This window comes from Microtus pennsylvanicus, chromosome 10, assembly GCF_037038515.1.
Source record: "Microtus pennsylvanicus isolate mMicPen1 chromosome 10, mMicPen1.hap1, whole genome shotgun sequence".
NCBI lineage: Eukaryota > Metazoa > Chordata > Mammalia > Rodentia > Cricetidae > Microtus > Microtus pennsylvanicus.
Genome location: NC_134588.1, coordinates 56282705 through 56354793, shown reverse-complemented (window position 1 = coordinate 56354793; position 72089 = coordinate 56282705). Strand labels below are relative to the sequence as shown.

Genomic DNA, 72089 nt, shown 5'->3' with positions numbered 1-72089 from the left:
TATATGAAAGAGGGGATGGATCTTGGAGTGTCTGCGAGTCTTTTTGTACTTGTCAAAAGATCTTATGGAATCAGGGAGTTTTATTTCCACTTTACATGCAAGGTAATGGACCAAGTATTTTGCTCAAGACAGCAGAGCTTGCCTCACTGAACATGATTTGAAACCATGTCTGTCTGTGAAACTCAGGTTCTTGCCTAGTTGCTACCTGGTCTTTTTAAAAAGCACTTGAGAATCTATCAAAACACAATCTTTATAAATGCTATAATGGTTGGTAGTGGTGGCCTATACCTTTAATACCAGCATTTGAGAAGCAGAAGCAGGCAGATCTGTGAGTTCCAAGACCCCCAGGGCTACAGAGAGAATCCATGTCTTGAAATCAATAAGCAAAATTTCTATGATGATAGCTAATATTTTGTATACTAAACAAAAAATATTAAAAACATGAGTGTCCATCAACCTCAAAATATTTCTGAGACAGAAAAGGAGTAGATGTGGGGAGTGGGGGGTTCAAGGGGAGGTGGAGGAGGGAAAACAGCTGTCTGAATGTAAAATAAATTTAGTTTAAAAATATTTCTGAGCAGAATTGCTGCTCTCAAATTCTTAGCTCTCTCGACAGAAAACTTGAGCCACATCTACTGTAAGGCTTGCCTTAGTGAGTGGATTCCAGTATCCACAGAGAAGGAAGTTGTTAGTTATGTCTAGCCTCTGGATATGCCGGAAAAGGTTTCACCAAAGAAATGTCTTCTGACCTCAATCTGAAAGTCAAAGGTCAGATCGAAATTAAACAGAGCCATCAGGAAATCTCTCAGAAGTCAAGGACTCTGGGGAGATACAATGTTTTCTTGTTGGGGCATAAGGGGTCCTGCCAGACTTGGGAGACACTGTACAATGTGTAATATTTTCAATAGTTTCAAGAGGTTCCTCTCCAGACCCAGAAGTTCCCATCCAGATGCATCTGCATATGGGCACACACACGCACACACTCGAATGTCCCATTACTATGTGTGAACAGATGGCCTCAGTGCCTTGTCTACTGCACTCCGTGGTTTTGAGTATTACTAAATAAGCCCTTGGTTTATGTAACCATAAGAGTACAACGGAAGGCATTTTAAGTGCTAGACATGGCTAATTTAACTGACTCAAATTGCCGCAGACGCTCGTCTAACATCAAAATTTTAGGATAGGGTGTAAATACGGAGTGAGCGACAGTAGAACATGTTCCTGGCCTTCTCGAGTTTGTAATAGAAATTGGCTGATAGCCTTTGCAATTTTGCCTTTAATGTGAATGGAAACACATACCTTCCTGTACATTTATTGCATGGGAGGAAAAAAAGAAAAGACTGTCTGGCTTTACGGCAGCCACAGACCACCCCACTTGTTACCAAAAGGAAATTCAAAAGAGAATGTAAATGAAAACGCTGGCTTGTTCATCGCACAGGAAACCATCCAGTACTACCAGGGTAGCTGCCGAACAGGAGTTATTGGAGGTATTCAGTAAGTGGCTGGTTTTTGATGATTGCTCAGCTCTTAGCATTGTGAGAGTAATGACCTTTCAATGAAAACATTGTTAGTTCTGAATAATGTTTCTGGTCACTCAATAAACTTGGGAGTCTTTGGAAGAAAATATTAAAGTTTAAGGTTCTTTTACCCAGCACACACATACACACAGCAGCCAGAGAGAAGTGACTGTGTGTCCACAATGGAATGGACACGAAGCAACACATACAATGATACTGAAGATGAGAGGTGCGATGTGTCAGGGACTTGGGCACAGTTCCACTTCCAGGATAGGAAAAGTGGTGAAAAATGATGGTGAAGAGTGATATGAACGATGTGTGGAAAGATACTTAATTTGAGAGTGGACTATATTTTCTTGGACTTAATACGCCTGTAATTTCCAATACTCCGTGGGCTACACAACTGGTTGGCCTTAATGAGATCATGGAAGATGCAGTGGAAGAGGCTTTAAGTTCTTCCAATGGGTCTTGAGAGGGCAATTTCTGTTAGAGCTGAAGAGACTCCAGAGAGTTTGCCAATGCCAAGAGCTTCGTATGATCAAAGGAGCTGACTTTATATTTGAAAAGGCGATCTAGCAACTGGGAACCACAGAACTGAGGTGCTAAGGACTATAGCGAAAGCACTGATCTGTAAGAAAGCAAAATGGATAGACAGACTTCCAGTGGGATTTATAGAAAAAGCAGGGGTGTGGGGTACAAACACAGTAAGACAAAGAAGACAATGCCTGGGACCCCCACTGAATGATCGTGCTTCTGATTTGGCACACTGCCTCTCAGGAGAATACTGAAACCTTAGAATTAGGGAGGCTATTAGAGATCATTTATTTCAACCCCATCATTGTAGGTTTGGGGAAACTGCGGCACCAAAAGTAGTGATTGATTCAAGGCTACGTGAGTAATTTGTCAATCCGAGTTAGAGACTACCCCCTTAGAGTGCCAGTGTTCTCTGGCTTATATTAGAAGGCTGAATTTCATCCTGGCCCCTGCAGTAAATAGCTGTTGTGTACTAGAGTCTATAAACTCTCCAAGGCCACCAGTTTTTCTCATCTGGTCTACGTCAGAGTTATTCCAATAAAATGAAGGTTTGGTGTGTGTGTTCTTGGGAAAAGGCAAACAGCACGAGCCATAAATAAAGCGTCCCTACCAGATGTTGTCTCTTTGGAGTTTGGAGAGGGGTATGGACTTTGTGTCTTTCTCAGGTTCTAGCATAGACAAGACATAAATACCAGTAAAATAGAATGAAATATCTATTGTGTTTATAAACTCAGCATAACCCAATTGTGTACAGCAGAGAAACCACCCAGCGCAGCTCCTTCCAAGAAGTTTGTGTTATGTTCTCAAAACAATAAATGTATTCTTTAGGGAAAGCAATGCCCATCTGCATTGCAATCTGAAGACTGCATCTAGTAAGAATTTAGCAGTCCAAGACTTATGAGAATAAATATTCTCTCTATTTTGGAAACCAATAAACAATTTCCAAACATTATATAACTCTCCTCCTTATCCCCCTATTTCTGTAAGTCAAATCTACTGAAGCTGTTCTTTTCTCTTTCAGCAAAGCAAGTTTTGAAAATGTATAGGACCACCCAGTCAGTCTAGTTAACTATTCAATGAAATGTCCACTTCTTTTACAAAGCACTCTCCAGCACTCAGGAGGCAGAGGCAGGCAGATCTCTGTGAGTTCGAGGTCAGCCTGGTCTACAAAAGCTAGTTCCATCCAGGACAGACTCCAAAACTATAGAGAAGTCCTGTCTCAAAAAAAAAGCACTCTCAGCAATTATGAGCTAACTCCTTAATTAACTTCCTCAGGGAAACTATGATTCTGTTTAAGCTAAGAAGATTGATGTTCTAAAAATAGAAAATCTACTGTCTTTATAACCTAGCATTGTGCCAATTGCTATCTATCTTTAAGTAGAAGAACATATCTGAGATACCTAATTTCATTAAGTGTTGGTTTTAACATGTATTGTTTTGACTCCTTTAATATCCTTGCTGCTAGCCAGTATACCAAATGCAAGGGATGTTTATTCTTTTTCTTATTTTTTGTGGGCATTTGTCATTCCACTCATAAAAATGACACATTCTCTCAGTTCAGAGATGACAAAGATCAAATTACTGGGTTTTGTGAAGTGGAATTCAGCAATCTTTTCATGAATATTCTGAAGAAGTTGGCAACCTGTCTCTAGTTCTGAGCTCTATATCACTGTGATATTAATTTTTAACATTCCAAGACCAAATTCTTCCAGGTAAGATGGCACCATCGTTAAGAAAATCTGATAGTTACGGGAAATTAGGTTGCTTTTCAGTTTGTTTCTCCTTAGCTTCCCAGCTGGTGTGTTTTAAATTACCGATCCCTTATTTTTGTCATCAGGATAATTTGATGGGCTTAAATTGCGAACAATGAACACCTTTCTATTGCAAAAACAGAAAAATGTTCTCAGAGACATGGGCGCTTGTGAGAGCAAGGCTTTGAATTATTCTCACTTTTTTTCCCTTTTCTAGAGTGTCTGGGGTAGAACTCAGGGTCTCACACATCCGAGACAAGTATTCTCCCACTGAGGTAGACCCTTGATTCCCCACCCCCAAACATACAAAGACTTTGACGTGTTAAATTGTAGTTATGGATGGACTTTCCTGACTCAAACCACGAATAGTATTTTAATTTCTACTTGGGAAATTTTACTCTTTTAAATGCTCACGAGGGAAATTTCTTCGGAGTGAAAAAAAAAAAGCTTCTACAGGAAAACTCATGTCGACACAGTGTGGTTCAGACAAACTGTAAGGGAGAACTTAGCAGTCAGCTCTATATCAGTGGCACAAGAGGAGAGGGAGAGGATGGGAACATAGACATGTGACACACATGACCTCATACCTCCAAGGTGGTGCAAGATTTTCCTTTCCAAGTGTAGAGGCACAGGGCTGGAAATGATGCTCAGTTTGCAGAGTCCTTACTGAGCAAAGCTCTGGATTCTATTCCCAGCACCACTCAAAACCAAGAATTGATGTATGCCTTCAGTATCAGCAGTCAGGAGGTAGAGTGGGGATGATTAGAAGTTCAAGGTTATCCTCATTAACATAAGGATTTTGAGGCTAGTCTGGCGTAGTTAAGACCCTGACTCAAAGAAACAAATCTAGACAAAGCAGATCAAGAGAATCAAATGGCCCCAGAGGTAGCATTTCAGTGTGAAACCCTTGGAAATTTGTAAGATAAAAGGTCTGTTACTACTTCTAAAGGCAATATGGACTCACACAGTAACTGTGGATTCGGGAGTCTGATACATCAGGGTTTGAATATTGATTGATTCTACTACTAACTTGCGAGATGACTCAGAACTCTCTTTCTTCATATGTGACCCATGGCTAACATTGACTCTCTCAGAGAGACACTTGAGGATTAGGGAACACATGACTGGGAATGCTTAGCCCGGTGCATGCCATGTAGCAAGGGCTGCACTGAAGGCTGGACCAGGGGTCAGAGACGTGACTGGGAGCTTTTTAAAGGTTCATAGAACTAAACAAGGTACTCTATCGGTACAAACTCACCACACAGTCCAAGACAGCACCACACCAGATGTCAGAAACCCACCCAAAACATCTGTTTCTCTTTGTCTTTTCTAATTATAAACAATTAAAGAGTGGAATAAACCATTTAGTAACAATGGGGAGTGACTTTTTTTCAAGTCTGAAATTCTGATGTGAAATACTCTGAGTTTGTTTCCCAGCACAGAAAATAGCAATAATAATAATAATAATATCAGATAATGAAGATACTTTTTGACTCAAAAGAATTGAGGTACAGCATACTCAGAATAACGGTAGATAATGAGACGATGACCCCTAATTGCTTCAAGCTACCTCCCACAGAGACACACTGATGGAGTACACCTGTGATAGCCACACCTTGAGGATGGTGCAAGGGGATCCTGGTTCTCAGTCACCCAACCCTGTATAGTAAGATCCTGTCTCGAAAGACAAGGAGACAAGAAGACACCTCCTAGGGAGCCCTTCATGTGTACTTGGCTGGACAAATCAAGAGAGACAGAAAGGTTTCTCAAATCCTCATTTCGTTGCTGCCCCTTATTCCTTCAAAACTAGCTGCTCAATGGTTTAGAAACTAGATTAAAAATTTGAAGTTTTCATGAAGTTAATTCATAGTTTTATCCCCAAAGAAACTAAAAAAAATTCTTGTATTCTAACATTTTTGCTTATGTTAAATTTCTGAGACACTATCCTATTTCTACTTTTCAGGATATAGGGCAATAGAACCTCAGAAAAGAATGTACATTGTTTAAATAAAACGTGTCCAATATTATAGCCTTATATTTAGAAAAAGTAAGCAAGAAAATATTTCCCAAATGCAATGGAAAAGATTATGTTTGTATAATCTTCGTGACTGGTAAGGGAATCCAGAAAAAAAAGGGGGAGGGTCAGGAAAAAAATAGAGTGATGATTTCTCTCCTTGCCTCATTCATCTTGGGCCTTCTCTTTCTCCAGGAATAGTGTACAATATTTTCCAAAGAAATATGGGGTTTTTCTTTGTCAATAAAGGGCAGAGGTTACAAAAGGTCGAGAAATACCTGTGGAAACTCATCAGCCTGGGAATCAGTTAAACAGCACCAGGGACAACACATTCTCTCAGCGAGTCAGGTTCATGAAGATGAATTGAAACCTTTAATCTCTCTCTGATAAGTAGACCCCCCCCCAGGTTTGGTTATGAACACTGGGGTGCTACCTGAGCGGCTGCTCAGAGTTTTCACTGGAGTGACTGCTTGAGACCTTTCTGTTATCGGTTCTCTTAGACAAAATTACCTTATGTGATTGAACAAGATCCCTGATTGAAGGTTTACTTTTCTGCCAAATGTCAGTCCTATGTTCATTTCAAAAGGAAAAACGAAGACCGGGTGTAGTGTCTTCTATAATTCCATCAGTCCAGAGACTGAGAAGCAGGAGAATCACAAGTGTGGGGTTAGCCTGGGCTATGTAGTCATGCCCTGCCTCTAAAAAGCCAAACCAACAAACACAAAACCAGACAAAATATAACAAGAATAAAAGTTAACACTTTTTTTCTGTTTTTATTTTATTTCGAGACAGGGTTGTAGCACGAGTTCTAATTGGTCTTAATAATAAATACCCAGAGTCAGACAATAGGGGGTGAAAGCTGAGAGATCAGAGAAGCAGAGCAGCCAGCCACTAGTTCTTACCTCTATAAAATCCTCAGACCAAAAGGGTATCTATCCTGTCTCTCCAAGTCCTCAGAGTGAAAGCCCTGAGCTCATGTCCCCTCCCACTTCATATTCCTCTCTCCACCCAGCCATATCCCTTCCTGTCTTCACCTCTTTAGTATTGGGATTAAAGGCCTGTGAGTTCCATTGCCACCATAACCATCTCCTCGATTGACCTGTTAATGTCTGCTAACGCTCATGGTTCAATTCCCAGAGCAGATAAGCATTACACATGGGAGAGTGGCTTTTCTGGAGCTGGGTCAGAAAGGGTCCTAGCTTCCTCTTCTCTTGCTCTGATAAAACTGACCCAAAGCAACCAGGAAGAGGTTTTATTTGACTTCTGTGTCCCAATCACATTCTATCGCTGAGGGAGATCAGGGCAAGAACTCAAGCAAGAGCAGCGTCAGGATCCATGGAGGAAAGTTGCATACTGGCTTGCAGCTCTGACTTGCTCAGGCCCAAATGTCCAAGGTTGGGACTGTCCACAATGTGCTGGGCCTTCCCATATTAGTCAACAATCAAAACAATGCCCACAGATATGCTCCATGGTCTACCTGATGGAGGCAGTTCCTCAGTAGAAACCACTTCTTCCCAGGTAGGCAAGGTTGGTGTCAAGTTGTCAAAAACTAAAAGCTAATTATGACAGAAGATGAGCAACAAGAAAGACACCAAAGGGAAAAGAAGAGGAAAAGCATTGTAAATGAAGTCTGTATGGGAATGCACAGACTTGTTCGTATCCCCTATTGTTATAGGTGCAAATGAGCATAATAGTTCCTTCACACCTATTCTCTCCTCTATGTCTGAACACAAATTTCTCATATATGCGTGCAAGCTGTGGGGTGTACATAAGGTAGAATCCAACACACTGTCTATTCATGAATGATAGATTTTCAACACCTGACCCTAAGCTTCAGTTAATAAAAACACTTAGGTGTTTGAAATGTAACTCATTTTGTCTCGTTGTGTGGGTGGACTCATCAGTGGAGGTAGCCCTGACAGATCTGTCTCCACTAAAGTAGAACCCCTCTTTATGCAGATGAACTTCCTTGCCCCTTAAAAAGAAGTTCCAAGAGAAGGAACCACACATGATGCTCCTGCATCATTCTTCTCTGTTTAGCAGGGGAAGCCACTGTCTGGTCCTCTGTCATCACGCAGTCTCTAGCATGCAGGACCAAGGCAACATGAGTCCAAAACCTCCCATGTCTCTCCCTCCCCTCTCCTACTAAGCGTAGGATAGGTACTGAGTAAGGCCTCCCCCCTTACGGAGAGCATTCCCTCACAAGCCCCCTTTGTTTCCTGCCCTCTGCCCCATCTATATGCAACAGCAGCCGTCACCCAGATGTTCTCTATCAAAGCCTGAGCCATGCCAGCAAACTTTGGCAAGCGCAAGAGCTCTCTGCGTACTGGCCCTCCAGAAATACCTTTCCCCCCTTCTGATTTCTGCAAATATTTTTAAATGTTAATGGGTTCCACTCACCCACAACCTAGGGGGAGGTTACAGAATAGGGCTCTGTGTGTCCAGCAAATTAGCAGCCAGGGATACTGCTTGGCGCCTGGGTTCTGTCCCACCCTGAGGCATTGGCTGGGGTTCGCCAACCTCCACCAGTTAAGGTCAGTTTGCCAGCACAGAGCCTTCTGGTGACAGAGGGTAGGTGGGTGGGTGACAGGAAAGTTGTTTTGTGACACAAGAAAGTGTGTGGCCCTATCTTTCTCCAAAATTGCCAGAGAGAGCGTAGAGCATCCCTGAAAACCCTTTGGGATCTTTCTCTCCCTATACGCATCCTTTTCCTTCTGTTTCTCTTTTCATACTTCTTTTCTGGCTCAGTAAATAGACACAGAATAGTTTGATCCTTGTCCTGGTACTTGAGTCCCTTTAAAGTCTTGATAGAAATTTTGATAAAACAGAAGCTTGGGTCTTACTTGTTGAGGCTGGGAAAGTGATATGTATTTGAAGGGAAAGGGGAAGGATTGGTCCATGTTTCCCAAAGAGAAATGTAGTCATCATCTTACTTGCATAGTGTTGCCTGTTTTCAAGTCTGGTTAGGGACCAGATGAAAAGTAATTTAAAGCTACTTGCTATGGGTCAAAATACTTATGCCCTCTAGAATTCATGTGGTAAAACCCAAATCCTCGATGTGACGTGTTTGGAAAGGGTGCTTTGGGAAGTGATAGTTTCTGAGTTCTGAGCTAGTAGAGAACCTCTCCTCTCCTCTCTTCCCCTCCCCTCCCCTCCCCTCTCTTCCCCTCCCCTCTCTTCCCCTCCCCTCTCCTCTCTTCTCCCCCATCCCCTCTCCTCCTCCCCTTCCCTTTCCTCCCCTTCCTTCTCCCCTCCCCTCCGCTCCCCTGACAGCTATGCATAAACCAGAAAGAGGACCTTCACCAAAAAATCCAAACTGGCCTTGAGCTTCCATCACCCAGAGTGGTGAGAAACAAATGCTTGTTTCTTAAGTCACCTCTTGTATGCTGTTTTGTGACAGCAGCTGAAACAGACTAAAAAGCAACCTTGAAAAAATCCTTGTTCCTAAGCCTATTCTAAGAGTCTCACAGCAACTCTGGGGGAAAAAAATGCTCAGACATTGTCACTTCTCAGCCCTGGCGACAGTTTCTCTTTAACAGAACTCCCCCTTTCCACTTAATAAAACCCCGATGCTTGAGGTCTGTCACCCGTGTGTACCGTCCATTCGGAGGAATGAAGGAGACAAGAGCTGCAAATGACCACTGTCTGAGCCGCCAATGTGCTACCACTTCAGGCACCATTTTCTTACTGACAGTTCTGGTGAGGGATAAGAGACAGGAAAATCTGAGGGGAATGTGACTATAGAGCCAATGCAAAGCTCCACAACCCAGATAACCTGAGAATCAAGACCATCCATGTGTACTCCAGGTTTCTGGAAGGGAAAACTGCATCTTACCATCCACGGTCATGTGATTTTACTATTCCCCAGCTTTTCATCTCAGGATTTCCCAGGTAATCAAGTGATTTGATTTTCCATTTCAGGAATTCCCCCCAAAGGCCCACCTTCAATGGAAGGTACGAACAACTATTCCTGAGATCCTTTCTCCTCTTTGTCTCAAAAATGATCCCCTTGCATTAAAACAAAGAACAACCCAAAGAACCAACCCTCACCTGCTGGATGACTCTTGCACACTCTTCATCCACTCCCATAATGAAGGAGCAGGGTTAAACCACAAGTCCAATCTTCCTTTCTCCACTCCCAAACGTATCGAACCTTTGTAGTGCTGCACTGTTTACTGACAGTAGTAAGCATAAACTCAGCTCTAAGTTACCAACAAGCTGGGAGGAAATCCACAGAGCCGGGCTCTTGACACGTTAGCTGAAAGATGCCCTGAGATGGCACTTGGATTTTTAAGTTTACGCTTAGGAGTGGGGGAGGAGTTTCTCGATTCTTTTCTTTCCCAAACAAAATTATTCTTATCTAGCACTGCTATAATTATAAAATTAAAATTAAGAAAGATTTCTACCATGAGTTAATTCTAAAATAATATAAATAAACTTAAGAAGAAAATTAACGAATTAAAATACAATCAAGGTCCATGGCAGAAACCTCTTAAACAGATGACAAATCAAATTAATTTTGCAAAAAAAAATACTTTCAAATCTTTATGTCACTGTGAAATCATTTGGACTTTTTGAATGTTGGAAAGCCTAACCCAGAGGATTCTACTTCTGGAGTCTCTGCAACTTGATTCAGTCTGGGTATAAACTAAAAAAGCTCCAATACAGGAATTTTCTGGATATTGAGTGAGTATAACTAACCAGATAATACATACATGTGGCCTTACTAAATACGTTGTACAAAAAGTTTCTCCCAAAACTAAAAATAAAACTACCCATGACACAGCTATAACACTCCGGGGAAGCTACTTGAAGCCAGTATTCCGCAAAGATACTTGAATATTCACGTTTATTGCAAAACTACTCACAATTATCTGGGTGTCTATCAGTAGAACAATAAAGAAAATGTGGTATGTAGCCACAGTGACATTTATGCAGACATAAAGAAAAATAAACTTATGATATTTGCTGGATGTAAATGGAAGTCATGGTGATGGTGAAATAAGCTAAAGGCTAATGGGCGAAGAGCACAGATTTTATCTCATTTGTGGGGCCTAGATTTCACTTTTTCTCATTTTATTAATTGGTTGAGGATTTTCTTACAATGTATCTTATCATATTTGCCCCTCATTTACTCAACCCAGAACAAACACCATGGAGTACAGTTGGTGTTGATATATGTACACACACACACACACACACACACACACACACACACACACACGCACCCTTGGATGTATATGGTCTTTAACGCCCTATAGGTACAGGTAATTAACGCCCTATAAGTATTGGTAATCAACACCCTAGGGACCACACCCTTAGAGAGAGCTAGCTCATTCTCTCTCAGCAGTTACCAATTCCCAACAGCTTTTAGTTTGGGATGGAACTTGGTGGCCACCACCCCTCTTCATGGTGGGATTTTATCTGGCTTGTGTTTACACCAGCCCTGAGCTATCTCAACGACTGTGAAGTTGTACGAGCAACTCCCCTGCTGTTCTTGCAAACACCATTTTCTTGTAGCTCTCTACCACCCCTGATCTTACAATGCCTCTGCTCCTCCTTCAACGATCCCTAAGGAGCGAATGCGATGTAGACTCCACACTTAGGGATTAGAATTCTAGCCTCTTACGCCCCACACCTTGGTCACTGGTGGGTCTCTGTGTTTGTTGCCATCTACTGCCAAAGAGACACTTTTGGGTATAATGGAAGGTTATAAGGAGTCGATGTAATGCTATGGCCATTGAAAGAAGTAATAGCGATAGATTCTTCCCTAGAGCCTGTGACCTGTCTAGCCGCAGATTCTTGCCCCTCGTAATGATATCAGGCAGGGGATTCATCTTGTGGAATAGACTTCAAATCCTATCAGAAAGTGGTTGATTAATCCCATGACACTGGTACCACAATTGTTGGAAATATTATAAGGGTTTACAGCTGGGTAAAACTGGCAATTGCTTTTCTCCACATATAGCATGCACAGCACCTTGCAAACCCGTGAAACCTAGCCAGTAGGGGTAAGTTTCTAGTTAGGTACCAACTTGATTTCTCCATATTCTATGACTCTAGTGTGTATTATCCTCATCAATATAGTCTTACTATCATATTTTGAAGGGTTAGAACATTGGTAATAGCTTGTATTATAATGTTTGGGGATCTATGGGATCTAAATGGTAAAAATTCCAAAAGACATAGCCAATTCTAAGCACTAAGCTTTTTATTTATAAGCCTCTGATATCTAGCAGAGGCACTGTTGTTCTGTTAAAGGTAACCCCATTTAAACTCTTTTTATATCTGTTTATTTACACATTTTAGAATGATCGTAAAGTAGAATGTTCCCATATAATTTTGTGAAACGCACTTAGTGCTATGTCAGTTATCCACCCTCATACTACTTCCTCTACCTTTCCACACACCCTTATCCCATTTAAACCTTCCTGTTCTGCTCCACTATCCCCATTTAATATTGACTTCAAGTTATAGAACAGAGTTATAGTATTGAAAAAAGCATAACACTTGCATAAAAACAAGAACAGTGATCAATAGAAGAGAACTGAGAACCCAAATAAAACCACACACTCCTATAGATACTTGACAGAAAGGTCAACAATATACTCTAGAGAAAAGATATCACCTTCAACAAATGGCACTGGTCATACCAAATAGTATATGTATATTCTTATTTTTCACCCTGAACAACTCCAAATGAATTAAGAACTTCGACACGCTGGGTGGTGGTGGCACACACCTTTAATCCCAGGACCCGAGAGGCAAAGACAGGCAGATCTCTGTGAGTTCGAGACCAGCCTGGTCTACAGAGCAAGTTCCAGGATGGGCTCCAAAGCTACAGAGAAGCCCTGTCTTAAAAAACAAACAAACAAAAACAAAACAATCTCAACACAAGATCCCATGCCCCAAATTTGAGACAGGAGAAAGTAGGGAAAATGCTTGAACTCACTGGCACAGGAAAAAAAAATAACATGACTGCAATAGCACAGATGAAGACCAACAATTAATAAATCTAATCTCATGAAAACCAAAAGCTATGCAGCAAACGACACCACCATTTAAGTGAAGAGGCAGCCAAGAGGCTGGGGGTCACAACTCTTGCCAAGGTAACTTTTCCTGCAGCTATTATGTAACCACATCCATTAATACTTTGGCTCTGTTTGCTGCTCTCTTCAGTGGCACTTCCATGGGGACCATGGATCCCAGTTGTTGCTGCCATCCCTTGTTAATTTCCATGATTGCGCTACACACATTGCAAACAGTCCCTTCAATGAATTCTGCTCAGAGATTCATTGCGATCAAATTCTCTCTTACATGTTAATACCTTCCTAGTCATAGATACACCATAATATAAATTAACGAACTAAAAACATAAAAACATTAATGGTGGCATTCATTGAGCTACCCACCTATCTTAGGTAAACCAAATCAAGATGAAGCCATTAGGAAGCACGGTTAGCATAGTTTGGCTGTTGGATTGTGTTAGGCGGTACATTTTTACCTTTTAAGTAATTTTTTTTAAAAATTAAAATAAAATTGCAACATCCCCCATTCCTTTCTTCCCTCCAGTTCCTCTCATATACACCCTCTTTTTTGTTTCTTTTCTAAATAGCCTCCTTTTCTTTGTTATTGTTGTGTTTGTGTGTGTGTATGTGTGTGTGTATGTGTGTGTGTGTGTGTGTGTGTGTGTGTGTGTGTGTATGATAACCAGTTACAGGGCTCATCCATGGGGATACTGTTTCCCCCTTCTATGTTAGCATATCTATTGGTGTTGTACTTCTACAGGTCTTCTTGAGGCAGGTATAGGTTGAGGTTTTAGGAGTGGAACTTCCCTGTCGTTTCTAGGCAACACAATCTCACAAAAGATTCTCTGGTCTCTGGCTCTGATGACCTTTCTACTTCCTCCTCTTTTATAGTGTTCCTTGAACCTTAAGGGCTGGAGTTGTTCTGTAGGTGTATCCTCCAGAGCTGGGAAGCTCACCACCAGTCCTTGTCTGCATTTTGAGCAGTGTGGTGAGGTTTCTTTGGTGATAGGTGAGAACTGCATTTGTCTGCAGGTACAGGGTAAATATTGAGAAACATTGCTGGTCTAGTAAAGTGGTGTCATTAGATTCTTGATCCATGATCTTACTAGCTCTGGGAGGTGGGTGGCATGCCAGTACTGGGTATGATCTCCCTCATGTTGACCTGGCTTTAAGTTGAATTAGAGAGCTGTTGGTTACTACCAAGGTATGCCACTATTGCTCCTTTAGGCCATGTATTGGCTCTACAACGGAGTGCAGCTCTTGCTTGCTTCCCTCCTTTGGAAGCCTGCATAGCACCTTCCAATACTATGAATGCAGATCCACAGAGAGGAGGTTTTCCTATCAGATCCAACGCAGGTTCTCCACAGCCTGTGTGTGAAGCATATGGTGTCTGCGGCAGCAGGGACTTTCCCAGTCCTGTATCTCCAGAGATAAAGAGCTTCTCTAGTTTCAACAGAAATGAAACCCTAAAAGTATGTTGAGGGTTTTCTTTGAGGAAATTCATTGTATAATCTTTATTACCATTCAATTGAAATTATTCCTGTGGCCTTTAAAATTATTCTTTTAAGAAAGTATTGACATTGCATATCATTTCTTTGGCTACAGCTTTGATTAATATACAAATAAAAAACAGGCCCATCAAGTTATATATATATACATACACATGCATGCATATATATGTAATTATAATAAAGAAAAAGAGGCTATTAATTTGAGAGTGGGGGAACAGGGGAGGAGTTTAAGGGAGGGTAGCTGGAAAGGGCTTAAAAGGGGGAAAGAGAGAGGGAAAGTGATGTCATTTTATTTAAATTGAAAACATATTTAAAAAATTGTACTAGAGCTCTGGGAACACAGTTTCTGTGTATTATTCTCACCTTCTGTTCTGTGATGTTTTTCTTATTCTTATTTTACTTTAAGTAAGCCTTCTTAACTTCCAATATATATAGTTATATATGCTTATGTGTATATATAACTACCCATATATATACATACATACATACATACATACATACATACATACATATACCCCTGTGAGTGTTTGTATACAAGGCATTTCAAATTCTTTCTGGCTTAGGGAGCAATATAAGGGGTAGAGATTTATAGTTTCTTAACAGATGATTTTAATTAACTGAAGATAAGGCCGTAGTTTAGCCACATTACTATTTAATCTCCACTTTATTAAAATAATTAAAAATTATATCATTTTGAATTGTTCTAAACTTAAAATGCCTACCCTTTTCTACTAATTTATCAATGACAGTTTCGCAGCCTCCATTCTTCACATAATTAATTGCCATGAAAAACTGTAAAATATCCCAAATTATTAGCTGAATATACTTTAGATAGGCTTCTTTGTAAAATGACTTGAAAATATATTAAGAACACAAATCTTGACTCGGGCCATAAGGTGAATCTAAATTACTGATTGTAGGAACTTGGATCAAGTATTTAAGGACTCTGTTCCTCAGAACTATGCTTACGGACAACCACAGGAATGGGGCCACTTCGAAGGATGCCATTGAAAGGTCATTCAGAGCAGAACACTAGCTAAGAAACAGCTTTCATAAGGTGCCAGCTGCATCAACAAACGCCACTGCTTAGTCCTCTTAGTCACTATGTTAAGCTAATCATTCAAAAGTGACTTAAGTTGACAACGAGGCAGTCACAAAATGTCTTCAAATGCTATGAAGATCAGGGGCTGAGCCCATAACTAGGTTCCACAGCACCTGCTTAGCTTGGTTTTGATCTCCAGGTGTGCAAAAATAAACACTCACAAACACACACACACACTTTCTCAGGTGACCTAAGAACACCAGTTTATCTGATAAAAATTTTTAGCACATTGCTCACTGCCTCTTGTTAGGGACTTTATGAAGTCCCAGAATTAGTGTGTTTTGATAACCTTTGGTAATTGTGGCTTCTATCAGAACCAAGTACCTAAGGCTATCCCAATCTGCGTGCATGAAAGAAATGTGTGTTTCTAGGTGCAATACTAATATTTCTGAACCAAACTCTGTTCCTTCTACAAAATCTGAGACTAGCCTGAGCTCTACCAGGGTCATGAAGTGGTTCTATGATTCCATACAGCAAATTAAATTGGAAATCCTGATTCATGATGTAAGTGCTTTTAGAAAATCAGTTTGTTTTATTCAAAAAATTTAAATCCAGAATTTTTATTTTGTCCTGTAAATTTTATAAAGGCAATTTTCCAAAAGCATTAAATATTTGATTTTACTTGTTAAGATTTGCAGGAATTGCTTTAAATTTAAAATAAAAAAATCATAGCTACAGTAACACATTTTTCCCCTTTCATTAAGAGTGAAAAAAAGAGAATTTTAAGAGCTTTTCCATAAAAATGCTCTAAAATATTCCATTAAAATTAAAAGGCAACTGCCATTTCACACGTGGTCAGATTTAACTATTCAAAGTTATTTTGGGTGTATCAGTCTCTAAAGACCAAATATTACCTGAGAGTCCAGCTGTGTTCAAAGGAGGAGCTGAGCGCGAGAGCACTGTGTCTGTTGTCTTCTTCCTTCGATCTGCTACAAAGAACTGTCAGGAGAGAGGAAAGAAGAGAATCCTATTGACTGAATTAGTATTGTCCCTCCCCAAAATCTTCATCTGATTGTTGGTTTCTTAAGCAAGCAGTCACCCTCATATGGTAAGAGTTTTAAGAAAGGAAGAATGGGAGTAAGGAACTTGAAACAAAAGTCCAGTTTCAACACCCATCATGTGATCCTTTGAAGGATGGTGATCTGAGGATCTAAGTGGCAAGCCATCATCCAGGATGTGAGGAAAAAGCATCTCCATCCATCCCTGAAGGTTTCAGGATTATGATCTTTAAAGCATCCTTACCGTGCAGCAGGAGTGAGTAGGGCTGCAAGCTACGCATCCATGCTGCTGCAGCTCTCCTTGGCTACTTTCAATGTACAGCTACAGCCACCCGCTTTGAAGATGGCCAGGGCTGGTGAGATGGCTTCTGGGAAAAGGTACTTACCATACCACAGCCTGAGGACAGGAGTTCAGTCTCAGAAAGCCAGGTAAAAGGTGGAAAACGAAAATTAACTCTTATAGGTTGTCCTCTGAACGAACACACACACACACACACACACAGTAATAATAATAAATGAATAAATACAATTAAAATTTATGATAAAGAAATAGATAAGGAGCAGATATTAATGGCTAAAAGGATATGTATTACCATGCATAAATAGTAAGCATTTTAGGATGGCCATTTTATACACATATTTAATTAGCCATGTAATCAGACAGTTAAACATCCATCTTACCTTTTCAAATATTAGGAAATATGAGTATTAATTTTAAGCATGGTTTTCAGGTATGTATTACTGAATTATTTAGACCTGAATAATATTTCAGTAGACTCCTCAATGGGGTCTCAACACCACAATAAACTGATACAATTCTTTCCCTTAGTACTGATGTTCTTGAAATTTTATTTTTTGGTGAAAAAAAACTGTCAATAAAGTAAATCTAAGGACTAAAGGGTTTTTAATGGGTATAAGTATAGTTATCAAAATCAAAAGATTAACCAGTAAGCACTTAAATTTTATTCCCGAACTGCTACTAGACCCTGACATGGCACCTGGGGCCTTGTGTACCTAGCAACTAAATATGACTCTAGTTACGTCCTTGCTTTAAACTGAGATAATCACTTAATTTCAAAGAGCCTTTATCTTTTGTCAGGTTTCAGTAGGGCCCCCATGAACAACAATTCAGAGACATTATTTATACAAATACAGTGTAAGAATAGGTAGAGATAGAGCAATGGTGATGTTCGGTTAGGCCATTGTTGAACCTGTGGATACCACATGTCAAAGGGTCGTTAGCCTCTCCTTTACAATGAGTTTTTGTTAAGTGAGCTACAACACTACTTAGATGATTAATTTCTTCAAATTCATACACATCCGCGCTATTTCCTTGCGAGCCAGCTTTCACTGGCTTTTCCACCTAAATTAAGGGGCCATTTCCAATCCACTTGCCTACTCATTTACTGTGAGCTCAACTTTGTAGATTGGAAAGCTGCCATACATTTATAGGAGCCTGAGGGATATTAGATGTCTGTCATCCTTCTCGTACTCCCTCAATTGCACCAAATGCTCCGGCAAAGTGACCACACCTGGACACTGCGTTCCCTGCAGAGCACCTTGTTAACCAGATTATGGAAAACCTGGACTGAGTTCAGAGAAGAACCTACTAAAATAGTTAAGTGACTAAGGGGGCCAATTTATTAGGAACTCAGAAATGTTTGGTTAAGAGGTAATTATCCTACAAAAGGTGTGGTGAGCTGGCATTAAAAACTTAAATCCAAGCCATACTTAACAGGGCTAAGGAGTCCTTTCAGGACTCAGCGCTCAAATGGGTGGAAGCTTGCTCTCGCTGGTTCTCCAACCACTGCACGCACTCTTTGGGTGGTTCACACGCAAGGTCAGCAAGTGCTCAAACAAGCACAAAAGGGATCACTTAGGAAAACAGAAGAAGGAGTATTGGGAAGGTTTCCCAAGGGACGTGAAGAAATAACTTTAGATGGGAAGGGCAGTCCCTTTGCCCAGTAAGCATTTATTTGCATCATGTCTAGTCATCTCTGCTCAATTGAAAGAGTGGTCATGAAGTTCACCATTTGCATTAGAGTAAAGATACGATTGAACGTTCCCAAGTAGCCAAAGATAGTAGAATACCTAAGACCAGCTAGAATAGTCAAGTAGATTGGAAACGCTGGTGATGTTCACAACTAATGCTTTGGATTTTTCTGTGATCTTCTTAAAGAGGTCTTAATCAGTTATAACGTAGACTCAAAAACATGTCAGGGTGCATGTGTGTATTCTTCACTAGTATTAACTATATCTTCCTAATATTTCTTATATAATAATTATCACCTTTACTAGTCTGTTATTTTGCTAATGCATATCTTATTCCAAATCATCTTGAAATCATTTTTTCTATCCCTCAATAGTTTAAACCACACAATATCACTTTGCAAACATTACCATATTCAGAATTCCTTGCAAAACTCATTTGAAGTCTCTATGGAATTTTTTTCTAAATAATTTCAGAATCACTACTTAAAAAGTCATTACTATGATACTATAATTTGACCCTTTACTTTAATTCTTTAAGAATCTCATTTGTATGTATTTCATAATTTGGAATTTCTCATAGACTGTCTGTGATAAAATAACTCACATTAATCTTTATCCTGTCTGCTCTCCATTTGATATCATACGTTCAAAAATAAAATCTTAGCAATCAATCCAAACTAAAGACATGTTATAGGATAAAAAAGTGCCATTAATAGAATAACCATCATAATTCATTTTTAGCATGATTGATAAGACAGTGTATGTGCTTTCTCTCTAGATACCCAATGCTTGGATTTCTTCAACCATATCTATAATTTGGCAAGATAGTCTAGAAGTCATGTTTACACATCTAGTTAATTTCTGTTTTAGATAAAATCCAAGATGTGCACTGTCATTTTTTACAACAAGAAAATTCCCAAATGCAAAACTAAGATTGAGCATTAAAACCAAAACTTTTACCTTCGTCCCTTCCCTTCCCCTCATCTTACAGAGCTGGTGACTGTGAAAATATGCTGAACCCGAAATAGTGGCACTGCAGTGCCAGGTCAGCCCCAGCCATTTCCCAGCCAACGGGGAATTGACAGATACCGCTTTACAAGCCTAGTGTTTGTAAATATCCAAAGAAATGACTTCATTCCGTCAATTATTTCTGGAGAAAGCTGGCAGAATCGCACGGTCATTAAACTGGGAACTGATGGAAACTGTTAAACAGGAGAGTTATTTTGCCTAGCAGCTCTAGTTAGTGCTTTTTATGTGTTTTCATTTTTTTTTAAAAAAAAAAAAAAGCTTGAAATACTAGTGTGGCTAAACGGAATTGCCGCTTCATTTGGAAAGCATATTTATAACGTTCCAGAGAAGATGAAGTATGGGGAAAAAAAGAGAAATTCAGTTTTCTAGGACTTTCTTAGAGTTAGCATGATTCTTTTAAACTAAGAATGTTGAATTTTGAAGTCAAAAGATTATAAACATAGAACATATCCCAAAGCAGATCATCACATTGTCAAAACTCTATTGGCCACATACTGTGTTTTCTTCATACTAAATATGCTATCTGCCACAAACTGTGCCTAGACACTTTCTCTTTGTCTCTTCTAGTGGTCACCAGCATTCTTTGTTCCATCCATCCATCTATCCATCCATCCATACATCCATCCATCCATCCATCCATCCATCCATCCATAATAAATAAAACATATTTTATCATGTACCTTTTAACCCCACCTAATAATCATGCATATGGGGAACAGATAAAAATTCTAAGACTATGGCTGGGCATGGGGGACATGCCTTTAATCCCAGTACTTGGAAGGCAGAGGCAGGCAGATCTTAGTGAGTTCAAGGCCAGCCTGGTCTATAGAGTGAGCTCCAGGGCACCTAGGACTGTTATATATTCTATCACAGAAGGCAAACAAAAAAAAGTTCTACGATAACTACAAATTTAAACTTGAAAGTTTTCCAGAGTGGGGAGAGGAAAAAAAGCTGCTAGATTACTTGTACCTTGTCATTTGTATGTTCATGTCTGTAAATGTTCGTGTATGCATGCCAGTGGAGGTCAGACGTTGATGGTAGGTGTTTTCCTATATTGTTTTCTACATTTAAAAATGTTTTTCTTTTTTTTTTTTGTTGGGCAGTGGTGGTACATTCCTTTAATTCCAGCACTCTCGAGGCAGTGGCCAGAGAATCTTCATGAGTTCAAGGTCAGCCTGGTTTACTGAGAGAGTTCCAGAACAATCAGGGGTCTCTCTGAGTCTGCAGCTAACAGACTTGGCTAGACTGGCTGATCAGCAAGCTCCAGGGTTTTAACTGTCTGGAGTTACAGGCAGCTTCTGCCATGGCTGTCCATTTAAGTGGGTTCTGGGCAGGGATCATGTCTTCATTCTTGGACAGCAAGCATCTTACTGAGTTATCCATTGCCTCAGACCCAGAATCTTATTTTTAAATAACTTTTATAGATAACCACCATGTTTTCCAATACCAATGGCATGAACACAAATGTTCATAAAAAGATAAATGGTTAGGCCAGCTGTAACAGTCTAAGGAATGGATTAAGAAATGTTGATAAAAATAAGGGAAATCTGGGAAAATCAAGCCAGAAAATTCCAAGGAAAGCTAGTGAATATTTCTTTAGTTATAATACACACACTATATACTATATATAACAAGCAAGTGTATATATAAGTACAAATATACATATATATGTATGTATTACACACATGTAGAGCAAGATCTCATCTCAGAGAGAAAACAAACAAAAAACAACACAAAAAAATCAACTGAATGCTTGCGATAGTTCTTTGGAAACTAAGAAATCTCTTAAACAGAATAGCAGGACAGTTAAGTTCATAGATCCTGAGTCCGCAGTTCCCGATAGTATGCAGGAACACCTCACTGTGTGTAGGATATGCAAACTGCAACAACTAATTTTATCTCTTTGAGATTTGGGCCCTTCATCTATGAAACAGGAATATCTGAACGACTCCCTAAGCGTATCGAGGGGCTACACTGATGCAGGTAAAGCGTTAAGGAAATGAGATCAACCAAGAAGTCAGGTAATGGTTGAATGGATAATAGAAGTGTGGAGCATGTACACAATAGAATTGTATTCATTCATAAATAAAAATGAAGTTTTCAGGAAGATGGCTGGATCTGAATAACATATTAAAGTGACTCGGACTCAGATACTGCTTGCTCCTTCTCACATATAAACATTCTCTTTTTATCTCCCTCTGCTTTTAGCACTACTATGCATGTGTGTGCGTGCACACATGTGTATGTGTGTGTGCGTTTTCATGTAGGACATGAAACTAAAAGTGGACTATGAAGTGTTTAATAGAAGAAAGGAGGACACGTGTGACACACAGAGAGGTGCAGGGAACACCACTGGGGGTAAAAGGACACAGGTGTGTCAGGGGATAAGGGAGAAACAGAGAAAGGTCAATTTAAAACTATTTACATATGAAAGCCATAATGACACTTACTGTTTTGCAAAGTAACTAAAAGTAAATAAATAAATAGTAGTACTGACAACTGTACTTTCAAATAACATGCAACAGGAAATTAATTTACACTCCCCCTAAGACAACCAAACTAAAACAAAGAAGAATACACGAGTGATTTTTAGTAACACAAGCTATAATAACATGACCATGAGAGGAGGAAAGACATGAGAGGAGGAAAGACTATGGCGAGCCCAAAGACTTAGTTCTCCACTATCAGAAAGATCTCAGTTCACAACAGGGAGCAGGTGATGTCAGAGGAAGCCAGGAGGGCTGCTTGCTTGGGAAGACAGAGATCGGAGGAAGAAAGAGAGGGATAAAATGTGTATAGAAAAGTATCAGATTTAGTTCCATTGGTCCTGCTTTCTGCTTTTATTTCAAACCAGGCTGTTTTCAGTACTGTAGCTCTGTAGTAGATCTGTAGTGGAGTTTGAAATTGGGGATTGTGATGCCTCCAGAAGTTACATTTATTGTGCAGGATTGTTTTGGCTATCCTGGTTTTTTTTATTTTTATTTTATTTATTTATTTATTTATTTGCTTTTCCATATGAAGTTGAGTATTGTTTTTTTTTTAAGTTCTGTGAAAGATTTTGCTGGGATTTTGCTGGGCATTGCTTTGAATCTGTAGATTGTGGTAACACTGACATTTTTGCTATATTAATTCTACCTACCCAAGAACATGGGAGATCTTTCCATTTTCAGGTATCTTCTTCAATTTCTTTCTTCAAAGTTTTTAAGTTCTTGTCATACAGGTCTGAATTCTTCCTTTCCAATTTGTATTCCCCTGATCTCCTTTTGTTGTCTCATTGCTCTAGCTAGAACTTCAACGACTGTATTAAATAAATGAGGAGAGAGTAGACAACCTTGTCTTGTTCCTGATTTCAGTGGAATCGCTTTGAGTTTCTCTCCATTTAGTTTGATGTTGGCTCTTGGCTTGCTGTATATTGTCTTCATTATGTTTAGGTATGTTCTTAAATCCCTGATCTCTACAAGACCTTTATCATGAAAGAGGTTGGATTTTGTCAACGACTTTTCAGCATCTGGTGAGATGATCATGTGGGTTTTTTTTTTTCTATTCGTTTACATGGTAGATTATATTGATAGATTTTCAAATGCTGAACCATCCCTGCATCTCTAAGATGAAGCCTACTTGATCATGGTGGATGATTTTTCTGATGTATTCTTGGATTTGGTTTGCCAGTATTTTTTTGAGTATTTTTGCATCAATGTTCATTAGGGACATGTAATTCTCTTTCTTTGTTACATCTTTGTGTGGTTTGGGTAGCAGGATAACTGTCACCTCGTGAAGAGTTTGGCAATGTTCCTTCTGTGTTTACTGTGTGAAACAATTTGAAAAGTATTTGTATTAGCTCTTCTTAGAAATTGTAAAAATATAAAATGGAATAAAGAAAGCATATTCAACAAATGGTGCTGGCATAACTGGATGTCAACATGTAGAAGAATGAAAATAGATTTATGTCTATTGCCATGCACAAAATTCTAGTCCAAATGAATCAAAGACCAAAACATAAGCCAACCACACTGAACCTCAAAGAAGAGAAAGTGGGAAGAACATTTGAATGAATTGGCATAGGCGGCCGCTTCCTAAATATAACTTCAGCAGCACAGACACTGAGGGCAACAATTAATAAATGGTACCTCCTGAAACTGAGAATCTTCTGTAAAGCAAAGGACATGGTCAACAAGACAAAATGGTAGCCTACAAAATGGGAAAAGATCTTTAACAACCCCACATCGGACAGAGGACTGATCTCCAAAATATACAAAGAACTCAAGAAATTGCTCATCAAAAGAACAAATAATCCAATAAAAATGGGGTACACACCTAAACAGAGACTCTCAACAAAGAAATCTAAAATGGCTGAAAGACATTTAAGAAAATAGTTAACATTCTTAGCCACCAGAGAAATGCAAATAAAAACAACTCTAAGATTCCACCTGTAAGAATGGCCAAGATAAAAAAATACTGATGACAGCTTCCGCTGGAGAGGATGTGGGGTAAAGGGAATACTACCCCATTGCTGGTGGGAGTGCAAACTGGTACAACCACTTTGGAAATCAGTACATCAACTTCTCAAAAAATTAGAATAACTTTACTCAAGACCCAGCAATACCACTTTTGGGTATATACCCAAAGGACAATCAATTATACCACAAGGATATATGCTCAACTATGTTTATAGCAGTATTCTTTGTCATAGCCAGAACCTGGAAACAACCTAAATGTCCCTTGACCAAAAAATAGATAAGGAAAATGTGGTACATTTACACAATGGAGTACTACACAGTGGCAAAAAAATAATGACATCTTGAAATTTGCAAGCAAATGGATAGATCTAGAAAACATTATATTGAGTGAAGTAACCCAGACCCAGAAACACAAATATCATATGTACTCACTCATAAGTGACTTTTAGACATAAAGAAAAACCAGCCTACAATTCACAATCCCAGAGAACCTAGACAACCAAGAGGAATGTAAAAGAGATATACATGGATCTAATTTACATGGGAAGAAGAAAAAGACAAAATCTCCTGAGTAAACTGAGAGCATGGGAATCATGGGAGATGGTAGAAGTGGGGGGGAGGGGGAGGGAAGTGGAGAAAAATATATAGTTCAACAAAAACAAAACAAAAAAAGAAGTACCTGAAAGAACCCCAGGGGTCACAAGTGGGTCCTTCTAAGTGTTCACAGAGTAGTGATAGGCACAAGCAAATGAGATTGCATGAGGTCAAAGAAAGAACTGTGCAAAAGACAAGTGAAGTACACAGCACTCACAACAATGCCTACTTCTATCTATCAGACTGCAGGATTTATCTATCCATTCACAGGATTTTGGGGGAAGATAATATCTCTTGTCTCACTTGAGAGAATAATCTTTGTTAGCCATTTCTCTGATTATGACACATAGTCTAAAAACAATACTAGGAACGATAAGAAAAACTCTAAGTAAATGAACTGGACCTTACAAAAAGCTCAAAGAAATTATAGAAACATAAAAATAGTACCTAATAAAGTAATTTTGACAGGTATGCAAAGTATCAGGAAAATATGAATCATGATGAGGAAAACTACTAAGCACTGAAAGTGATCCATAACTTACACAGTTGTCAGAATCAGAAAACAGTGATATTAATGTTATCATTGCTGTTCAAAAAATTAAAGAAACATTGAAAATACCAAACAATTAAACATCTATAAATGAAAATGACATTCTATACATTTAAACTCCTTATATGGGAGGAACAGTACATATTAAAGACAATAGCAAATATGATAAACTCAGAGATGTAGCAAAAAAAAGTTTCACAAAATGAAGCAAAGAAGGAAGAATGCTAAAAATTAAAATATTATTCAGTATCTCCAGGTAAACTCCAAGTAGATGGCATGTGTGTAATAGTCATCACAAAAGAAGAGAAGGAAGAAACTTCAAAAACTTGAAGAGCTAGTGTCCAGACAATTTCAAATTTGCTAATAACTATAAACCCACAACAGCTCAGCATCTAAAACAAACGCAGGCATGAAAATACCTGGAAACAATGATGTGTAACATCATCTTCTGTAATGATGGGAGCGAGCAGGCCTGCCTTTCGTCCTGCTTGGCTCCTGCATGGTTAGCTTTACACCCGAAATAACAACACAAAAATTGTGTTTTTTTAAACACTGCCTGGCCCATTAGTTTCAGCCTCTTATTAGCTAACTCTCACATCTTGATTAACCCATTTCTAATAATTTGTGTACCACCAAAAAGTGGTGGCTTACTGGGAAAGATTCAGCATGTCTGACCTGCAGGCTGGCTCCATGGCATCTGTCCCAGAGAGGAGAGGCATGGTGATTGCCTCCCTTCCCTCTTCCTCCCAGCATTCTGTTCTGTCTACTCCACCCACCTAAGGGCTGGCCTATCAAATGGCCAAGGCAGTTTCTTTATTAACCAATAAAATCAACACAAAACAGAAGACTCTCCCACATCAATTTTCAAACTTATCAAAAGTGATGAAAAACAGATTTTAAAGTCAGAGAATGGCATGTTATGCACTAAAGAACAAAGATAAACGTGATGGATTTTGTACCAGAAATGATACAAGTTAGAAAAGAATAGAGCAACATCTATAATTTACTAAAACATGTGGAAGTCATTCTAGAATTTTATAGCCAATGGGGTACCTTTCAAAAATAAAGGCAAAATAGTTTTTTATATAGACAAAAGGTTAAAGAATTCATCATGTGGGCCGGGCATGGTGGCGCACGGATCTCTGTGAGTTCGAGGCCAGCCTGGTCTACAAGAGCTAGTTCCAGGACAGGAACCAAAAGCTACAGAGAAGCCCTGTCTCGAAAATAAAAAAAACAAAAAACAAAAAACAAATTCATCATCATGCTTAGACATATAGAAAAGCCCTAAGACAGAAGAAAAATGACACCTGCTGGAAATATTGATATGCATAAAGAACTGAGAAACATAAAGAATTCTATCTATGTGGGTTTTACGGTATGAATATAAAATGTCCTCTACATGCTCATGTGTTTAGTCCCCAGCTAGTGGTTCCACTTTGGAAGGTTCTGGAAACCTTTAAGATAACTACAGGAAGTGGGTAACTAAGGGTGTACCTTAAAGGTTATTCCTGTCTCTAGTTTCTGTCTCCTTTTCTGCTACTCATCTTCTATGAGTGAGGAGCATCTTCTACCACACAACCTTGCTTCCATGATCTTCTGCACATGGAGCCAAGTAGCCATGAGATGAGACCTCTGAAACAATAATCATAAGTAAGTCATTTTTTCTTTTATTTTTGGTCACAACTCTACAAAAGTGATTGATACCATGATTAAAAGATAGGACTATCTTATTTAAATTTCTTTAAATGATATTTGACAGTTTAAACAAAATCAATAATGCAGTGTGGGTGTTATGGTATATGTATAATAAAAATAGCATGAAGATTAAATGGGAAAAAGTAGAAATATACATGAGATTTTTTATAATACATGTGGCATGGTACCAATTATAGACTATGATAAATAAACACATGCTACAATCTTAAAACAAGCCTTATGAAAAGCAACAAAACAAAGAGCGTAGCAAATAAGATAAGAAAGGAAAGATCATTTTGCAAATGAAAGGACATACTAAAGTTGATGTTTGAAATAAAGCCCACATAATTGCTTTAATGTCAAACAATTTAGGTGTCAAAGTTCAGGAAAAGAAAAGGCCATTTTGCTATAAATGTGTGAAGGAATCAAGATATACAATCCTTAACGTTCATGTAGCTAAAAACAGAGTTTAAAGAGGTATGATGCTAAACTGAGAATATTGCAAGGAGTGCATAGATCTACACTTACGGGGGGTGTAGTTAGCTTTCCTTCTCTTGATATACAACAAACAAGCAGAAAGAAAGTAGCAAAGGCATAGCAGACTCAAAATCACAACCAACGAAAGTTGACACAATTACCACTAATGGAGCATTCCATCCAGTACTATGATAGCACAATATACCAATGGTTAGCCGTGATCTAATCCTCTCTAAGAATGTTGTCATAGGTACCCAGAGAAAGGCATCTGTCAATTTAAACAAGTGGACAACAAGATTGGTCATCACAGCCAGAATCCGATAGACTATTTGATCCCTCTTTTATTCAACATTGTACCAGTGGGTATAACCCACAAGTAATATAAGAAAAGGAAAAAGGGCAAACAGAATGTAAAGCTAAAACATTATTTGAAGATATAATTAGTACATTTAGGTCTGCTATAATAATATATAATATATTGAATAAAATTTACAAACACAGGGTTTATTTTCTATTGTCTGGTAGACTTTTAAGTTCAAGACACCATTTGGTAGAGTGATGGACTGTTTTCTACTTCTTTAAAGTTGCTTTTTTTTTGGTTTTATTGAGACAGGGTTTCTCTGAAGCTTTGGAGCATATCCTGTCCTGGAATTATCTCTTGTAGACCTGGCTGGCCTTGAACTCACAGAGATCCATCTGCCTCTGCCTCCTGAGTGCTAGGATTAAAGGTGTGTGCCACCACCATCTGGCTTCAAGTTGTTTTCTTAATGTGTTATCTCATAGTGAGGGGGACTTGCATGCTCTCTTATGCTATTCCATATGGACATGAATCACATTCATGAGGGTTCCAAAGCCCATTTTACCGAGTTACCCACTAAAAAATTCTCACCTCCTAATTCTAACACACGGAATTTTTGAATATACCATCACTCAGATTACAGTATATACAGATACAAAAAATAATAGAAAAATTTAAAAGTAAATAAAACTACTCATGTGTTATATTATTGACTAAATATAGATTTGGCAGAAGTGTAAGACCTATTTCCTCAAAACTGTGAAGCTTGTTAAAGTAGTATATTAAGGCTGGCTAAGGTTTGAATCTGAAATTTTCCAGACAAGGCTCCTGTTTTGAATACTTGTCCCACATCTGTTGGCACTAATTTGAAAGGCTCCAGAATCTCCAGGAAGTAGAAACTAGTGGGTACAAGAGGGTCATTAGTGTGCAGATCTTTGAAGATACACGCAGTGCCTGGTTACTGTCATGTTTCTACTTCGTGATCTATGAAGTGTCTGCCACATACTCCAGCCACTGTGAACTAAGCAGCTTTTCTTATGCCATCTGTTAGTGTGTTTCCTGACTTCTCAGCCCCGAAATAATCACACAGAAACTAAATTACTTAAAACACTACTTAGTCCATTAGCTCTAGCTTCTTATTGGCTAATTCTTACATCTTAATTTAATCCATCTCCGTTAATCTGTGCAACACCACAAGGTTGTGGCCTACCAGCAAAGTTTCAGTGTGTCTGTGTGGAGGCTCCATGGCTTCTCTCTGACTCTGTCTTCTCTCTCCCAGCATTCAGCTTAGTTTTCCCCACCTAGCTCTGTTCCCCTATAGCTCTGCTATAGGCCTAAAGCAGTTCCTTTATTTATCGATGGTACTCACATCATACAGAGGAACATCCCACATCAATGAAACACAGACTACCATTAGCAACTGAGTCGAAAGCATCCTTGCCCCTCTTCCATTGCTTCTGTCAGGTTATGGTGGCCATGGTGCTATGAAATTGTACCACATTCGGCTTTACAAAAGAAAACGCCTTACTGATTTTTCTCAACTAGCTAAAATGTTTTTACTAACTTATGAGTTCATAGCTGCAAAGAGAATGTAAAATGTGGTTCATGTTTTTCAGCATCATAGAAATTCATTCTGTAAAGGAATCTCAGATGCACTTACAGTGAAAATGTTTTAAGTCAATGTTTAACTCAGAAAGATTTGTTCTTCCAATGCATAGTGAGTGCTTAGCATCTGTCAGTCTGCTTCATTCTGGGTAAAGAAGAAATTTAGCGGTCATATTGTGGAACTATTATCAAACGTAACGAAAATAAAAGCATAAAATGCAAATAACCTAGAAATTATACTCAGTGCTATATAAATCATAAAAAATTACAGGAAACAGGAGGCTGCTATCTAGGTACACTAGATAGCGTGGTCATAAACAGCTTATGTGGGTTTGGGGACCATAACCAAAGCAGGAAGAAGCAATAAGCAAGGGAAAGAGCATAGCTTAAGGAAGAGCAACTGGAAAACCTCTGGCTAGGCCAGCAGAGAACTGAGGGAGAAGCTTTGTGCATCTCCAAAACCAAAAGAGATCAAAGTTGACCACAGTTTACAGAGAGTGAAGAAAGGAAAAAGACAGTTTAGAGAAAAGATTCAGGCAGAGGCCCGATTATACAGGATCATGGAGGAACTGGGATTTTATTCAAAGTGGAGGAGGAAGCTATGTGATGTGTTTTAAAAATTAACATGGTTGGGGGGATGTGGGGGGGGGGAGGATATGTGTGTGGGGTATCCATACAACAGAATGTAGCTGGAAGCGAGAGCACCACTCTATAGAGTTGGTTCTTTCCTCTCACTTTTATGTGGAGTCCCAGGAATTGAACACATGTTATCAGACTTCCACATCAAATACTTTGATCTTCTGAGTCAGCCAGCCCCATCTTATAAAAAGGCTAGAGACACAATTATATATTTAATATACATATTAATTTGTTTATTTATTTTTAACAGTGGTTCTCATATTGTAGCCAGGCTGGTCTGTAATTCACTGTGTAACTCAGATGGTCTTCAAACTCATGCCATAGCCTCCTGAGTGCTGGAATTACAGGGGCGAAACACATCTGCTTCTAGATTTTTGGTTTAAAAAAACAAACCACCAACTGGTGTAATTGAGAAACAGCAGGAGGCAAAATAAATGAAACATAAACATGATGAATTAAATATAAAGCTTTTATTTAAACACAAAAAATGTATATCACAGATTCTAAAAGAGTACAAAATGAGAACATTACAATACATAGCCACCCAAAATTGAGGTTTCTACATATAGTTGAGAATAAACTAGTTGAGAGCCTGAAAAGAGTAGACTATATGATGATTATAAAAATACTGTCTACTTTTCTGAAAAATAAGGAGGCGTGTCATGTGTGGGGAAACACCATAACACCCCTGGGGTATTATAGTGGTAGGATCCAGATTTATAACACAAATGGGGGGAAATTACCTCCAATCTAGTTGATTTAACAAGACTGAGACTTCCAGCTAAACTAATCTGTACAGATAATCTCTCAACCCAAAGAATTCCCACAGACCAAGGACATTTGGAGCTAATCTCTCACTAAAATATCCTATACCATTTGACAAAAACAGGATTCATGAGCAAGGGCCAACAGAACAAACAAGAGATTTAGAATGCTGCAAATGGGGAAATATAACTTTATACAGATGGATTTTATTAGCTTTTATTATATCTTGCTGGTGCCTTGATTTGCATTTTGGGGCAAGGCAAATCTTTTAAAATGCCATAACTAGAACTCTATTAAGATTAGTGATAAATCTTGAAACTCATAGGAAGAAAATGAATGTATAAAATGCAACAGGGAGCATGCAATTGGCTGAACACTGTTACTGGATTACTACTAAATGACTATTGTGTGCAGAGGACAAACTGAATAAATTACCAGATTGTGACTGATTACGACATACTATTCTGGAGTTAATGTATTCCTGTAACATATTTAGTCTGTTTTCAAAATGTGAACAAAACTACGCCTTTTGTAGGGCATTTTACCTTGTAAATGCATTGATAATAAACCCATCTTTATTGGTATCCTTGAATTTTGGGAAACCCATTCAGTTTTAAAGCTCAAAGACTACAAGAAAAATGTCTAACATTTCAATTCTTGGTACCAATCTTTATTTTCCAGTATACTCCTTTATTTCAACTTGATTAAAAGTATTGACTCTTACACCAAAAATTACTTACTGAAATTTCAAATGTAGCCAAGGTATTGTGGTTTGCTTTTTGTTAGCAAAAATAGTGGAAAAGAACATTTTAAAATAGAGTAATTGATCTATTTTTTTAAAAAAACCTGACCTACACATATTTCGACAAGCATTCCATCTTTTAGTCTCCTAAATACTACTTAAAACGAAGAAATATAAGTTCAAGAAGTTAGCTTTAAGGAAAACAAAAATTCATCAATTAGGACTTGAGTGGTGTGATGAGGCTTGTGAGTTGGAGATCAGCAAAATCTCTTGTGATACTGAGACTCATTCGTCATAAAAACAAAGAGACATATAAAGTGGGAAGCAAACTAACTCTGGAAGTTGCTACGTCTGGCAGAGAACTGGCCATTGGCTATGCGGCAGCCTCAGGACCTACACGCAAGGCCCGCGCCTGTCCAGCCCACCTCCCAGGCAACCCAGCCTGCAGGCTCTGCCCAGCTGGCCACACAGGACCCGCCTCCTTCCGGCCTCCTCTGCCACTGCCTCCCTGCCTGACGTTCTCCGCCCTTCCTCACATTCCCATCGCCCCCATTTCTCTCCAAGTGATGGAGCTAGAAGAACAAAAGCCCGCAACAGAGACTTGCGAAGCGAGGCTCAGGCTCGGGCGGCGCGGTCCCCGGAGCCGGCTCTTCAGGCATCGCTCGGGGCAGCCCCACGGGTCGCCCTCACCTGAAGTCCGAGGGGGCCTCGCGCCCCAGCGTGGCGCGCTGATTGGCTGGTGGCCGTGCCGCGGAAGGAACCCGGATGTGCCCGGGGAGCTGTGTTGGCAGTGGGCAAGCTGAGGTTGGGGCGCTCCTGGGGTCTCTAGGGCCGGGGGGATGGCTCAGGATTGGGCGGGCTTCTCGGAGGAAGAGCTGAGGAGGCTAAAGCAGAATAAAGGTAACGTGGATGTGCGCGCGGGTGCGGAGTCTTGCGGCCGTCGAGGACTGGAGGCCTCGCGGGTGGGTGAGGGGGCGTGGGGCCTGGAGCTGCAAGTGGGCGGGCAGGGCTGGTGGGGCGCCCCAGGGATGATGGGGATCTTCAGGTGGGTGTCTTCGCAGCCGGGGCCAGAGAGGCAGACCCGGAGGGTTTCTCTCTTAGGATCCGTTCTACAGTGACTTTTTCAGTAGAAAGGAACGAGACTAGGGAGAGAAAGCGAAGCTACCACCCGAAAGGCTCCTCCAGAGAGGATTGTAAGCTGACTTGGGGTCAGGGTGAGTGGAGGGGAGGATTGCCTAGAGCATCATAACTGGGGTGAATTTAGAAAAGCAGGAGGGGATCGTGAGAGTGAATACGTGCAAAAGAAATGATTTTTATCGTCATTGCGTCCACTTCTGGTTATCAGGTGATTTTGTAGTTCTTTCCAGTTTTGGAGAGTCAACAAACCGAAAGGATTTTTGAGGGGCTCGATTTGCAGCGCGCGTGTGTGCTTGTCTGCACGTGCACAGTACACACGTACTTGGAGTACAAAATATATATCACTGAATTGCTCTGTAGGTTGCTTCTGATGAATTAGTTTTTCCGATGGTTGGCAGGAAACGATATGAAACGCTCTTGACCTGAGATTGAAATTTCACACAGATGTTTGTGGTGATCCTGGTAGTGCCCAGCACTTCTGGGAGAACTTTCTGTCACTCGTGGCAACGTTTAAAAAAAATGTTTTGTTTAGTTAGGGATAAAATTAAAGAAATCCTTCTATGTCTGTAGTTGGTGAGAAGTGTGGATGTAGCTCAGGTACTTTGTAATTTTTCGCCAAGATGTGAGACTTATCCAGGGCTGACAGGTGCAAAAGGAAGTAAACTGCTAACAAGGGCTCGGTGTACTTTATATACATTGGGGACATTGCGCCGGCCCAGGGAAGGGGCTTCTAAAAACTCTACCATAAGATTATACTATCAGGTGTGACCCGCTGGTGCTGTTCAGATGGATGCCTTTAGATTCTTTTGTTACGTGACTTCGTTCTCCATTCACCTTGTTTCTTATCTGACTTTCAAGTTGTGGGCATCAGCATCTGAATTAGGTGTGTTGTCTGGCCCAAGGGCCCTTTCCATCCTTGTCAAGGGGGATGCTAACTTGTCGTGCAATGCAGCCTCTACTTTAGAGATGTAAAGATGAGCAGGGCGTCTTTGCCTTCAGAAAGCTTGTAGATTAATGAGCCAGACCATAAAATAGTATGGTAATAGATATTGCACAAGTGGTAGCCATAGAGCAACCTCACACTGAGGATTTGGTGCACCCTGGAGCTATTTCATGGAGGTTAATGTTGGCAGAAGTTAGCTGGCCAGGGCAAAGGTTTAATGAAGGACTCTAATATGATTGTTATCTAAAAATGTATCTTAAAGTATTTCTGCATTTTGGATTTGATTGGACAGTGATAAGGACCTGAGCATCAAGACCTGTCATTTGGTGGTGTAATTTAGACTGTGGATATAAAATCACTTACCTATGACTGCCATGAGAACCAAGGAAACATCTGTGCGTCTATGTGTAGCTAATGTGAACCAAAGTGACTGGCATTAAAAACCCCAAGTCTTGGGTTTCCCAGTTTTAAAGCTGCAAAAATTGAATCTTCATCGCAGCTGTGAAGAATGAAGTTAATAATCTGGGAAGATGGGATTGGTTGCTGACAAAAATCAGGACAGGGTGTTTCTGAAACACTTGAGTGCACATGTAGTCAAGAATGTTCTTAGCCATCTTGTTTATAATATCCAAAAGTTAAAAACAAACCAATTGTCTATTTACAGGCGAGAGGATAAATAACTTGTGCTAGTTAGTGAGATTCTTTTAATCACTAGCTACTTTCAGTAATTTATAAATTACATAAATATGTGCAAAAGGAGCGAGTAGGTCTGATAGAGTTTATATATGAACAAATTATGTGAAGCAGGTGTATTTTAATACAGATATTGTTATATCTGAAGAATATCAAAGGAATGAAACACAGAATTATGATTGGTAGAGGGGCAAGGGGATGTGAACAGGGAGAGAGAGATAAACATACAGAGGTATTGATAATTAAGAAATCAGGCTAAGACAGTTTAAATTGAAGCAAGAAAAAACTTTGACATAGCTAATTCTTTAAAATAATGAAGGTTTATTTTTCGGTGTAGTGGCATGTGTAACATGGGTTGCCAGGTGAGGCAGATACAGTCATTCCACACTGACTTTTGATGCTGCCACATGGAGTTATATGTGACAGGAAGAAAAGAAGATTGGAAATTGAACATTGGTAATTAAATGCTTTCACTAGAAAATAACTTTAGTAAAAATAAGTCATAATTTTAGGGGCTGGAAACATTTATATGTGTCTGAAATGGAGGGGTGGTAGTCAACTGCAGTCATTGATGTCTTAACATAAATTACTTTCAATCATACAGATTGGAAAAATGTATGGCATACATATACACATACATATATACATGTATATTTGTATATACACATGATCTGAGGTGATTTAATATCTAAAAAAATGGAAGAATGCAATGCAACCTGCTCTGCCAGTTTTAAGATATTTATTTCTGGGTGTCCTTTATTATTCCTTATGATTTATTTATTGTATGTATGTGTATGAGCCCTTTTGACTTGGCTCTAGCATGGGCATGGTAGTCAGAGGATGTCTTGTAAGAGTCAGTTCACGCCTTCTATCACGTGGGTCATAGGGATCAGAACTCGGGTCTTGAGGCTTTGTGACAAGTGTCTATATCTGCTCAGCCATCTCGCTCACTGCCGTTAGTCTTGACATCAGTATTCACTCTGGTCCCTTTTTACTAATTTCCTTCCTAGTCTAAGCATTTATACTTATCTACAAACACTTTTTAGAACAATTTTACCTAATTTCAGTGGATAGGAATTTGGTTAGAATTGCAGTGAATCTGGAGCTGTTTGATATTATCATGTAATTAACACTACCAGTAAGGGTGTATGGCTTCCACTTATTTAGACCGTCTGTAATACCTTGTAACAAATCTTAGAATTTTTTGCCCCATATAAATTTTTAATGTTTTGTATTGTTAGATTTTCTTCCCTGGATGTTGACCATTTCTGGTATTAAAATATTCTCTCTTTAATTGTGTTATCAATTCTTTGCTAGTAATGTGTGAATAATACAAGCTAAAAGAAATAATAGATATTTCAAAGTAAAGGAATATGAATAGATACTAACCATCAACCACAAGCAGAACTTAAAAGTCAAAAACAGTGAGATACCATCTTAGGGCTCTCTTGGTGACTGCAAGTCAAACATTAGACCAAACAGTACATGTATTAAAGTGGAATTGTACATACTGCTGGGAGAAATGCATTTTGGAAAACAGTCTAACATCTAATGTTACATTTTAACACCTGGTACTTTGGGAATAATACCCAAGGCAAATTGAGCACATAAGGAAGTTGTAACAGCCCAGTTCACAGAAGTAACCAACCTAAGTGTCCTTGGGAAGAGATGAGTAAACTCCGGTTTGTCCCTCTGGATGACTCAGCATTTGAAGAGAATGGCAGTGATGGGGCCAGTAGTGGGGATGAATATTGTCAGTGTGATGCTAAATAGAGAAAAAACCTGACAGTACACTTTTTGTAAAATTAATACATTTTAGAAATATTTGGCCGGGCGATGGTGGCGCACGCCTTTAATCCCAGCACTCGGGAGGCAGAGGCAGGTGGATCTCTGTGAGTTCGAGACCAGCTTGGTCTACAGAGCTAGTTCCAGGACAGGCTCCAAAGCCACAGAGAAACCCTGCCTTGAAAAACCAAAAAAAAAAAAAGAAATATTTGTAGACTTATTTCCTTATGCTCAACAACACATGATTCAGAGGGTAGTGAAGACGGGTCAGGGAGTGGGGTCTAAGGAGTAGACAGAGAGTGGAGCTCACAAGCAGCCTGTTGGCTAAATTACACACGTGGAAAGTTATTAGGGGCGAAGAGAAAACTCATCAGTTAAAGAACTCTCACTGATCTTCCAGAGGACCCAGGTTCAGTTCACAGCACCCATTTGGCAGCTCACAACCTTAAATAACTAAAGTTTCTTGAGATCTGACGGCCCCTTCTGGCTTCTGAGGCCACTGCATGTACATGCTATACTTACGTGCAAGCAAAAACCTCATATACATAAAATCTTTAAAAACATTGTTTGACTTCTCAGGATTTTTTCCCTTTCTGTTCTTGACTATCCAGTTTTTAAAATATTAGTAATGATATTCATCAGAACTCTTTACAAAATTTGCATGTGATTGTTGGCCTTTGTTTTTTGATTTTTGTTTTGCTTTATGGTTCTGAGGATCGAACCCAGAGCCTCATATTGTTGCTTCCCCTCTGAGCTGCATCCTCAGCCTGGCCTTTAGCTGGAACGTGCTGCTGAAGACTAAAAGTTTCTTTCCATTATAGCATAATCTAGGTTTTTATGGTTGATAGAGTTCCCTACACTTGAAACCCCATGCAGTTTGTATAAAACTGATATTAGGAGCTGGGGCCAGAGCTAAGTGAGTGAGCACTTGTCCGACATGTGCTAGTTCTGGGTTCAATCCAGGACCACATAAAAAATACAAATAGAAATAATTTTTAAGTACCTGTTTTTAATTGTGGGAATCAAAGTGTCTGGCTGTATTGACCTAAATTGCTTTAATGACAGCAGCTGACTAGAAGTGACTGCGGCCAGTCCTCCTTTGCACTAGATTTATGCTCCTTGGATGGCCCTAGTTTTGATATTTATAGTTTCCAGTGCATAGTACTTAAACAATGTGTTCTATTTTTACATGCCCTGATTTGTTTATTTATTGCTAGTGGAAAATGATTCTTTCTAAGCCTTATGTCTATGCTTTGTAAAAATATAAAGTAAAAAAGACATAGCTGAATTACAAAGAAACTTAATTATTCAGTTAATGTTTTCACAAAACAGCCTCAGTGATATTTTCTGAAAATGTAAATATGAACAGTAACCAATAAACTCATATTGCAAAATAGAGGAGGGTACTTTGTGTTTCTGAGAAAGTCCATGTGTTAGTTATTTTTCTTGTGGCTATGATAAAAACACACTACCAAAATCAACTTAAAGGAAAGGGATTCTGTTGACTCTCAGTTGGAGAGTACTGGCCATTGTGGTGGAGAAGTCCCGGATTCAGGCATTTGTGGGAACTGGTTATGTTGCCTCTGCCTCCTCCGAAAGCAGAGAACATGAATGCCTATGTTCAACTCACTTTTCCTTTTTAGACACTCGAGGAGATCATCCCATCAGGGTATGGTGACAGTCACAATGGATGGGTCTTTCCATCTCAATTAATCTACTCAGAGTAATACTCCACATTCGTGCCCATAGATCATCTTCCAGGTGATTCTGAATCTCATCAAGTTGATGATTCACATTAACCAACACAATCCACAATTTTGATATTACCTCTGTCTTCTTAAAAGATAGTTTCCATGCATATCTCCTTGCATTGCCTCCATGGGTTAATAATGGACAGTTATAACTGGTATAGCAGGGAGCTAGACTGAAGCCAAGCTAATGACTTCAAAGTTTACAGCTCTACTTTGAAAATTTAAATTAATAAACTTGTACTTCAGAGGTCAGTGTGTAGAATTTAAATATCGTATTTGACAAGTCTTTTGTTTGGTTTTTGTTTTCTTGCTGTGCTGGTGATTACAAGGCCTTGTAAATTCTAGGCAAATGCTCTACCACTGTGTGACATGCCCAGCCTTAAAAGTCCTGTTTGAGTTACTCATTTGTAAAGAATAATAATTTTACACAGTGCAATTTTGTAGATCATATTAAATGTAATATGAGAGTGAAATTCCAGTTATCTGCCCTAAGAATTTAATCTTGGTACCAATATTTCTCCCAAAAGGAGCTTTGTTATTTCATTTGTGCTTTAAACAAAATCCCTGTAATTGTTTTATCTTCCTCTGATGCTTTTAAATTAGGATGCTGGTAAAATTAGTTTAAATGCATTAATTGGAACTTATCTGGTCTTTGGTGAATATGCCTTTGATTCACAAGCTAAAACAGTTGTAGAACTAAGTAGAATTGTTCTAATATGTAAATCTAAGGGAAGGGCATCTCATTTGTGAACCAGCCATTAGTTGTTTCTGCACAACAGGGAGAATCATGAATCATACCAACACTAACAGTATTTCAGAAAATTCAATTGGCTACCCAGTTTCACCAGAATTAGTCAGTTCTTCTATAGTCCTCAAGTTGAAATGAAAACTTTGCCGTGTGTTCCTTAGACCTGGTTCAATGAAATAGATTTCCTATAAAGATGAATTGAAAGAGAAGCTGATTTTGTTAAATATTAATAGTATGAAACAAGAACTGTTGAACCCCCCCAAAAATGATTGGTTTTTCCTGGGCTTTCAAAATAGAGAATGGGACCTCTAGAATTACAAGATTTAGTGCGACTACCTTGTTTTTAGAGAAATTATCATTATTTGCTGTTCTTGTAAGGACTCTTCTTTTGTTTCTCTTACCTAGATCTCTTTGAGCCTCAGCGCCGTCTCCCTGTGAAAAAAACTAGACAGCAGCTTCAGCGAGAAAAAGCCCTTCTAGAGCAAAGCCAAAAACTTGGTCTTCAAGATGGATCAGCCTCATTACCTCCAGAGCAGTTGCTCTCTCCACCCAAACAGAGAGTTAACCATCAAAAACCACGTCCTTCCCCGGCTGTCCCTAGTCCTCTCTCACTCTCCCCTTCTTCTACTGGCAATGGGAAGCCACAGAGTGTTGAAGGTCAGCCACAGGAACCCGGACTCCAGAATTCCCACGATGGTCACAGAAATGCTGAGGTTCTAACTCCAAAGCCAGATTGCAAAGTGGAGAAAAAGAAAATGGAATTGTTAGTAAGTCTGTGAGACTTTCATCTTTTCCCCAGGGACTGGAAAGAAATATAGTTTGTTGATTTTTTTTCTGCCTACAAATGAAATCAGTAAACTATTGAAAAGCATCAACCACCTAAACCTATTATGAGCTAAATATTTTGTCTTGTCATTTACTTTTTACAACATTATTATAATACATGCTTATTATTTTTACCTGACGGAGGAGTTACCTAGAACTTAGAGAAGATGTTCTTTTCTGAACACTAGACATGTGGCATAGCACTTGTGCGAGGGAAGGAGCTCTCAAGTCTTGATGCCAGAGTGATCCACACAGTGAGTTCCAGGCTAAGCTGAGCAGTATAGCAAGACCCTCTCTCAAATTTACACAGAAACGCACACGCACACACACACACACTTATCTTCTTAAAGCTAACATACACAGCCAGTAAGTAATAGAGTTGAAATACCTTTTTATTAAAATCTACATGGTTTCGCTCCACCCATATAGAGATTTCCATTTGCTAACATTTGAATTCTTAGTAATGGAAAGAAAAGATGCCATTTGTTTTTCCTTTTCTGATTTTTTTCAAAGTATCTTGTGTTTTTCCCAATATCAGATATAGTCCTCATCTCTGTTGATTTTGTGTCATAAGAACCTTGCCTACCAGAGTTTTATAATTGATTTTGATGAGATATATAAAATCACATGAATTAAGTTTGTTTGCTTGGTTTTTGGTTTGTTTTATAACACAGCTCTAGAAGGCTTTGAATTTGTGATTGAGATGGACAACTTATATGAGATGCCATAGGAATAGCATTGGTTTTGGATACTCTGGGATGTCCATGGGAGACAGTAATTTGAGGAGCCATTGATTTTAAAAAGGAAAAATTCTGATATGATGAGCTTAGGAAAAGAGAGCCGTATTTTAAAGTGTTCTATGATGCCATCTTGGTTTTCTGAGCCCGGCAAAGGCTAGCGAACAGTGGAGAAATAGACAGCAAGGATAACGGGAATGCGTACTTTCTGGTGAAGCGGAATTAATACTAGAGTCCCAAGAGAAAATACTACTCAGAGTAGTGAGTCAAGTAGAGAGGCTTGTTTGTAGTTTGAGAGAGGGACCTGTGGAGTGGAAAAGATTGAGAATGGCTGGTGCCAGCCCTAAGGGAAGCTGTAGTAGCAGAAAGAAAAGGGCAGGTTTATAAGTGGCTGCTAGGTCTCTACGTAAAGGTGTTGGATGGGCTGGATAAACGCCAGTAGGGAGAAGAAAGCTTTGCTGTGACCCTGTTTGTGTTGACAGCATTATGGCTATGGAAATATTCGTGTGTCCTCTTTCAGAATTAGACATGTTAGAAGATAGAGTACATGTTTTCAGTCTTTGACTTCTATATTAGCGTATTCCATTTACCTTTAGCTCAGACAACTACTCATTTAAAATGCTCCAAGAGTTGGAGATAAAGGACTGTGCAGGTTGTATTTCTATATATTTGTACATACTTATATGTGTATGTGATGATAAAGGCTATCAACTTGGGGGGGATATGGAGGTGTTGGATGAAGGGAAGGGGAAAGTGATATAATCGTGTTTCAATTAAAAACCAATTGTAAAAACAGTTGGAGAAAAGTGAGCAAATGAAAAAAAAATGTAATAAACAGTCACTGGCTGTTATCTTAAGATGTTAAGGAAGTCCAGACTTTATTCATAAAGAAAATTCTAAAAGGTAAAACATGACATCAACCTCAGACCAATCTACTTTGACTTCCATTTTACATATGTTATTATCCACGCACACATTTCTTTGTACTCCTAAAAGAATGTCACAGTCCTTGGGCTTACAGTTTGTGGGTTCCTAGATTATACACATATATAGATTTCAAAGGTCCAATTTATAGACGCCTCTCTACTTCAGATCGTGTTCTTTGTTCGATTAGAACAGAATAATGAGCTGCAGATGCATTTCTTTTAAAGGGATTTTTGAAAGAAAATAAATGTAATCTGCCTGATTAAATTTTATGTGTAGGAGACAGATTGGTAAGGTGTGAGGCTGGGTAACAGTCTTTTTTCATAAATTCATTTTTGTGCCTCCCCTTCTCCCCCAGGCAAGAAAAGTCTCGTTGGGAAGTCCTCCAACAAGAACAGCGACTAATGGAAGAGAAAAATAAACGTAAGAAAGCCCTTTTGGCTCAAGCCATCGCCGAAAGGTGAGGCTTCTGGATGAGGGTGGTGACGTACAGTCATCTCTTCGAGCTTATGTTTATTTTCCCATGCCTTACTTAATAAACCAATACTTGCATTGCAACTCTATAAGACAAATTATGCTTTAAATGATATTGAAATTCTGGTTTTACCTTTTAGGGAGGATTTTTTTAAGTAATGAATCATGTATTTGTGATGTCAGGTGCAAGTGAAGGGCTGGCATCAGTGTTAACCATCTGTTAACACACAGTCACGGGGGCAGCAGAAATGGGTATGTGTGTGTGTGAGCAGCAAATGCAGGTCTGATTTGAATGTGGAACAGTGTTGGCATCTAGCATGTAGAGAGTAAGTGCGGTACAGGAGTGACTAACACTGTCATACACTTTGATTGTGTTTCTTACTGGCGTGTTTCTTAAATAAGTTCCTGTTTCATTGCTAACTTACAGCAGCCATCATGTAGCCTGTGTGAGGTTTGATTTTTTTTTCTCCATAGCTTTAATGGTAAGTGTGTCAGTGGTCTCTCCTCATGTACTGTATCATACTGGTTCCAAACTGCAGCATTCCCTGTGGGAGCCATTCTTCCCTGTCCCTGCTGCTCTTCCTATGCTTTGAGTTTGTAATTCCAGTTCTCCTGTGGTCTTAAGCTGTGTCATTAAAGTGGTGACTGGACTGAATGCAAGCAAGTATTCAGTGATGTGTTGCTTTTAGGACCTCCAGATAGTGTTGGGGACTGTGGACCCCCAGACCCTGAATTTTCTGTGACCCCCTGCCTCCCGGAGTAAACAACTTGTTTTCCTATGCTTGCAGCTACTCTGAGCAAATAACTTGTTTTGCAGCTGCTCTGAGCACGAGACCCTCAGGAGTTCCTGATGGCAGGGGAGTGGTTTCTGGTGGGCTTGCAGCTAAGAGGACATGGAAGGAGATTCTATATAAGCTGTCCTGGAACACAATAAAGAGAGCATTTGTGTGTGTGTGTGTGTGTGTGTGTGTGTGTGTGTGTGTGTGTGTGTGTGTTAGGAACCATACCGTAGTGCATAGAGCAGGTCTTGTGTTACAAAATAGGAATGGTGGAATGTACCTACTGACCCAGCACTCCCAAGACTGAAGCCGGAAGATTGGCCTAAGTTCAAGGTCAGCCTAGGCTGCACAGCTGTGTAGTAAGACTGTATAAACTGTTATTGAGGTTTGAATTGATGGAAGGGCATAAGAGATGAAAGGAAGATAGGTAGATATAAGAATAATTCAGAGAGAGAAGCATTTGAAAAAGATTTTTTTTCCCCTTTTACAACAACTTCTCATGAAGTATAATATATAAAGATACAACTCACAGGTTGGGTTATATTTCAAGAAAAAAACAAACTATAAAAGAATAATACCATCTTTTTTCTACAAGTGATTGATTATGCTTTAAAAAGGGATTTCCTTAGCCTTTACTAAGAGTAGAGACTGTTTATTGGACATTTTACAAAAGAATTTAGGTGTGTTCAGCTTGCTGTAGTGCTGCAGACCTACAATCCTGGCACTTGGGAGGTAGAGGCAGGAGAATTGTGAGTGCAGAGCCGGCCTGGGCCATGTTGTCCCCTGTCTTAAAAAGAATGCATCGTTTCCGTGCCCCTGCTGTTGATTTAAGACAGAGTAACATAGATGCAGACAGAAATGCAGGGAAACGCAGCATGGGTCTGTTGTTAATAAATGATAATGAAGCTCTTAAAGTCAGACTGCTGCTTACTGATGTGCACAGAAAGGGAAGGTGAATGCCTCAAACAGTTAAAGTCAGGGACGGAAGCTGCCCTGTGGTGGTGTCACTTGGGGGCAGGTTCTGCTCCCTAGGAAATGGGTGTGAAATTCTGAATGGATGAGTTAATGGTTAAAGGTTCACTTTTGTGTTTGTTACCCTGTGTCTGAAGTATATGTATACTTGGGTGCAGTAAGAGGCAGATGAATGATCAAGTAGGGTGTGCTTTTCAACGGAGAGGAGTCTGAATCCCACGGATAAATGTAAGGGCCTATATACAGTTTTCCTAGGAAACAAGATGAGACTGAAGAAGTTGAAAAGATACATGTTTTCAGACAAGGAAGTGTCATTAGTGAGGTTGGATCTTTCTGTCAAGTGAGAATGGGAGCTAAAAGTGGACTCGGGAAGGAGGTTGGAGTCCGGGTTTGGAAAGCTGTGTTGGGTACTTCCCATCATGTTCTCTCATGTAAGTCCACAAAGGAACTGCTTATCAGTAACTATTTTCTCCCTTTTTTCTTCTTTTGGGGGCGGGTTTCAAGACTGAGTTTCTCTGTGTAGCCCTAGCTGTTCTGGAACTATCTCTTGTAGACCAGGCTGGTCTTGGACTCACAGAGATCCTCCTGCCTCTGCCTCCCAAGAGCTGGGATTAAAGGTGTGCGCCACCACCACCCGGCTTTATCAGGAGCTTTTATAAAAACCTTAATTTTTGCTTTGTTCATGAAATTGTTGTGTACTAATAGAAAGTTTAGAAAAACGAGAAAAGAGCATTGATTTTTTTTGTCAATTCTGATTTTTTCTATGTTCTTAAAAGAATGTCATGAACTATAATTATATACACAGTTACCGTCCTTTTCCATTTATATCATGTATGGAAATGTGGTCTTAAAGTGTTCTCTTCCAACTCACATTCCTGGTTTTCCAGATCTAAAAGGACCCAAGCAGAGACGATGAAACTGAAGAGGATCCAGAAGGAGTTACAGGCCTTAGATGACATGGTGTCGGCTGACATTGGAATCCTCAGGAACAGAATTGACCAGGCCAGCCTAGAGTATTCCTATGCACGGTGGGTAGGATGGTGAGGTCTGAAGAGTCTGGCGTGAGCCGTGTCCCTTACTCACTGTGCCAGTGGGTTTATGTCTGTCTCCAGTAAAGTCTCATGAGAGTGCCATGGGTAACATGCTAATTCAAGTGGTTGCCTGTCCTATGGCTTTACCTTGTTAAAATTCCTCTTACAGCATTTCCTGAATTGCTCATTTGCATTTTAGTGTTTCCTGATTAACCTTTACCTATTTAACGTTTGAGATACTGAATATTTCAAGTTCTATCAAATTATATGCCTGATTAGCTCGCTGCAGAACTATATTATTCTAACAGCAAGTTTGTGTTCCTTCTATTAAAATTTGGGCTTTTTGATACTGCCTTTATAGAATTTGGGCCAAATTCTCACTCTGATATCAAAGTAAGAAAGCTAGTTGATTTTGAAAATACTTTAGAATATAAGCTAGGAGTGGTGGTGGTACATGGTTATATTTCCAGCACTCAAGAGACTGAAGTAGGAGGACCACCGCAAGTTCAAGGCCAACCTGGTGTACAAAGAAGGACTCTGTCTATGAGTAGAAAGAAAAAAATACTTATGGATATATTTTCTTAAATATCCTCTAAGTATTGTGAAGTTTGTTTTTCCTTGTTTGGTTATACTTTGTACAAAATGGTCCGTTATCATGTGCTTCCTTGGTTTCAACTGTTAGCATTTTTATAAAAGAAGGAATCATTGTGGAATATTTTTAAAGTGAATAGACACATGTAAAGAATTACATGGGCTTTGCAAGCAGATAAAAGGGCAAAAAATATGCCCAATTTCAGGGTTCTCAGTCCCTTCAACGTTGCTTTAATCATCCACATTTGTGTTTTTCTTCACAAGGGAATGCTGTGCTAATGACTCAGCTTTGCATCTTTCTCTGTAACACTAGAAATCAATCAGAATACTTCATTAGTCTCGGGTAAACCACAACATCAGAATGTTTATATAACAATTTAATAAAGCGGAAATGCTTGGTGATAGTTTTAATTCACTGTTTAGTGTTTAAAAGAGGCCTGTGGTTGTCCTTGTGATTTGGGTAATTGTTGTTTGCTCGTTTGCTATGAATGGGTTGCCCTTATTAGTGGACATCCTAAATCAATGCCATCAGTAGCTGATAACCAGAAGTTTCCAATTTCTGTTACTGTTAGGTCACGAGGATTTCGTTACACATAAACTGTCAGCACACCTTATTCTCTGTGACTAAGCTGGCCACCTTTGCAGCCCCTCATCCTGATAGTCCGTAGTACCTCATAGTCCTGGGTACAGCAGAAAAAGTCTTAATTGTGGGTTTTTTATTGAATTATTTCTTTTGGGTTTTTTGAGATTATAATATAATTACATCATTTTTCCTTCCCTTTCTTCAAACCCTCCAATATATCTCTCCTTTCTATTTTTCAAATTCATGACCTCTGCTTTTCAATTGTTATTAGATATATACGTGTGTGTGTATGTGTGTGTTTGTGTGCCTATTCCTAAATACATAAATATAATCAGCTTGGTGTGTGTTTTACTTCTGTCCTGAATAGGCTACGAAAGACATCCTTTTCACATTGGCTATTAAATAGGAAATGTCAGTTTTAGCTTTTGGAAACCATAGATAAAGTAGGTTACTATTTTTTACTGAAACTTGCACAGAGAATTCTTACACAGTAAAAGTTTCATATCCTATTTTTATTTCATATGTTTAATAAGCTAAAGATAGCACTTTCATGGTGCTGTTACCAATAGAACCGTGTGAAAGGATGCTGATGTGTGAATCTCCTTTTCAAAGGCTGTTAGCTGAAGGTAATAGAGAAGCCATAGACAGTCCTAACTGGAATTAAGATTGTGTCTTGTTCATTCATAAGATTAATACAGAATTTTCTGAATTTATACTTATGGTTATTGAGCAGTTATAGATATGGAAATGATTAATTGTACGTGGAAATTGCATCTCCTTTTTATCCTTAGAAATACATTTTCACTCACTGGTTCATGAGATTGAAGAAATTCATCTGAATGGACCACTCTGCACACTGGTTGTTCACATGGCCAATCAGCTTCACTGCTTAGACTCTGGATGAGACTCTGCACTGTTTCAGGTTCCTAGGGCTGTCCTAGCAAAGTACCATAAACTGTATGCTTTAAAGCACCAGAGAGTTCTCATCTTTTCTGGAGACTAAAAACCCAAAATAAAGGTGTTAGCAGGGGCACAATTTTTAAGAGACCCTATGGTTCAATTTCTTCCTCTTTCTGACTTCAGATGGTTATACCTTTCATGGACTTGTGGCTACAGTTTGGTGTAGAAAGGGTTAAACATTAAGGGTTTTTTGTTTGTTTGTTTAAAGACTGTCAAAGATACTAAGACAAAGAGACAGTTTTTAAAACCTTTAAATAACCTTAAATCATTCAGTGTCCTCCTAAAACAACAAAACAATTCTCTAATTACATTTCCAGTTCAGTATGTCTTACTGGCTTATATATCATGATCTTACTCTCTTCCAGAGTACCCTTCCTAGCCAGATTTAGAATGAGTGACAAGACCCCTAGGCTAATCATGTAGTTAGTGAAACTAATATTTCAAACATCAGTCATTTTGTAGGAGAATATATATGTATGTTTTAGGCCAGAAAGGCTTTAAACAAATAAACAAAATACAGCATCTTAAGTGATTTTTCCTGGGATGCACTCAGATCAGTAGAAACCTTGGGACCTGACTGCAAATGTTCATTTCAATTCAGTGGTCATGAAACCAGTCTGTAAATCTCTACTGACTAAGAGAGCAGAGCTGGAGAGTGCAGACAGGGATAGATCCAGAGAGAAGAGAGTACTGGGGAAAGGCTGAAGTATTCTTATGTCTATGATGTCAGAGCTCTTGACTTAATGTTAGAACATTCATAAGCAGGATATGTTACCTAGTGTAGAAATAAAGGACCTAGATACCCAGTAAAAGTTTTTTAACATAATTTTTTTAACATGGGAAGATACTGAAAAACAACATGTTCATTCTTATGTTTATTAGGTGACAGTAAAATAAGAATACAATAAATGAGCACAGTGTAAATAGCAATTTTAGAATTATAAATACTAGGAACCTAGCTTTCCTGTAACTGTAGTTTTAGATATGTGTCATTAAATGGCAATGATGGTTTTTATTTAAATCCTCTGCAGGGGAAGTTGTTTATTAGGCACTTGGAAGAATTTTTGGACTGTTTGCATTGCTGACTCTCAAGCCACAAGTCTGTGTGACTGTTAATGACATTGTTTTGCAGATAGACCCAAGACTGAGTTGCAGTAACTGCCAGAGTTCCTGTACTGATTTTTGGTCTTTGCATGACCTCTTCTCTAACCCCTTCTGTAGAAATCCAAGTATTTCACTCAAGATGTTGACCCTGGTGGTACATGTAGTTAGACCAAAGATTTATATCCACTTGAGGCCATTTCCTTCACAGGCAAAACAGTGGTTCACGACCAATGACATTAAGAGCTCCAATTAGACTGAGTTTTGTGAGGGCTGTCCATGCTATCTTTCTGGGTTTGGAGAAATTGAATGGGATGAATCTGATGGCAGCTGATAGCCATTTGGGCCTTTGACTATGACAGAGCGTTCAGATAGAAGGGGTGTGGCTTTTGAACATGGAGAACAGCCTGTAATTTTGGTGACTTGCTTGTGACAGTGTTCCTTGTATCCTGCAGTACAAGTCTTTTTCTCTCCCTTAGCTAGCCTGGCTAGATACCTGTGTATCCAAAGACTAAAAGGTATACATTACTGATCAACAGAGGACAGGTTTGAACCTTCAGTTCTCTACATTCAAAGCCTTTTATAATTTTCACTGTGTGTCCTTCCAAGATAATCTTCCACTAGAAGGTGTAATTCTTTCTTATTTTCTCTAAGTTATACTTAAAGCTCATATTGGAATTTTATAAATGGAGACCGTGTTCCTGTTTACTGGACATCCAGACCCGAATAATCACATAGAAACTATATTAATTACAACACTGTTTGGCCAATAGCATAAGCATATTCCTAGCTAGCTCTTACATCTTAAATTAACCCATTTCTATTAATTTGTGTATCACCACAAGGCTGTGGCCTACCAGTAGGGTTCCAGTGTCTTTCTCCTTTGGCAACAACATGGCTTCTGCCTGACTCTACCTTCGTTTTCCCAGCTTTCAGTTTAGTTTTCCCATGTAGCTCTATTCTGCCCTGTCATAGGCCAAAGCAGCTTCTGTATTAACCAATGGTAATAAAACATATTCATAGCATACTGAGGAATTAGTGAAGTTAAGTAGGCCATCAAAACTGTTAAGTCAACAGGGCCTTCACAAATATTATTGGTAATTGAATTGAACTAGTTCACAAATGTTGGAGAAGGTTGCTTGTTGGTTCCCAGCCGCTCGGCTAGCTTAGACCTGAAATAATCACACAGAAACTGTATTAATTAAATCACTACTTGGCCCATTAGCTCTAGCTTCTTATTGGCTAACTCTTATATTAATTTAACCAATTTCTAATAATCTGTATATTGCCACGTGGCTGTGGCTTATTGGATAAAGTTCACAGTGTCTATCTCTGGCTGCTCCATAGCTTCTCTCTGACTCCACCCTTCTTTCTCCCATCATTCAGTTTAGTTTTCCCCACCTAGCTAAGTTCTGCCCTGCTATAGGTTCAAAGTAGTTTCTGTAGTTACAGCATACAGAGGGGAATCCCACATCGGGCTAATTGTTTTCTTTCAGAGAGGAAGAAACTGACTGTTTTAAAGAGAAGTACCACATGTAGAAAGTGAAGCTACGACAACCTTACTGTATATAACAATCTAATGCAAGGGGTAGGGAGTTTCTGGGGTAGCTTCTCCCCTCTATTTACCTTACTTCACAAGAGACTTGGACTACTCATCCATACTGCACTGTTTAGATATGTACACAGATCTGCCCTCCCTTCCTCTTTCCTTCCCTCCCTCCTTTCCTCTCTCTCTCTCCCTCCCTTCCTTCCTTCTATTTCCTTTTCCTTCTCATGTTGCTAGTCAAGTACTCTGCCATTCAGCTATATTCTCAGACTATAAAACCTTTTACATGTAACAATAGTCTGTTGTTACAGGGTTTCTCCGTAGCTTTTGGTTCCTGTCCTGGAACTAGCTCTTGTAGTCCAGGCTGGCCTTGAACTCACAGAGATCTGCCTGCTTCTGCCTCCCGAGTGCTGGGATTAAAGGTGTGCGCCACCACCGCCTGGCAAGCCTGGGGATTTTCAACTAAGAGTACTTGTGTGTCTCAAAAAGACAATGTTCAGAGATATTTTTGGTGGCATAAAATTTAGTGTGTGGTGGTACTAATAGATAAACCAGGAATACTCTTTAGCATCCTGCAAGCTTCTGAGCAACTCCTCATAAGAAAGAATTCTATGGCCCAAGCTATCAGAGTGGACTTTGAGAAGCCCTGTCTAAACTGACACTGGCCTGGCGGTTTCTGTTCTTGGTGTTTACTTCTTGCCCTCACTTGATGTCCTTTAGTTGGCTGTGCTTTGTTTTTACTATATTCGCTCCTTCATTAAAATACTTTCTTTCCTAATCTATTAATTAGGAGGTGTGAATTTTCTACTTTCTTCATCTCTTATTTTGCTGTCATAAATTTAACCAACTGTGTACTTCAAGTTGCTCTAGCTAGCTTTTGCCAGCTCCTGAGAGGAGGTTCTGTGGTGTCACATAGGCATCTTGAAATTATCCAGAGTGGCTGTTTTTATATCACATAGCCTGGCAAATGCTACAAATCTGGGGCTCTCTGTTCTCTCCATCACCCCAGAACTAACCTGCCACTCTGGAACTCTCTTGACCTGCTGTCACTCAGGCACAGCTTTGGAAAGACATACTGAAGAACCACAGGCCATAAATCCAAATCAGGATGTTGTGATAGTTGTAGCATCTTACCCTAATAGACCTTACATGCTGTCCACTATTGTTAAACCATTAGTATCCATAGCTTCATTGTACATTTCATTTCCCATTTTAGTTTGTGTCTGTCTCTCAGAAAGCTTCCCAATTAAAGTGAATAAACCAGTCTTTGTATGTGTCCTTCTAGGAAGCGGTTTGATAGGGCTGAAGCTGAATACATTACAGCAAAGCTGGATTTACAGCGCAAAACCGAGACAAAAGAACAGCTCACTGAACACCTCTGCACCATCATCCAGCAGAACGAGCTCCGGAAGGCCAAGAAGCTGGAGGAGCTGATGCAGCAGCTGGACGTGCAGGCTGATGAGGAGGCTTTGGAACTGGAGGTGGAGGTTGAACAGTTGCTCCGAGAACAGGAAGCAGAGGCAGGCAAACAAATGGCTCCTGTAGAGAGGCTGTGTCAGCCTGCTGGGGAGGCTGTGTCTTCAGAGAACAAAGAGCCTCAAGAGCAAGCTACTTCTGCCGAGGCAGACAAGCCAGGCAAACTTTCCAGTAGTCCGCCCCTTAGACCAGACTGTCCAGGTCAAGGAACTAAGGACTTTTCAGCTGGTGTGGCCACTTGAGGGGCTGGTGTCTATTCCATTAACCTATCTTAGCGATAAATTACAGCCCATCTCTGATAAAAAGTTCTTTAAACCTTTTTGTGTTTGTGTCCATGCCTAGTGTTGGTTAGATAATCATGTCTGGTCATTCCAAAGTCACAGATTGTGACAGTTTCCTCGGTGTTCCTTCACTCCTTATTACTGAGTCAAAGTGAGTGGCTCAAAGGTTGGGTGAGCCTGGAGCCCTGGTTTTGATTCTCAGCACTACAGAAAGAGCAGAATGGTAGAACAACTACGTGGCTAGTGTTCAGAAAAGCAGAGCGAGAGGGTTCTCAATACTTGACCAAGCTTAACCTGTTAGAAGATATTGAGACTGCAGTATCTATTTATGCAGTCATTAAAAAGACAAAATACCATAGAGAGTGGAGAAGAGAAAGATTAAGTTTCTTCTCTGGATACTGCAATAGTGACGAAACACAATTTGGCAATCAGAGCTTAGGTTAGGAACTAGACAACTTAAGCCAACACTATTTTGCCAGTAAATGGTTTCTTGTTTACACCTGAATTTTGGTTACTTAATATACATCTATAAACAAATTATGTATGTGTAATTTTACTTTTGACATTCTGTTTTCCTCATCCAACCAATGAATTGACGGGTAAAATTTAGACAATGAAAAGTTTCTAAAGTGAATCTGAACATGGAGAATCTTGAAAATTGCCTCTCCATCATCCACCAGTGATGTGTTCCTCTCGAAAAGTGTAACATGGGCATTTTCTGTGTTGAGTATTATACTGTCATAAAGCATTTCAGTTGTTAAAGTACTCACTCTCTTAGTACTTTCATAGTTTGTTGATTGCCTGTTCCCTAATACTTGACCACTGCATTGTGATATATGTGAATGTATATATAAGTATTTCAGATTTGCCACATAATATACCATTGTTATCATAAATTATGATCTATTTATCAGAAATTGCACACAATAAAAATGTTTTCAATCATAAAAAAGGAACATAAAGACAGTTATATCCATAATACATTATAGAAAAGCTGGGGACATCCTGTTTTTAAATTGTTTTTTAAGGTGTTATCTTCTGATAATAAGGATGCTTTGTATTTTTCTATGACCTAAGTTGCAAGATAATTTTCCATTACTGACTTATAAACACAAGCATTTATTTAGATAGTGTTATTTTTATTTATGAATGACATACATGCAAATTTAAGACTTCATTGCCTGATACAGTCTTATTTTTCTAAGGAATAAACAGGTCTGATGTATTTACAGTATGGTCTTTCATTTACATAAAAAAGTTTCAAACCCGTTTGATATATGTTAAATAGGATGTGTGTATAACACAGAGAGTCATGGAAGAAATGTGCTAACTACCACACCTGGCACCGCTGTTTTTGTGACATTTTCTACCTATCTCAACCTAAAAGTGTCACTGCATCCACCTCCTAATAATTTTGCTTTAAAACTTCATTTTGTGTGTGTGTGTGTGTGTGTGTGTGTGTGTGTGTGTGTGTGTGTGTGTGTGTGAAATGCTTTCAAATATGTGGTATAAAAGTTCAGTTGAAACTGTTACTTTGACAAAGCATTGTCCCACCCAGCTTTTCTAGGGTGGTATCCGAGTGCTCAGGTGATGATATAAGTGACAAAATTATATTGCATGAGTTTTATGCAAAGGCAGCTGTAGCCCATGTGTGAGAGGATCCAGAGCAAGTGAGTGAGAACTGGAGGTTCCTGATGTGAGGACCATATGTACTGATTTCCCAGGACAGCCCTGGAACACGTCCTTTAAAATACACTGATCAGCTTTGGTCTATAAATTCACAAGTACATTTCTATGAAGGAAATCAGCCCAAAATTACTAATCATCATTCTGCTTGTCTAACAGTTATGAGGCAGTGTTTGCCAGATTGTTATAAGCTGCCTTCTCTGGGGAGCATAATTTTGTTTTAAACTTGAATATAAAGGGTTCTTAAAAACTCCATTCCTGGTGACTACTTTTTGTTTTAAACTGGAGCCATTTCTGTGGGTTCTGGAGAAGCAGACTTCCTTTAAGAATGGTTCTCATTGCGTTGAAAATAACTTTTTTCCTCAGAATTTTCACCTCTGCATAATTCTGCTGAATTACGGTGCTTGCAGGTGGTAAATCTGTTCTCAGAAGAGCACAGCTGGTTTGCAAGTCATGATAAAATCTCTGATTGGAATTCCAAGAGCAGAGTTCATTGCTGGACTGGCATTTGAGTTACACCGTAGAAACTTGGCTAGAAAACCCTTTCTTTGGAGTTAGCAATGCAGCCCTGTCCAGGAGTTTATCTAACTACTCGGCCACTTCCTCTTTCGTGGCATTGGCACACACTGACTCAAGTTATTCTGACCCAGGCCATTTCCAGTGACCTTTAGAAATGATGTTTGGGGTTTTGTATTTCTAAGGAACCAAGTCAGCATTTTAAAAGGCCTTGATAGATAGAACTCAGTCTGCTAGACACGACCTGAGGCCACTCTGGTCCAGGGTAATTTTACCCCACTCAACATAGATCTACCCTAGGGCTGACTTGAACTGTTCCCTAGAGAGATGGAGCAGAGAGCTGCTCCCCAGGCTGCCTTTACCTTAATGTTAGGCTACTTTTGCAAGATCCTAATCCCAAACAGCTGTCTTCAAAATGCAATGTCAGTCATCTTTGCAGTTGATCAAACAACTGCATGTAGCTACTCATACAGATGTGCTGTTGAAGTGGTATATGATCTGTGCCCTTTTCCCCTAAGCTTATGGTCTAATTAAGGGAGTATGATTAGCATCTGTAAAAGCTGATGCAAAGTATCTTAAATAATGAAAAGCAAAATAAGTGGCTAGGGAATATTTATGAGCATCAATATCAATAATGGCAATAATCTTCATGCTTTTAAATATTCTATCTAGTTTTTTTTTTATTTTTTGGCATTCTGTGGGTGTGATTAAGAACTGCTACGTTTTTACTTCACTTTTAGCACTAAAATAAAACATCCATGTTAGACAACAGGTCAGATTAGAGGGCTTTTTTTTTTTTTTAAGTCTTGTTACCAAAATAAGAGTAAATTACAAAGAAGCGGCAGTGGGGGTGGGGTTTGTAGATGTCATGAATTTAAAGTTCGACAACTCACTGGGGTGACCAGTGCAAATCCTCATGCACTGCTGTCAAAAGTAAGGCAGATTGTTATGGTAAGTTTGATGGTATCTTATCTCATAAGGGGAATAACACAAGTGTAAGAGCTCACTACAATTGTTGAATGTGCTGTCAAACTAAGGGGCAGTAATTATTTCATAAGCCAGGACAAGATGGAGATGGGACAGGGAGAAGTGAAGGGTAACTCCACACGGAGGCTTGCTCGGAGATCACACATCAGAGAATTCTTTCCAAGCCAAATGACTCCAGGAGCCTAAAATAGAGACAGAATTAAGCAATAAGATGGGACAGGAATAACATTTCTCGGTGATTGTAGAAAGCCTAGAGGGCTGCGTCACTAGGCCAGAGGTTCATATCAGGGGTGAAGTAACCCAGGTCTGGTGCACTGCTGTTCCTGGGAGAAGAAGGAAATGAGTAATGGCTGTTAGACAATCCTGTCACTGCATGAGCTATTACTTCAGACATTGGGTAACAATGCCATGTGTACAATACATGTGGCCGTTAGCTCCATCCAGCTTTCTGACGCCACACCACAGGCTTCTCTTAAAAACGCCACAGAAACTGGCAATCTATTTACTTAGCTAAGGAAAAGCCAAGCAGTTCAGTCACAACTTGAGAAACCTACAGACCTATATGGAGATGTGGTCTGCTAGAATTCTGATTAGTTGCTTAGGCTTGGGCTTTATTGTTGGGGTGGGGGTCGGGGTGCGTCGTTTTCCACATGGTGGCTTATTTACTTCATGTGCGGCTCCCCGTGCCACTGCAACCCACAGACATCTTTAAGCCTTTTAGTCTAAGCTTGCCCTGCTCTGCCATTGTGCTGCTCTTCGAAGACAGGAAGGCCTCTGCATCAAGAGGCCAGCTAAACTACACCCTCTGTTGGGGACAGATCTTTCACCAAGATAAGAAGTGAGATACTCAGTAACCATAAGGTAGGGTAAGGAATAGCCAAGGGAAAGGACCTCTGCAGAAGGAAGCTGGAGTCCTGGCTTGATTCTTCCCCAGGCTACTCTCCGTCTTCCCACTTCAGAAGATAGGGAAGTATGGGTGAAACCAATTCGTGTGCCTACAGGGTATAGCCATGTCCTAAATATAAGTCATAGCAAACAGTGACGTCTTGGACACCTTCACCATGTGGCTCTGACTGGCCTAAAACTTGCTATGTCTACCAGGTTGACCTTCACCTTGGTCTACCTGCTTCAGACTTCCAGTGGCTGGAATTATGCGCAAGAGTCAGTATACTGAGCTACACGTCGGTAATTTTAACCTATGAAATAAACCAGAAGTAGAGAGATGAACAGGAAATGCAAAATTTATCAACATGTAGAAGCATAGGGGACATACGTAGTATTTGACACGCAAGAGGATAGGTAGTTGATGGTGGGATGCATGTTATGGAGGAGGGAAAGAAGCAGGTCAACAATGTTAGAAAAAGAGTAAATCAGTTTTAACTAAACCAATAAGCTCAGAAGAGCAGACAAAGGCTTGGAATGAGGCCCTTCTGTACTCTCCATGATGTTAGCTTTTGTTCTTTCTGTGATAGGAGGTTGACAATGAAATTCTAGAAAGGACACTACAGGCATTAGTGTTCCTCACTGGATAGATATGAAAAAGGAGAAAACCTTTCCCTGTGCTTGTGGCTGGAGGTAGAAACAGACAAGCACCTTTGACCCTGAGGAGCCTGTAGAGGTCCAGAGCACGTCACAGCATCACCTTCCCGAAGCCCTGGTCTTGAATAAAGTTAAATCAGTTGGTCACTTCAACATGTGTAGCTGAAGAAGTACTCAGTGCAGACAGACTTGCAGGTCCAACGAGTTCAAATTGTTACTCAAAGTGAATTTCAGCTACTTTTCCAGAATTTCACAATGTCCAAGATTTGCTGGGTCTGAGTCTTAAGGCTGCTTGATTGTTTTTGAGCCAGGATCCTGCTAGATATCTGAAGTTTTCCTTCAACCTTAGATTCTATTTTGAACAGATTGACGTGGTCCCCAGCTCCAGCCTGGTTATCTTTCCAGGCTAGTATACAGGACCACTAGCCCTAATATCCACCCTTGGGAATACTATTAACATACCGGCCAAACTGGGATTCCCCGGCTCTGAGGTGGCTAAAAGAAAATTTTAGGTTCACTTCCTCATCTCTCTGGGATTATGAGGACTCTCTAAGGTCACCTCAGACCCTTCAGTCCGTATATACCAGGCAGTTTCTCTGCATAATATCAGGTATAAGGATCTCTAAGGCTTGCCACCTTCTGGATCCCAACTAAGAAATAAAGCACTGACTGAGTAGCTAAAAACCCACATTCTCCTTGAATGGTGGTGGCACACACCTTGTATCCCAGCTCCTGGGAAGCAGAGGCAGGTGAATCTCCGAGTTCGAGGCCAGCCTGGTCTACAAAGTAAGTTCAGGGCAGCTAGAGCTGTTACACAGAGAAACCCTGTCTCGGCAAAAGAACAAAACAAAACAAAACAAAAAACCCTACATTCCCTCCAAAACTTAGCCAGAGGAAGGGGTAATAGAGCCATGGAGCTCCCTGGGGACCACATGGCTTCTAACCCCAGGGCTCTGTCTTAAAATCACTTCTTGTATCCCAGCCAGGGGAATTTTTATCTTACGTGGGCAGGAAAAAAAAATTGGCTCAAATGGATCAAATAGTCTTCCAAATCTTTTTTGTCTGAAGCCTGAAGCTGAGCTTTTTCAACTCCAACGCCAAGAATTTGTCTCTTTTGTTCTCTGACTCCGCTGTGACAACCCTCCCTTGAGGCACGAATGACTCGTGGTCTAACTGCCCACGTGGGGGAGGGTAAAGGGTAACAGGAAATCATGGGGGAAAACACTTTGGCTCATACATCAAAATATTAGCCTGTTACATTGACATTTTTATTCTCTTTCCCACTCTCTGCTAAATGAAGACAAACTCATCTTTGCCTACGTAGCTTGGGCATTAGATAGGTTTCTTGGGAAGTAACCAGTAGGAACCAACTTAGTTCTGTTTGCCCCTTCTCCAGGGAAGATGAAATGCAGGCACTAGGAGAAGGGATGGAAAAGATTTCTGCATAGGGAAAGCCCTGAAGATAGGAAATGATTTAAAAGATGTCCTTTCTCTGGTCTCCACTCTTCTCCAAATGTTGACTATGCATCCCTGCTTACTGCCTTTCACTTCTTGGTGGGAGGGGCCTAAATCTGGTCCCCTGGACTCAGCTGACACTAAAATCTTTGCCCTTGGCGTCTGAATCCCAGAGGAGGGGCTTCTGAATGGACCAGCGAGGCCCATGGGCATCAGAGGAGCCTGAAAAAGACAAACTCCCAAAGGGTCTGCAAACTATCTACTGCCACCTGAGGAAAAGACAATACTTGGGAGAGTGAAGACTGAGTAGGCAAGCCTTTGACTGTCTAGTTCACCACTTCCTGAGTGAGAGTAATTCCACCTTACCAAGTAAGCTTAAGAGCTGACGCAGGTCTACCCCGCAGCAACCCTGCTCCTCGCCTTACAGCTCTTATGGACACGTCTGTTCTAACGGACTGTCAGCAAGTTGTATGCACAAATTTAGCTCCTCTTCGGCAAACAGAGCCATGCAGATTTGAAATTTTTTTAAAAAAAAAAGCTAATTATCAGATGGATTTATGGATGAGGAATGAAGGGAAAAATTCGTTGAGTTAGTAAGTTCCAGCAATCAATGGACTCTCTAAAAGGAGAGAGATACCTAGCATTTTAGTTACTTCCCACATTATTGAGGCAAAATGTCTGATCAAAGTGTTTAAGGAAGGTGTGTTTGGGCTCACAGTTTGAGGGTACAATGTTGTGTGTGTTCTTTGGGGAATTAAGGAAAGGAGCTGAAGGTAGCTAGCTGGTCATTGCATCCAGAGTCCGGAAGCAGAGAGCAAGGGGTAGAAGAAGACCAGTGTTCAGTTCACTTTCTCCTTTTGAGTCCACCGAAGACCTCAGTCCAAAGGACGGTGCACTTGACTTTTAAACCAGTCTTGTTGATCCCTTACTGGCATGCTCGTAGGTTTGCCTTCGAGTTCATTCTCCGTCCTGTCGGGTTGATAATATTAGCCACACACTTGATGTCAATTAAGTCCCCCAGAAAAACCTACACCTCTGTTGAAGATTTCACAGGCTGATGAATACCAAAATGATCCTGGGCTGTTCATACCTCCTCATAGACACTTATCACCCATCTCTGTATCTGGCCTGAGATCTTCCTTCTTTTTCAAGTATTAGGCAAAACATTTTTTAATGTATTAATTTAGCAGATCATAGCTTCCACCAAACCCAAAGCTAAATATGTCATCATATAGCATCCAGAATGGTAGCGGAGCGCCTTCCTCCTTGCTTTGTTATAACCTGCGGTCCCTACCAATATATTTGGTAAGAGCATTTTATGACTTTCTTTTGTTCTAGGACTATAAAATTTTATGTAGCTGTTCCCACACTGAAACGTATTCAGGGCACCCTGAATCCTGTTCCTAAGTCATGGTCACTCATATTTGCTCCAAATAAATAATCCCTTACAGGCTGGTGAGATAGTTCAAACGTTAAGAGCACTGACTGCTCTTCCAAAGGACTCTGGTTCAATTCCCAGCACCCACATGGCAGCCCACAACTGTCTGTAATTCCAGTTCCAAGGGACCTGACACCCATGGCAAAACACCAATACACATAAAATAAATATATGTAAGAAGAAAAAAAAATCTCTTACTCTCTTTGAGTGAGAGCTATGGTTTGTATACCAATGTGGTGGCATACATCTATGGTCCCAGATTGAGGAAACTGTGGCTGGAGGATTGTCTAAGCTAGTGGAGCTAAAAAATGAGAGCCTGTCTCATAAAAACCAAAAAGAAAGAAAAAAATAAAAAATAAAAATAACAAAATAATAAAGAGATAGTATTTAGTAGCTATGACTGTAGGGGAAAAATACTGGTTCCTTCAATTAAATATGTGAACACACTGAATTTTCTCTGGGCAGGGAAAGAGTTAAGTAGTTTTGCACTTTGCTCACAGGTTTCTGACATGATATAAAACACTACGATTTGGGCTTTTCCATTTTAGCTGACACAGTTTAAGTTGATGAATATTTTGATTTGTGCCAGTCTCCGGCAGTTTTAAATGCCATCCCTGCAGGAGTCAAGAAGTCCGGTCATAATCACAACAATATGCTTGTCAGTCAAAGGCACCGGAAGATTGTTTAGGTGCAAAGAAAGCATTTTCCCCTGAAAGGAAACAGGGCAATTGAAATCACTACTTTTCAAGACATTGAAGTCAAAACTGTTACCAGTTTCATGGTGTGAAAATCCAGATCTCAGCACCCTCCTGGTTAGACTCCAGTATGTCCTGGGGCTATCACCCAAAAAAAAAAAAAAAAAGTTACAGTCTGAAGTTCAGAAGAAATTGGAGGAAAGAAAAGCGCTGCGATCAAGGTTGATTTCCCCATCATTATTTTCAGGTCAGTATTTCAGCAGGGAATGCATTAATGAACCCCTCCATCTCTGCAGCCAGAGCACCTTGGGATGGATTTGCAATGCAAGCTAAATCAGAGAATTCCTGCAATTACACCAAGATCTGGGCAGAAGAAAGGCATCCCCCTCTCCCCACCCACACACCCCAGCAGACTGAGCCAATAATGCTTGCTAGAGTTGACTTAAAGGTTTGAACATAGGAACTGTTAGGATTATGGCCGGCAAAATTTAGAAATCCACATAGAGTTGGGCTCATTAGACAAAGGGGGAAAGTCAGAAACCACTGTGGGAGAAAGAAAGGAAGAAATGAGAAGCCCAGAAGAATGGCTTTCAAAATTGGAAGCAGCCCAAGATTATTCAGATCTTTGAGTATGTTGATGTCAAGACCTTCATTTTTCAATGTTAGTGTGGCCTTAACAATTCCAGCTGCTCAACAAATTTGCCCAGTAACTGTCCCCCAACAGAGGAGCCAAACAGACCCGCCATGCTCCTTCAAATTTTATTGCATCAGTAGGGGTTTTTGCGTGGGCATGAACTGGTTAAATAAAAAGTTACTGCAACAGAAGGTACACCTTTCACCCCCAAAGAATTCCATATACCCCATGCTGATATCAAAAGAGTCTCCTCATGGGAACAAGCAATGTGGAAAGCAGAAGGAAGCAAAGATCTGGTATTCCGAGTCCACTGGGAGCCTCAGACAAATATGAAACAATGACTTCATGTACTAGATAAATTTCTCACATTCTTCAACCAGTTTTATTGGCTCGATACTTATGTATCCAGTTATATGAACACCACGCCTGCTCCAAGAAGACTTTGAGCCAGTGTTAAAACATATAATCAGGATGGGAGTCTAATCACGTGCTGGCCATTCTGCACAGAAATTTACAAGCGTTTTTATTAGTTGGGGACTCTCAAAATCATCTAAAAATAGGTCCATAATTATTCTCAATTTCAAAGAATGATGCAACTTTGAAAGGAGAGGATTGCATAGATTAGCTACTGATTATTTACTGTCAAGGGTCTAAGTGCAACCTTGTATATGCTAACAGTCCAAGCTGCTGTTCATATTCCAAACACACCGCAGTATGCACCACACTTTCCTACTCAAATCTGCCTTGAAATTATCGCCTATGAAACTCTCCTTCATTTAAGCCGTTTCTATCCAATGTCCCTAAATGGAGCCACCTGTCTCTGCGCTGTCTGCTTAGTGGCTCAGTGGCTCTTCTCTCTCGTCTTAGCTGTGTTTGTCTTTCAGACATTAAATCTCCAAGCCTTCCTGAGAATTTCATGGAAATTTTCCCCCGCCCTTTGTCAGGTCCTTCAATTGACACTTAGACTAGATGTCACTTCCTTCGGCATCTCTTAGGACGTCATTAGTCTCTTAACACCTTGCAATCTAATGAAAAACATACATACAAAGCTTTGGATTTTTGGTTAAAAATCCAGGCACTTTTCCTAATAAACCTCAATAATTGGTTTTATTTTGCATAACATTATATAATTAACATCATCAAGGCTTTTATTTTTCTTGTGTGTAAATTAGAAATAATACTATCTAGTTTGAGAGCATCAAAGTTACATATCCAAAAATGTCTGGTCCCTTAAACTACAAAGTAAAGCAGTTAGGGTGTATCTTTTCTTTGTGATCGCTGGTTTATGTCACACCTGCAAGACTTTTTAGAATAACAGCCACCAGTAAATGTTCATTGAATGAGTTGATTTGATGCATAGGAGACATTACTCCCTCCACCCCCCTCCCCCCGAGCTTATACACACATCTCTTCTGCAAGGGACTTTGGTGCATGTTTCCCTATAGGCCTCTCTTTGGCACAATCTTGGCTATTTGTTTATCCAGTTGTCTACAAACGTCAGTGCTGCTTCTCCCTGAAAGAAGCAAGGGCACAGGGAAACTAAAATGATCTCAGGGAAAACAAGCAACCTGAGTGTATCTGGGTCATTGATTTAACCTTTCCATGTGCGTAGAGGGTTGAGTGCACAATGAAATTTAAAACTCAAAGCCAAAGCAACAATAAGGAAGGTGTTGAGTAAGGAGGGAAAAGAGGAAGGGAAAGATGGGAGAAGAGGGAAGGAAGATAGAGAAGTAACGGGCAGATAGGAGAGGAGGAGGGAAAGAGGACAGGAATACGAGGCAAGAAAAGCTGTGACGGCGCCACTGTTGCCACAAGGTTTCGTGTCTTATGTTTGTTCCCAGGCCTTCCGTGACCATTCTGGCTCAGGCTGCAAACAGCCTCAGTGTCAGAAACCCCTCAAGGATAGTGGTATTTGAAGCGGAATCTCTCTTCAGAGACCATGCCAAACTGCCAAATCATCGGTGTCATCAGTGTCTATCAAAGTGAGCGACTGGATCTGGGAAACTAAATAATCCTTTCTCTCCTTGACTGTGGGTGCTTGTGTGTGTGTGTGTGTGCAGGTGCACGTGGGAGAGCCCGTGCACAGGGAGGCGCGTGTTTGCTTTCTGCTTGTGTGTGTGTGTGTGTGTGTGTGTTGTATATATGCCCCTCCTGGGTAGGCACATCTGGAGGCCTGAGAGTCAGCAGAGTTTCTTTGATTCCTTTCCTCATTTGTGGAGCAGAGGGTCTCTCACTGAACTTATAGATTACCATTTCAGCTAGACTGACCGGCCGGCAAACTCCAGGGATCCTCTGTCACCCAGGCCCATCTGCCTCGCCCTGGGTAACGGAAGTGACACTGTGTGTGGCTTGGCTTTTACTAGGGTGTAGGGGGGATCCGAACTCAAGCCTTCAAGCTTGCGTGGCAACTACTTTAGCCACTGGGCCATCTCTCCAGTCTCTGATGTCTTGGATTTTAACCTAGGGGTTTGAGGTTTCTAAAAATGGGTATGGTTTGTCCAGAGGAGAGGCTTCATCACTATAAACCACAGACGATTTGGAGCGGTGGGGACAGGCTTTCCCTTGACGTAATGGAAACCACATGCCCCATTACAGACTGCTAGCAATCCATTGAGGTGGGTACACATTGCTTTGAAGAGAAGGAAGCCATTTCCAGCCACATCTCTCCTGATTTATGCGTGGGCCTCCGAAGGTCCAGACAGGTTGGAAAAGATTTGGTAACTGGAGAAGTGACAAGGGGTGAGAAAGTATATTTTGTGAAAGACTGCAAACTTGACTCTGACTTTAAACCCTTGCCTCGGGCAATGTGTGCATTGAAGAGCTTAAATCACATTAGTAGTTCAAGTCAGATTGAGGGTGAAAGGCTACACGGCTCTAAGAATTAGGACTGGGCTGTTTTGGTAAAAACATTGTCTAACTTGGCCAAACATAAATCAGCCATAATGAGGTACCTGTGATTACAGGCAGGCCCGATGGACCTCATTTTTCTCTTCCCATACTCATTTTTTTCCTATTTGCATTTTTTTCCCAACCAGAAGAGCAGAAAGCAATGAGGGTTTTCTTTTAAATGTTGTGATCATCCCAACAGAGAATGGAAGAGTCCGGAACAGCACAGGGGCAAAGCAGAGGACACAGAAATTGATCAGAAGTGGGTCAGAAACAGAACTGGACAGCGGATAGGGGAGACACTTCCAGAAAGTCCACGAATTCAAAGTAGCTGGTACCTGGCTCTGACTCTGCAGCCCTTGACCCCAGCCAGCCTCTGAGTAGACATGGGAGCTACATGCCTGGACACCTCTCGTCCCTTTCTTTCTCTTACTCTAGCCTGTGACTCTCTTTGGTTCAGTGTATTCTGCTCTTTCATCCTTCTGGGGACTCTAGTTTATATTATACATACATACTTAACCTTATAAATTTATCCATCCCAGGGCCTCATAAGACAGTGTATACTAACTAGAAAAGGTGACTTTTGTCGATCAGTTATTTCTTATTAAACTTTAGATTTTTTTATTAGTGTTTATTTTTCTGCTTTGTTTGTTTTCTTTCTCAGTTTTTGAGGCAGGCTTTCATTCCATAGTTCTGGCTAGTCTAGGATTCACTGTCTAGGCCAAGCTACCCTTGAACTCATAGTTATGAGTCACCCACCAAGCCAACATGGGTGTCTTCCTCATTCTGTTATCTTGTATTACTGTATTGGAGAAGTGTCATCAGCCTTGTATCCCTGCTCTTTCCAGAAAGGAACAGAATATCAGAAACAGAGCAGTAGCACAATAAAGACATTCCAGTCTTTATGCCCTTTTACCAACTTTGGGAACGGGTCAGAGAAACTTGAATTCTTTTGTTCGCTAACTCCAGTGGGTTTGAGGGAAACCATCTTGCTGTTGTTTTTCATCTTTTACCGATTCCTGAAGCTTGATTTAAATGGTATCCTCTGTCATTCATAAACATCTGATGGGAAAGTTTTCTTACCTTTTTTTTTTGTGTATTATTCGACACTGATCATTCCCTCTTTCAGCGGCCACATGCTGTGCTCATATCCCTGGGTGGTTACTGAATTCTGAGCTGCTCCTTTCTGGGAGCATCAGGATGTGGGTCGAGCTCTTTGATGGAAACGGTGGACCCCCTGACTCTCATCAGTAATCAGGAAACAGAAGATGGCCCTATCGTCGGGGATTGATTTAGTTTGTAGTACATATTTTGCATAATGCATCAAAGGCCCCGTTTGGTTCACTAAATGAATGACAGTTTCCCATTTGTCAGACTTGAGCGGAACCCTCCACAGGTTCATTCTAAATGATCACATTTAAAAACCAGATTTACATGAACAAAGTGTTCCCGAGCTGTAGCTGGCAACACGATGCTCTTCCTGTTACATCAGTCCCCAAATAGGATTAGGCACATTTTAAAATGAAGACCATGTTTCAGAAAGTTGGAGTCCCCATCCCGAGATGGTGCAGCTGAGAACTTGGTGGGGAGCTCCCGCCTCTCTCGCTGAGAGTTAACCTGAGTGAGATGACACCTGAGAGCCGAATGGAATCCCAGCACGCTTGGGTGCTAGCTTAGACGAATCGATGTGATTGCTATCTCTACCGTGTTTTTGAGGAAACGAGTCTCCAGGTTCCTACCTCGGTGGGTTTTCTGTCTCTTCTGTTTCTCTTTTTTGCTAACACACACTCTTGTCTCCTGAGGCTGACAAGTGGCTAAATCTGTTTACTTAAGTGTCTATTAGGGATCATGTCAGAGACTTCTAAGTTTTGGACTGAGACTATGTAAAGCATTCTTTGCTAATTTTGAAGAAATCACTGTTCCTAAAGTCGTCTGTAGTGTGTGCAGCCATGTGCATGCCCCGGTGCAAAGGTGGAGGTCAGAAGACCGCTTGTGGCAGCTGGTTTACTACTTTCACCACGTGGGTTCTAGGGACAGAGTGTAAGTTTTCAGGTTTGGTGCCTTTACTTACGGAGCCATTTCACTGGCCCACAATGCATTGCTTTTAACTGCAGTGACTCTGTCGTACACTAGGTTTTCTGAAGTTATCTCTCCTCACTTACAGAAATTTAGTAAATTATCCTAAATTATCCTTATCATCATTCTAGCCACCATCTTCTCTTGGCTCCCATTTATTCAGTGTTTTTATGTTCCAAACATAGCTGAGACCATGGTAGACTTCTCTTCCATTTCTTAGTTTGTTTCACTTGATATATTGCCCTCTAAGTTAATCGATACGATGACAAGTTTCCTTCTTTTATAAGCTCAATACTGTTCTATTGCATATATGTTGCACATTTCTCTATCATCAGTTAGAACACTGCTTGGCTGGTTGGTGAACCCTAGTGATCTGTTAGCCACCGCATTCCCAGCTCTGGGATTAGCAATGCACAATAGCACAACCGGTTTGTTGTTGTCTTATTTTCCTTCTAAGGGTTGTGGAGAGTCAACTCATGCTTTCTGGGCAAGTACTTTACTGACTGAGCCACATCCCCAGCCCAGCAACTACATTTTAAAAGTTGCTCTAATTGGTTTTACAGACTTTCTAGACCCTTCTGTCAACACTCGAGGCCCTTTCCAAATTTATAAGCTTCAAACCTTCTAAGAGGTATCACACAGGTTTTTTCCGAACATGTTCCTGTACCAAGGTGCGCCACTCGCTGTATTTCTTCCTGCCCTGTTGCTGTCTAGCTTTTCAGGCATTTTGTTATGAAGATGTTTGATGATTCTTCAGTGCAGCTGCTGAGGCTTGTGGCTAACTTGTTATCCAGTGGTCTCTGAGGGCCATGCATGTCCACCTGATTTGTCCAGGAACTGCTTTGAGGAAAAAGAGACACTGTGACATTCTGAAACATGGGCATCTGTGCCATCCTTTGTTACCAGCATCTTAGAGTCCACCGTTCCCTCCCTAGTCTTCGGCAGAGTTTCTCACGCGTGTGTCCTTTTCCTAGGATTCAAACAATGTTTGATGAGCTCAGCTAAATGGTCATGTTCTCAGAAGACTTCCTGCAGCCTCGCTGTTTGGCTGGGGCCACAGGGCAATAATGCTGAGGCAAAGAAGTTGCTGCTGTGACTTTACTTATGAGGTCGACTTAGTAAAGAATAAAGAAATATATGGCAGGGTTGCATGGGCCTCTGCTTGGCAATGATAGGACGGAGACTTAGCTGGGTAGACAGGAAGTGTCTCTAGTAGGAGCATTTGTAGGGAGAGAAAGAATGCTTCGAATCAGTTGGTCCATGGGTGGAAGGGAGAAGAGAACATTTGTCTGACACACCCCACCTTTACTCATTGTGATTGGTGGACGTTTACCTCAGAGAGCCTTCATTCTGCAGCCTTCTGGATTGCATCGTTCTGTGTTATGCAGCACTAGATACTGCGGCATGAGCAGTATGCCCGTGATGTGCTGTTGCTCACAGTGTGATGGGAGGGGACAGATGCTCCCTGACATGTGAGAGTCAGCTGAGAGGAAGGGCTTACCATTGGCATGGCAAAGGGTGGCCCATCCCTGAGCCTCCAGGCCAGGCTGACTTGGCAGCCAGGGACTAAACATCCAAGGGCTCCCAGAGACTCTCTGGAGATGTTTAGAATGGGCAGCCCCATCTCATTCTTTTCCTTGATTCTTGTGATCACCCACAACTCTGTAACTCAGAGCAAGACTTAATTTACTTTAAATCATATTACATGAACAGACTCTGCTAAATGTTGACATAATTGCCACATATTAATCAGTTATGAAACCACACACTTGTGTCCTTTCCTGAGATCTAAAACACTAAAATAAATAGCTCAATAGTTTTTCTCAGAGACCGGTTACATGCTTCAATAATAGGCATCTGATATCTTTTATAATAACCAAAATAACACAATGAACACTGCTAATATAAAACTCCCTTCCATATTTATAACTCCTTAAACTCCATCAGAGAGGATGATGGGTGTCTAAATACAGAGAAGCTGAAGTGAAACCAAGTCCCCTGTGAAGTGTGGCTGGTTAGCTCCTAGCAAGGACTAGAAAATGGGTTTTATTTGTTTGGGCCTTTTTAGCTTGTTTTACGGCTATGATTTTAAATTCACCATGGTTACAGCCCGCTTCCTGATGGGCTGAGAAGGGCTTGATTTTCTGTCTAATGTTTGGAGAAAAAAAAAGACATTCCTGTTCCATATTTCAAAATCAAAATTATCTCCCAACTAAAGAAATGATCAAGGCTGGGTGTGGCATAATTGTCTATCATCCTAGTACCGAGGGACTTCAGGACTGGCAGGTGCATTCGAGGCCAGCATGAGCTGCATATCAAAACCAAAAATAAATAAATAGGAGGCGGGGAGGAGAAAAGGGCAAGGAGAAGAGAACCAGAGGAGGGGGAAAGAAAGAGGAAGGTGAGGAATAAAGAGAAGAAAAATGCGGACATCGGGAAGCTAGGTGCTTTTTTCCAGTGCTTTTCTTCCCTCTTAGTGTCATCCCTTGACTTCAGAAATGAGATGTTTTGTTTGGTTTGAGTTGGTTTTATTTTAGTTTCGTTTAATTCAGAATATTCCTTAGTAGTATGTGTTTTATGACCTTGCATCTCCTTCTGTACTGTGGTGGTTAGATGAACTGGCGTCGGGAATGGGAAAAGCTCTGAACAAGGAAGCAGAGAAAGAGGGAGCGGGCAACAATAAAGACAGTGCTGATGATTTACCATGCACTATGGAATTTCAAACATGATCTTCAGATTGAGTATTCTGAGGGGATGTGTACCATTTGAAACCTGGACACCTTAAGTTTTAAAATGTAACTGTTAACTGGATGGTGGTGATCCCAAGCCTTTAATCCCAGCATTGGGAAGCAGAGGCAGGTGGATCTCTGAGTTCAAGGTCAATCTGGTCTACAGAGTGATTTCCGGGACAGCCAGGGCTACACAGAGAAACTCTGTCTTGAAAAACCAAACAACAACAACAAAAAACATGTGTAACTGTTTGGGGGAAAAATCCTTTCTCCTTGGTTCTCTTTATAGAAACTGTCTTCTTGTTTCTATTCAGTAAGGATAAAATAACAAAAAAAGTAAGTCCTCCAGTAATCACAACAACTTAGTACTATAACTAATGTATAATAGACTATATGTGATAATGCTACTTAACCAAATGGTCAACAGAGTAAGACTTCCCAGTGGGAAAGCGGCTTGTTGGTATTCGTGCTAACTATTTTTGGCTTGGGTTTGTGTTTAAAAAGGGATTTGGCAAAACAGCTAAATACTTCTGCACTTCTCCCATTGGTCCTGCCCAAGGACTCTTCCTCAGCCAGCTTCAGAGGAAACTGGCAGGACATTTAATGATGTCCCTCACATTAATAGAAAAGGAGAGCAGAATTAACCTTTCTGGAGAGTCCTCCAGTCTCAATTCCTAGGGCACTGGCGTTAAGTAGTGAGTGATGTTAGAGAGGCTGAGATCACACTGGAAACAGGAGGAGGGCAGAGATTGGTGCCTACAGATAAGCATTTTCCGGATGATACGATACAGTCTGAAGTGCCAGCCCTCCTCAGGCAGTAAGACAACTTCCAGGGGGACACCATTTCCTTTTGTAGATGAAACTCAAGGATAACTTGATGTTTCTTACTTCTTTATTTTCTTACGTTATTTTATTCATGAAGAAAGATTATTATTTAGTAAGAGGACAGTGAAGCCCAACAGTTAAAGAACCCACTGGGCAGCCACACACTCTAAGATGGTTTACAATGCCATTCCCGTCTTTATACTTTTATCTGGTTCTCCGAATTAGGACTAAGGAAAGTATGGGTTTATAAAGGTGGTGTTAGGTATCTTGTCACAGCTCTCATCAGAGCGGATGCTATCCTGCATCCTCTTTGAGATGGAGACTGTGGTACATGGAGTGCTGACTCCTGTTATTCTAGGCTAAAGAGGGTCACTTTGCCAAAGTGCTGTCTTTTGGGGAGGTAGGCAAGAAGCCAGATTACAGTTATGAATGTACAAACGATTGTCTCTTTACTTCAAGTTGGGAAAATCTGGAGGCCAGAGCTCCCCCACAGCTCTGGAGGAGACCTGGTTGGTGGTTGAAGCTCCTTAGCTCCTTCCTGCATTCTGTCCAGCACTCATTTCCGGTCCAGCCTTCCGTTGTTTTACTCAGACATCCTCTCTAATAAACTTCTGCGTGCATGTCTCCATTTCAGAGTCTAACTCTCTGAAAACCTGGTGTGTGAGAGCCATCTAGGTCTAGAGCCCACACCTAAAATACCAGCAGACAGGAATCATAATCCAAGACCCAGCAATGCCAATGTCAGAACACAGGAAAACAATAAAGCAAAATAGAAACATAATTTCAATGTAATGTTTAGCCTTCAACAGAGGAATGCCTAGAAAGGTGTTAGAGTTTCATCCATCAAAGGATTTACTATTTTTAGAACTAAGATGAATGCTGAGTCTTTTTCACATACCCCGTACCCATCCTCCTCTATATAACATTTAAAAATAATAAGCAAGGCTTACAAGAATTAATTGACTTGTCCCTGGCCATCGAGTTATTTGGCAGATCAGTGGTCAGTGACGAACATGAGATAATCTGAAACACAGCCAAGGTCAAGTCTAACTTTAGTTTAATTTCACACTCAAAAAAGGCTTTTATAATGTATGTTATATGCAAAGGAGCTGTTATCAGAAATACTTATTTCTATCCCAATTTCAGAGTTACTGAAACATAACTATTGTCTTTGAAATATGATAAGAAGATGCTTAATATAGATGCAAACATGATTTGTCCTATTTACTGGCTCATACTTGATTCCATTTATTTTAGGGAAGTTGCATCTTTTATCCATTCGCTTGAATGACAATAATTCACACAGCTTTAATCAATGCATTTCCTCTGTGGTTCTAAAGAGATGGCTCAGTGGTTAAGAGCTTTGCTGCTCCTCTGAGGACCTGGGTTCAGGTGCCAGTACTCATGAGGAAGCATCCATCTGTCTGCAACTCCAAATCCAGTGGACCTAGTGCCCTCTTCTGGCCCTCAGGGAACAGGCATGCGTGTGACACACATGTAGACAAAACATGCATACATAGAAACTAAAACTAAAACTTTCTGAAAGGTGACGGGTTTTCTCTATCGTCCTGTGATGATGTACATTTGAATTTCACCACAACCCTGTGATGCGACATTCCCTAAAAGGAACAGCTTTTAGGAAACTTCTAGAGCGCTAGCTCCTCTTCTGTTTAGTTAGTTGGCCTTATAAATCAATCTCTAAACCTGAAAGGAGATTCAATTGCAGGAAAAGAAAAATCTTCCCCTTGATGCTTGGGATCTACTGTCCCAACCCAGCTCTCTATGCTCATAACCACCGCCCTCCACTGCCAGCTAAAGGACCATGGCCTTTTGTTTCATGGTGTGGATTAGCATCGCTGCATTGTATGGCTGGGGGTGGAAAGGACATTCCAAGCTGTAGCATGCTGGATGTGTTGAGAGTGCGTGGTTATATAACACCATATTTTTTAATACAACTGACAGTCTGTCTTGAGATTTAAGTGTTTTTTGACAGTTTTTATGCACCTGTTAATTCAAACCTCTTAACATATGCCAGTTAAAAAGAGCCAGGCACTAAAACATCGAGCATGAGAGGCTAAATACGACTCAACTGCAATCTCAGGCAGGCAGGCTGACGGAAACAATTCCTTCCTCCGAGATGGAAATCAGCTGGAGTCTCCAGAACCAATTGTGTCTGGGCCGAGTGGTGGACAATGCCATTTGTTTTCTCAAGGAACAGATACCATGTCTTCAGTGTGGACGCCCACACTGGACAGTCCTCTCTATTCTGTTCAGATGGGGAACGCTGAATTTGAAAGGAGAGTTGGGCTCGTAGAGAGTGCTCAGAATGTTACTGGTGTGAGCTTAAACTGGCCTCCATTGAATACATCTCTGTTTTGCACACCAGCCCTCCCTTCCCTTCCACATATAAATTAGCAGCACTACTGGCATAGTTCTCATGGGGTAAAGCCATGCCTTTTCTTATAATACGAACTACATTCTTCAGGTTAAAATACATAAATAACTCTCAATCAGTCTCAAACGAAGGACATTCAGTTTGGAACTCGCTATATATAAAGAAGGAGGAACTCTGTCCATTTAGGCAACATGTGGTGAAAGTCACAGGACAGAATAGGTGTCAGCTCCGTAAGTCTTTGCTTTTGTTCTTACAAGAGGCTAGGAGCAGCTTTGCTACCTTCTGATTTCAAGGTTTGAGATCAGTTTTGCCCAGTAGAAATATAATATAAAGCTACACATGGAAGCCACAAAGGTAATGAAAAAAAATTTGATGGCCACATTTAAATGAGTAAAACTAAACAGGTCAGAAGAATTTTAATAGTGTACTTACTTCATCTCAGAAATGTTAACAAAATATTGACATTTCACTATGTAATACATGAATGTGGTGTTTTGCATTCTTCTGCGTTGCAATTTTGCACACCCCAGCATAGGAAACGTCTGATAGCCAAGTATAGCAAGTGTAGTCGGTGTGTGTTTTTGTTTGGCGTTTGGAGACAGGGTCTCACTGTGTAGTTCTGGCTGCCCTCAGTGCAATGTACTTCTAATACATCATCTTGAAAATATGCTGACAAAAATAACACTTAAAGACCGTGGAGAATCTCACTCGCATCAGACAGTGGCCAGGGACCTTGGAGAGAATCCAGAAGTTTTTGTTTTTGTGTTTTTTTCCCCTTATGGCTACAGCATTTTTGTTCAAATGTTCCTCTTAGCTTCAAAATAATGGTTATCTAACTCAAAGAGTTGGGGAGAAAAACAGCATACCAACATGTAAAACAAATTACCTAGATAGAAAAGTGAGTTTTATGTCATTAAGGTATCTAGCCAGGGTTTCAGTGGCTCTAAGGTTCCAGAGGATTCTGTACTTTGTGATCAGAGACTCAAGGCAATATGCACTGTGCTTAAGTGCTTAGTCAATTAGACCTGGGTTTGACTTTCATATTTATTTGTGGAGTAGCATTTTTTTTATATTTTGCTATTGAGTCCCCATTGCTTCATTTTGAAACAGATATTTCATAAAATCATTAGAAAAGATAAGTAAATTTAAGTATAGCTTGTAACAAAATACTGCAAAAATATATTATTTATTGTTGTTAAAGCACCGGAAAAGTATCTGGATATTTGTTTAGGGTAAATTTAAGAGTCTATTTAGCATCTAGAATCTGTACAATTGCCTTATATTGAGGTTATGTCGTTATCGCAAAGCAAAGTCCCCAGTTATTTAAAAATTATTCTCTAAAAATATCTAAAATTCTAAAAGTTCTGAAAATATCTGCAACAAAATGGCCCATTGAAAAATAATTATTGCTGTTCATTAGGGCAAGAAAGTAACTTTTACTAAGTATTGAATATTCTTTTTGTTTCCATGTACCTGGAACTTTGTTTTTCTTATCCATAAACGTCTTTTGATATAACATTCATTTAGGCATAAGTTGTGATCCAGAAAGGCCATGGATCACATGGGTAATGTATATTAGTGACTCTGGGGTTA

The 72089-nt window shown here is 40.1% G+C and overlaps 1 protein-coding gene and 1 pseudogene across 2 annotated transcripts; one reads left to right on the top strand and one right to left on the bottom strand.

Moving 5' to 3' along the window:
* The first annotated feature begins 32043 nt into the window (after positions 1-32043).
* On the top strand, positions 32044-51864 carry Gorab (golgin, RAB6 interacting). 2 transcript variants are annotated; one of them, XM_075988440.1, is made up of 5 exons: positions 32044-32198; positions 38761-39118; positions 41200-41301; positions 43954-44094; positions 50164-51864. In XM_075988440.1, the coding sequence occupies exons 1-5, from the start codon at positions 32138-32140 to the stop codon at positions 50594-50596; spliced, it is 1095 nt and encodes a 364-aa protein (XP_075844555.1). In that variant the 5' UTR covers positions 32044-32137; the 3' UTR covers positions 50597-51864. The 2 variants fall into 2 exon arrangements, with proteins under 2 accessions (XP_075844555.1, XP_075844557.1); XM_075988442.1 differs by having other exon boundaries at positions 32056-32198; positions 38761-39122.
* Positions 33278-33385, bottom strand: LOC142859249 (U6atac minor spliceosomal RNA; annotated as a pseudogene).
* Positions 51865-72089: the final 20225 nt, after the last annotated feature.

Excerpts from the sequence above, each read along its gene's own strand:
- Gorab (XM_075988440.1), top strand. The coding sequence starts at position 32,138 with ATGGCTCAGGATTGGGCGGGCTTCTCGGAGGAAGAGCTGAGGAGGCTA. Across the intron at positions 32,199-38,760 it reads GAGGCTAAAGCAGAATAAAG|ATCTCTTTGAGCCTCAGCGC; the intron begins GTAACGTGGATG and ends TCTCTTACCTAG. Across the intron at positions 44,095-50,163 it reads CTAGAGTATTCCTATGCACG|GAAGCGGTTTGATAGGGCTG; the intron begins GTGGGTAGGATG and ends GTGTCCTTCTAG.